The sequence below is a fragment of the Elephas maximus genome, chromosome 8 (genome assembly GCF_024166365.1).
Source record: "Elephas maximus indicus isolate mEleMax1 chromosome 8, mEleMax1 primary haplotype, whole genome shotgun sequence".
NCBI classification, from domain to species: domain Eukaryota; kingdom Metazoa; phylum Chordata; class Mammalia; order Proboscidea; family Elephantidae; genus Elephas; species Elephas maximus.
Window position 1 is genome coordinate 13,937,111 of NC_064826.1, and position 72,089 is coordinate 14,009,199.

At 42.9% G+C, this 72,089-nt stretch overlaps 1 protein-coding gene across 1 annotated transcript; it reads left to right on the top strand.

The window, feature by feature from the left end:
* The first annotated feature begins 6,763 nt into the window (after positions 1–6,763).
* MTPN (myotrophin) lies at positions 6,764–57,250 on the top strand. Its single transcript, XM_049893699.1, has 4 exons — positions 6,764–7,092; positions 35,058–35,171; positions 36,130–36,213; positions 54,109–57,250. Exons 1-4 carry the CDS (start codon positions 7,021–7,023, stop codon positions 54,193–54,195), a joined length of 357 nt encoding a protein of 118 aa, XP_049749656.1. The 5' UTR covers positions 6,764–7,020; the 3' UTR covers positions 54,196–57,250.
* Positions 57,251–72,089: the final 14,839 nt, after the last annotated feature.

The window sequence follows — 72,089 nt, forward strand, 5'->3', positions numbered from 1 at the left end:
CAGGCTGCTTCCTGCCCACAGAAGGTTGAGGCCCAAAGGTCATTTTAAGTCTCTCACAGTTTCCTTTAACCTCGGCTGGTCAAGCTTTTGGAGCCCTGGTGGCGTAGTGATTAAGAACTTAGGCTGCTAACCAGAAGGTTGGAGTTTGAATCCACCAGCTGCTCCTTGGAAACCCTGTGGGCAGTTCTCTGTCCTATAGAGTTGCTATGAGTCAAAACTGGCTTGGCAGCAACAGGGTTGGTTTTGATTTTGTCAATCCTTTGGCACCTCTTAAACATTTAGTCAATTTCTTATACATTTGATTCAAGACAGCTTCGTGTCCCAGCGGTCACATCCCCTGTGCTTTCTGAGACATGACTTTCTCTCTTGCTTCTTTCTTGTACAGTTTACTTGTGGGTATCTTCAGCTTTGATGGGAGACTTCCCCCTCGACACACACACACACACACACACACACACACATATTTTGTCCAGCTGGAAGGATTTACTGGTCACCATTTCAATCCATTTAGAGGTTTAGCCATGGGTATATTGGAGCCCTGGTGGCACAGTGGAAAAGAACTACAGCTGCTAACCAAAAGGTCAGCAGTTCAAATCCACCAGCTGCTCCTTAGAAACCCTCTGAGGCACTTCTACTCTGTTGTATAGGGTCACTATGAGTCAGAATCAACTCGACAGCAGCAGGTTGTTTTTTTATTTTTTTGATATAGATACTGAGGCGCCCTGGTGGCACAGTGGCTAAGCACTCAGCTGCTAACCAAAACATCGACGGTTCGAACCCATCAGCTGCTCCGTGTCACTCTGGGAGAAAGACCTGTAAGTCTGCTTCTGTAAAGATCTACAGCCTCAGAAACACTGTGAGGCAGTTCTACTCTGTCCTATAGGATCGCTATTAGTAGGAATTGACTTGACAACAATGGATTTGGTTGTTTTTGTTTTGTTTTATTTTGGTATATAGACCTTGGGTGGGGCAATTGGTTAACGTTTCCACTGTTAACCAAAAAGTTGATGATTCAACCAGAGACTACATCAGCCTGAGACCAGAAGAACTAGATGGTGCCCGGCTACCACCGATGAGTGCCCTGACAGGAAACACAACAGAGAATCCCTGATGGAGCAGGAGAATAATGGGATGCAGATCTCAAATTCTTGTCAAAAGACCAGACCTAATGGTCTGACCGAGACTAGAAAGACCCCGGAGCTCATGGTCCCCAGACCTTCTGTTATCCCAACACTGGAACCATTCCCAAAGCCAACTCTTCAGACAGGGATTGGACTGGACTATAAGATAGAAAATGATACTTGCAGGGTGTGAGCTTCTTGGCTCAAGTAGACACATGAGACTATGTGGGCAACTCCTGTCTGGGGGTGAGATGAGAAGGCAGAAGGGGACAGGAGCTGGTTGAATGGACACGGGGAATACAGGGTAGAGAGGAGGAGTGTGCTGTCTCATTAGGGGGAGAGTAGCTAGGAGTACATAGCAAGGTGTGTATAACTTTTTGTATGAGAGGCTGACTTGATTTGTAAACTTTCACTTAAAGCACAAATAAAAAAAAAAAAAAAGCTGCTGGTTCAAGTCCATACAGAGGAAGAAAGGCCTGACAATCTACTTCCAAAAAATCAGCCACTGAAAACTCTTTGAAACACCATTCTATTCTAACACACATGGGGTCATTATGAGTCAGACTCAACTCAATGGCAACTGGTAATAGCAGTTATGTCCTTGATTTGATCTTTGCCACAAGGCTGAGTTCTAAGCAAACTTTGTTATGTATCTAGTAGATGTTTACTAGCAGAAGGTGATAACCACTTATATATTCCAACACTGCAAGTCTCCATATTTCTGAAGTCTCTGTAAATCTCTTTCATTCCTGATTGCAAGCTAGTCAATTCTCTTCTAAGCCTATCTTTTCCTGCAGTGTTTAATCACATGCAGCCAATAGTAACCAACACATACCACCAGCCTTCTGTTTTGGATGCTCCAGTAGAGCTACACAGTTATTTGGTAAGTTTTCTGCCTTCCACGCTTTACCACGCTATCTCAGGAGATGGTTTTCCCAAATGTTTACCCTGTGAATGTGAATCACCATCCTCATGGCTTCCAATATCATTTCCTCTACTGTTCACCACCTACCCCTAAGCCAATGCCATCTACTGAAGCTTTTGTTGTAGTAATATCTCCCTTCTGACAACAACTTCTGTTATCAGTCAAGATTGGCAGTATTGCTACACTAATAAGCGCCAAGATCTAACTGGCTTAAAGAAACAAAGGTTTAATTCTTACTCAATCCACATATCCCCATGGGATGGCAAGCACACTCAGTCATTCGAGATTTCCTGTGTAGCCAGGATCTGGAATATTCTGGTTGCTGTGTTGTTATTGTCGTTGTTGTGTGCCGTAGAATTGATTCTGGCTCATAATGACTCTACAGGACAGAGTAGAGCTGCCCCATAGGGTTTTGTAGGCTGTAATCTTTACAGGAGCAGATCTCCAGGTCTTTTCTCCTACAGAACCGCTGATGAGTTCGAACTGCCTACCTTTTGGTTAGCAGCAAAGCACTTAACTGTTGTGCCACCAGGGCTCCTTGCTGGTTGCTGTATCAGAGGGGAAAAAAAAGTGCTCAAACGGGTCTTGAATTGGCAAGCCTGGAGGTGACTCATATTACTTCCACTTGCAGCTACGGGAAAACACACACACCACCACGGAGTTGATTCCAACTCATAGTGACCCGACACGACAGAGTAGAACTGCCCCATAGGGTTTTAGGGTTTTCAAGGCTGTAAATCTTTATGGAAGCAGATATCGCCACATCTTTTTCCCGAGGAGTGTTTGTTGGGTTTGAAATGCCAAACTTTTGCAGCCCAGCACTTTAACCACTGTGCCACCAGGGCTCTCCACTCATAGCTAACAAGTCAAAATTAGTTACATGACACTACTGGGCCACAAGGAAGCCAGGACAAGCCAAACTCTCTTGTGCCCAGAATGGCAGACAAAGGGAAATGACTGTTGCACAGCATGGATACCTACCACAACAGGTAAACAAATAATAAAAATAGTTGTGAAGGCAAAAAAAACAAATCTGATAGGAGTAATTGGGGGGCCTATTTAAAGTGGGTAGGCTGGGAGGCCTCTTTGAAGAGATAACATTTGCATTGAGGTTTCAAAGGTGGGAAGGAGTGAGCAGAGTTAGAGGAAGAACATTCCAGACAGAGAAAACAGCAAGCATAAAGGCCCTGCAGTGGGATGAGCTTGGTTTTTCCTGACACTGACAGAAGACTAGATCTATGCGAGTCCAAGAAGCAATGGGGGTGGCAGGGGAGTGCCATCAGATAGGAGAGCCGGTCAAGGGACAGGTCCCAGAGGGCCCTAAAGGCCACAGCAAATAATTAGAATTTTCTCCTAAATGCAATAGGACATCTTCCAGAGGTTTTAAGACAAGAACTAGATGTTTTTCATTTATGTTTTCTAACAGTTACTCTAATTATGTGGGTAATGACTTGGGGAAAAAAAGGGGTAAGAGTGAAAATGGGGAGACCAGCTGGGTGGCTATTTTAGCAATGCAGACAAGAGATGATGATGGCTTAGACTGGGTGGAAGTGAGGGCCAGTCGTAAAGGTGGCAAGAAGTGAACAAATTTAAGATATTTTGAAGGACTTGCAGTTTGTGCTCGGCAGCTAACCATGGAAGAAAAGGCCTGGTGATGGGCTTCCATTAAGATTACAGGCAAGAAAACCCTACGGAGCACTTCTACTCTGTAACACGTGGGGTCACCATGAGTTGGCATCAACTCAAAGGCAACGAACAACAACTAATAAATTGAATAAAAGAGAAAGATGGGGAAAGGGAGAAGTAATTTATGCCCCCCATGATTTTGTTCTCAGTGACAGGGTGGTCACTGGTGCCATTAACAAAGCCAGTGAAGTCTAGGGGACAACCAGGTCTAGAATCTAGGGCTAGGGGAGAACCAGGTCCTATTTTGGACATGTTAAGATTGAGATGTTCAAATAGATAAGTTAAATATAGGAGTGGTCACACAGGTGAAGTCTGGGTGAGAGATATAAATCAAGAGCCTTTGGCGTGATGTAACCCAAAGATTAGACAGGCGGGAGTGTGAGTTAGAAAGAGATGGTGTCTTAGTCATCTAGTACTGCTGTAACAGAAATACCACAAGTGGATGGCTTTAACAGAAAGAAATTTATTTCTTCACCATAAAGTAGGCTACAAGTCCAGACTGAGGGCGACAGCTCCAGGGGAAGGCTTTCTGTTTCTGCCAGCCTCTCATCAATCTTCCTCCAGACTACGAGCTTCTTCCACACAGGGACCCCAGGCCCAAACAAAGCACTCTGCTCCTGGCATTGCTTTCTCCGTGGTATGAGGTCCCCAACTGTCTGCCTGCTTCCCTTTCATCTCTTGAGAGATAAACGGTGGTACAGGATACAACCCAGGGAAACTGCCTTTACGTTGGATCAGGATTGTGACCTGGGTAAGGGTGTTACAATCCCACCGTAATTCTCTTTAACATAAAATTACAATCACAAAATGGAGGACAACCACACAATACTGGGAATCATGGCCCAGCCAATTTGATACATATTTTTTGGGGGGACACAATTCAATCTATGACAGATGGGAACTCCAGAATTTGCCTAACAAATTCCTCTTTGAGATTTGTTTCAGGGAATGTATCATCATTGGGTACATGAATTTGTGTTTCTAGTTGTCAGGAAGCAAAATTAACAGAATAACAATCTAGGTAGCTGTGAAATCTTTGGGGGGCTTTCTTTTGATTAGAAACATTTCTCTGTTTTAAATGATAGAAAAAAAATATTTATATTCATTGAGTACTATTATTAACCCCACTTTACATATGTGGAAAACCCAAGCACAGAGAAATTAAGTAACTTGCTCCGAATGAACAAAATTAGTACAGGCAAGACTGTATTCCTAAAGCTGTATTCAAAACAAGGTATCTGGCTCCAGAGAGTGTGTTCTTCACCCCTACACTATATTGGAATGGTAGTAAGGAGCCTGGTTTGTTTAACTACCAACTGCCTGATTCTGACTCACAGTGACACCATAGGGTTTCCAAAGCTGTAAATCTCTACAAAGCAGACTGCCACATTTTTCTCCCATGGAGATGCTGGTGGTTTCGACCCTCCGACCTTTTGGATAGCAGTGGATTCCTTTAACCACTGTGCCACCAGAGGTCCTTTTGGTTTGTTTACCAAAAAAAAAAAACCTGTTGTTGCCCAGGAGTGGATTCCGACTCATAGTGACCCTAAAGGACAGAGTAGAACTGCTGCCCTACAGGGTTTCCGAACAGTGCCTGGTGGATTCAACAATCGTAAGGAGTTTTTACTGAATACCTCTATGTCCATGTGTGCATGTCTGAATGATTAGAGTCATAAGGCACAAGTCACCCGGTGGCTGCGCCCCAAGTTATGATAAGCCAAACCCTAGGGAGACTAGAACTAGCCTGACAAAAAAATGGTCCGAATCTTCAAACTACTAAAAACAAACTAACAAAAAATGCTGAAACCACAAATTGGACTGGACGGTTGGGTTTGCTCTGCCCTGTGGCCCTCAAAGTGAATTCCCAGCCCTGGGCATCCTTTGCTGTCAGGACAGCATTAAAATCTTTTCCCCACTACTTGCTATGATTTTCCCCTTCAAGGAACCTTGCACGAAGGATTAACAAAGTTCACAGTGCTGTTCAAAATGCTGAGTGGTTCTCTGAGGGCAGAAATTGGTTTATTCTGTTTCACTGTACCCTCAGTGCTCAGCAGGGTATGGCAGGTAGTAGGTATCCAGGGATGATACTTAATAGTGGAAGGGAGAGAAAAAGGAAGGAAGGAGGCAGAAAGAACGGAGGGAGGAAAGGAAGGAGGGAAGAAGGAGGATGGAGAGAAAAAGCAGAAAGGAAGAAGGGAGAGAGGGAGGGAGTAGGAAGCAGGGAAAGAGGGAGAAAGTGAGGAGGACGAAAGGAGGGAAGAGGAGGAGGAGAAAGGAGGAAAGGAAGGAGAAAAGGAGGGAGGGGGAAAAAGAAGGAAAGAAGGGAGAGAGAAGAAAGGCAGGAGGGAGGGAGAAGGGAGGGGAGAGGGAGGGAGGAGGAAGGAGGGAGGGAAGGAGGAGGTAGGAATAAGGGGGGAAAGAGTAATGAAGGAAGGGAGGGAGGAATTCAAATCACACCCCGGTACACTTTTAGAAAGTGAGCAAGATGCCCCCATGATTGTGTCATGAGTGTTTCTCATTTATGGTGGGACAAAGAAACCCAGGTGGTTCAGTGGCTGGCAGTTCGAATCCACCAGGCAGCTCTATGGGGCAGTTCTACTCTGTCCTACAGGGTCACTGTGAGTTGGAATTGACTCGGCGGCAGTGCTTTTTTTTTTTTTGGTACGGTGGGATAAAAACGCCCTAGGCTATAAACAACATGAACTCTACTGTCTGCAGGAGCCCTGGTGGTACAGTGGTTAAGAGCTCTGCTGCTAATCAAAAAGTCAGCAGTTCGAATCCACTAGCGGCTCCTTGGAAACCCTACGGGTGGCTAAGTTCTACTCTCTCCTACAGGGTCGCTGGGAGTGGGAATGGACTGAAACGATACCGCTTTGGGCTTCGTCCGGATGCCCTGCCCACACTTGCTCGACTACCGCCCACCTAACTACTCAGCCTCCTCCACTGCCCCGCCCCCTCACCAGCTCGCCCGGCCACCGCGCCTGCGCGCAGGGGCGGAAGAGGAAGTTGGGGCGGGTCCTAGCGGGGAGTGAACCGGAAGTGTAAACGCTTCGGCTGCTTCTCGGCCAGGCGGAACCTGCTCTGCTGGGCCCGGTGGCTGCAAAGAACTTTTTTTCTCCCGCCCCAACAGTCGCCGCGGCCAACTGCCTCGCCCGCCCGGCCGCCGAGCCCGCCCCCGCTTCTTTTCCTGTCCGGCTCCGCGCGGCCCTGTCTCCTCTGGCCCGGCAGTACCCGCTTGCCGCCGCCGCCGCCACCGCCTCGTCTCCAGCCGAGCCGCCCGCTGCAGTGATGTGCGACAAGGAGTTCATGTGGGCCCTGAAGAACGGAGACCTGGATGAGGTGAAGGACTATGTGGCCAAGGTGAGCGGGGAGGAGTGGAGCGGGCGAGCGCACGGGGGCGGGCTGGAGATGAGGCTGAGGAAGCGGCGGGGGCGGGGGGAGACGCCGGGACCGGGGTGGCAGCGAGGAGAGGGGGCCAAGGGGGGGTCCGAACGGGAAGAAGGGCCCAGATAACACTGTAGCCAGCGTCTCGTGTCCGTAACTGCTGTGCTGATTTTGTCAGGCCGGGTTTCACCTGACCCTCCTTCCCTTCCGGGACCCCCGGAGGAGGGGAGGGGTGGTACCCCGCTTTTTGAGTCACTCCTGAGCCCGGAGGATTAGAGTTTGGGCCTCTTCTACGCCAGCATTACTTGAATCTTTCTTTGGTCAATTCTCCATCTTGGCCTTGCCCCCTGCTGAATGAAGTAACCCAAGTAACTAGGACCAGAGGGACGTTGTCTTTTAACTTTGGGCCCGGCATGAATTTCAGGTATTCGTGGGCCAAGAAAAAAGAGTATCGAAAATAGCAGTAGTTGAAATTCTTACACTTGGTATCACTTCATTGTAGGGTGGTAGCCTTGGGTGTGGCCTTTTTCCTCTCCCCCGCCACAACAGATACATATTTGCTTCGCTGGTAAGGTTGTCCAGTAGCATCTGGGAATGTTTAAGATATCTGAGTAGTTTTTAAGCAAGCATGCTGAGTTTAGTTGCGCCATCCTTCTCCTTGATTCCATCCGAAATGCTTACATGTTTAATAAGTGGTGCGGTTTAGTCGTGGGCTCTTAGGGGGTAAATCATGATATTGAACGCCCATTTAAAGCCTAAGCCGAAAACATAAAACCGAATCCACATTGGGGCAGAGTGGTAAACTTAAAACGCCAAGCTGGCCTGCCTTTGCCCCAGGAACTGTGCATTTTGTAATTACCAGAGAGGTCTCACGTGTGGTTTTAGTTTGGTGAAAGTCTAAGGAGAAATCTACCACAACTAAAGTATAACTTTGTGCATAACCGCAGAGGGCATCTTGGTCACCTGCTGAAAGTGTGAAAAGTGGTTCTAGATGTTCATTTTTCGAAAGATGTGGCCATTAGTGTGCTGCTGTGTTTTGCTTCAGAGATCTTTGTCAGGAAGCAAGTAAGGAGAAGCAGAGCTTCTTAAAACTTGTGGGATTGTGCAAGGCACTCTGTCTAATGCCATTACAGTTGAGATGACTGGTGTGCAGATTATCTACGTGGTTGCTATTTACAGTGGATTGTTAGGACAAACTGCCTTTCCTTCCGTACCTTCTCAGCTCCCGGCAGTCTGAAACCTGGCTTACTGCCTGGTTTGATGTAAGTGTAAAGGGACGAAGTTACTTGGAACACTAGTCGGTGGTACACTTACTAGCAGTGGGACACTGTGGTGCTCTGGAAGTGGGTGGGTTTTGTCAGGGTGCAACCTGAGCTATTTGATGTACTTAAAATGCAGAGTTGGTAAGTACTAACTGAACTTAAAAAAAAAAACAAAAAAAGCAAACCCACTGCCGTTGAGTCGATTCTGACTCATAGCGACCCTATAGGACAGAGTAAAACTGCCCCACAGAGTTTCCAAGGAGCACCTGTGGATTTGAACTGCTGACCTCTTGGTTAGCAGCTGTAGCACTTAACCACTACGCCCACAGCTACAAAAATAACACAATTTACATACTGTCTTCCTGGTGCATTATTTTTTGTCACCCTTATGTCAGTCTGGCAGGTAAGTCAGTCCTATTCTTAGCCCCATTTTACAGTTAGAGTTACTGAGCTGCAGAGTACTTAAGAGTCCACAGTTTAGAGATAATAAGTGGTGACTCCAGAACTAAGCTGCTCTCTCCAAAACTGAGACTTTTTTTTCCGAGAGGGTGGGGGTACGGAGATTTTTTTTTTTTCTTTTTTTAATTGTGCTTTAGGGGAAAGTTTACAGCTCAAGTTCAAAATTGAGACTCTTCAGCTGCTCCATGCAGGCTGTCACAATCTCCAACTTCACTGTGAAAGCATGTAACACCAAGATTGCTAGTAGGACCTTCCCAGCGTGCACACCTAGGCAGAGAAATGAACAGTCTTCAGTCACCCGAAAACGTTTATGTAAAAATATGTGCCTAGAAGGATGGGCTAATTTCTTTTCAGGTACTTTTAAAAGTAGGCCAAAGGAAGTCTTGAGAACTGGTTTATCCAAAAAGGTTGACTGTAATGTAACCCGGTGGTCAGGCCATTGGACTTCTCCTTAGTTTTTTTTGAGTAACTTGAGTCTCTTGAAACATCTTTTATTTTGTTGATGAAAAATAGCCAAAAAACAAAACAAAAAGCGATCACCCTAGTTTTCACTGACTTAGCTACGTTCCGTTCTTAATGCCTGTTGCCACGCTCAACTCCTAATTTGATGGCTTCTTCTGCTCAGCAGCCGTCTTCCCTGATCACCCATTGGCTCACCTGTCCATTTGCCAGTTCATGATCACTGTTTTCTGAATTTATGTAAAGTGCATTTATCTGGATAGGTGTGTACAAAGAAAGTACCCAAACGTTTGTTAACTGTTTAGTTTTCCTTCTTAGGGGTGAGAATCTTTTAAACAATACTCTCCTCAGTAATGCTGTGAAGGTCTCTCACCTCGTTAATAGGTAAGAATGGACCTGTAGGTAAAGCATTTTACTGTTTTCCCTTTCAAAGTTAATCTGCAAAAAATCGGTTATTGTACTGTTTCTCTCTGCCTCTGCCTTCTCTGCAGATACCTGAAGTATGGGTAGGCATTTGTTGGTGTTTTGAGGTGAGTTCTGGAACTGAAATGTCAGTTCAGAGCTGCCAAGCTAGATGTTTCTAAGTGGAAAGAGAAGCACATAAAGAAAAATTAGCAGTGCTCCATGTCACATTAAAATGATATCTGAGGCAGTTTTTCAAGTCTTTCAGCACTGCATTTTGGCTTCTTGGCTGACCTAAAGGCCACATTTCATTAATTTGTCTTTGTTTATTGGGCACCTGTCAGGTCCCAAGCACTGAGTTCCACCTGGGATGTTAGGAAAGGAGTTGGACACAGTGCTTAGGGGACATAAGCATCTCTATCCAGCAGACCTCTGTGAAAAAGAGCTTTCAGACTTACTTTAAAACAACATGCAAATTACAAAATAACATTTCACTTATATGAGGTTCAATTTGCCTAGTTGGCAAACACGTGAGAGCCAGAGAGTAAAGGGATTTGTGAGCAGGTGTATATTCATAGCCACATCTTCAATCTGTGTGCTTCTCTGGATGACATGATTTTTGCCTTTGTCTTCCATTCTGCCTTTATGTCGATTTCTTCCACTGGAGTTAATTCTGGCCTCCCAAGAGCTCCAGGCTGCCTAGTGGACAGCTCTGTTCAGACACTTTTCAAATCAAACTCTCAATTTTCCTCTGAAAAACTCTTTTCTATTCCTGTTGTCTCCATTTTGCCATGATATTGTGACCCAACCATTTGCTTAAACAAGGGAGTTTTCCTGGATTTCTGAGTGTTATCAAGACTGCCTTCTTAGTCTCTCTCAGCCATTCCTTACCCTCCACGCCCATGGTTGCTACTTAAGATTGGATCCTTAGTATATCCATCCTGCGCTGTGTTTCCTTGACTGTAACGTCTCGCCTTCCCTTCCTGGTCAACTTGCGCATTTAGCTGAGGGGTCTTTCTGTAATGTCAGTCTGAGCATGTTATCTTTTCAGCCAGCCTCCTTCGCTGCCCTTAAAGTACTCCTGTCATTCCCCATTGCTTATTTTAAAAGGTCACCTCCTCCTTGGTTTGGCGTTTGTGCTTTGCGCCCTGTCTGCCTCCTCAAACTCACTTCTTCACAAGCACGCTGCCCCAGACCTGCCAGGCTGTTTCTGACTTGGAGCTCCTTGCACGTGCGCTTTCGTTCTCCTTGACCAAGTCTGCTGGCGTACGGTGCCTCGCCCGACCTGGTGAGCTCCTGCTTGTCCCCCTCGCTCAGATGTCACCTCCCCCAGAGAACCTTCCTGACTTCAGGTGGAGTGCTGCTTTTGCTCTGCACCTGTCGGAGTGCTATGCTTTCCTCTTGCACGTCTGTCTTCCCTTAGGCTCCAGGTCTCCGGGGGGAGGTATTCTGTGGTTTTTCATTTTTGTACCTGCACCATAAAAAAAGAAAGAAACAGTTGTTGTGGGCTCACTTCCGACTCGTGGTGATATCCGTGACGGTGCCAAGGAATGTCACACCTTAAACTCATGTGTTCCGAGGAAGGAGTTCTGTTATTCTTTGCTGTATGTAGTTTCAACGCACTTTATTAGTTATAATAATTAGCACTGGCTGGGTTACTTACATTGCCAGGCACTAGAAAGCACTCCGCAAGATGTTTTATCTAAGTTTTCATTTGCTGTTTACCACATAGTTTCAATACAGGTAATATTCCCATTTTAAAGTTAAGGAAACTGAAGCTTAGAGAAGTTAAGTGACTTGGCAAGGTCACAGAATAAGTGGCATAACCAGAATTTAAATCCAGGGCCATCAGATTCTATAGCTCGTCTTTTTTCCACCATATCAGTCTGTCTCAAAATGGCTGTATGGTTTCTTAGCTCACAGTAGCTTGGAATCACACATTAAGAAGATGAGAAAAGGACCTGCAAGAGGCAGGCCCAATGAGTTGTCACTGACAGTGAATAGAGAGTTAGAAAATGGCTACAGTTTGTTTAAGTTACTGTTTTTAACAGTTTGGAAATAATTAGCATAGAAACAAACATCTCTATAAACCTAAATTCTCTGCAGAAGCTGTTTTTGCTGGAGGTGTGTCTATAAGGAGACTGATGGCTTGATAGCCTGTGGACACTTTTTGTGTTACGTTATAGTCACACTTAACCTTATGGAATAATTATGTTCTTAGTTAATGATCCTGAGCAGCCCAGAAAAAGTTAAATTGTGTCTCTTTGCCTCAGGAGGAAAGAAAAGTTACTAAAGTACCAAGATGTCTACTTTCAGAATGGTTTAAAGAAATGGCACTTTAAAAAAAAAGTATATTCTTCCATTGCTAGGTACATACACAAAAGAACTGAAAGCAGATACCCAAACAGATGCTGGTACACCGGTGTTGATTGCAGCGTTATTCACAAAAGCCAAGGTGTCTGTGACAGATGAGTGTGGGTAAACTGTAAGCAAAGTGTGCTATATCCATGCAGTGGACTATCATTCAGCCATAAAGAGAAATGACATTCCGATACAGGAATGAACCTTGACAACGCTGTGTTAAGAGAAACAAGCTAGGCACCTAACGGCGAATAGTATATGATCTCGCATAAATCTCTAGGATAGGTAAATGCATAGAGACAGAAAGTAGGTTAGTGGTTACCAGGGGCTGAGGGTGGAGGCAGGGAATGGGGCATTATTAGCTTAATGGCACAGAATTTCTGTTTGGGGTGATGAAAACGTTAAATGATTGTGATGATTGCACAACATTGTGAATATAATTAATGCCACTGAATTGTACCCTTAAAAATGGTTAGGGTGGTACATTTTATATTCTCTTTTACCACAGTAAAAAAAGAATATGTTTTAAATTTTGCATATTTGAGCATTGTGGTTTGGTATGGAGGTGTAATTTCGTTTACTTACCACATCAGCCCATGAGCATAGTTCCTATTGTTAACCCCATCTGAGAGATGAAGAGACTGAAGCAAAGATGAAAGAACTTGTGTTAGGTCATAAAGCTTTTGAGTAGTGAAGCTGAGACTTGAACCCAGTGTCTGGGACTTCATAGCTCCTTGCAGTTCACCACTTCAGCATAGCATTGACCTTCATTCCTCAGTAATGCAGGATAACTCAAGGGCTAGTGTATTACTGAGTATGTAGGTGTTAAAAGCAGAGGATCTCAGCAGGGTGGTAAGGATGCACTGAGACTGTTAGAGGTGAGGGAGTGGTAGCTGTGCAGATACAGCTGTCTCAGGTGGATGCTGTGGGCTGGGTCGGTAAGGAGTCCTTGCTGCCTCCCGCAGGTCTGTTAGGTGTATTCTCTTGTTTACGTGTACTTCTCTTTCCCTGGCTGTGAAACACTATACATCAGACCTCTAACTTCCCTTTCTCTGTGGTTTCCTTTCCCTCTCCATCCCCCATTCTAATTACATATGCCTTTGACACACTAATAGGGTTGAAAAGCAACAGTTGTATACCATGTGAGATGATAGGATCTCTTAAACCTGAGAAAGCTATCAACTCTAATCTTTAGAAATTTCGACTTATTTTTCCTAATAGAGTAGCCTATTTAACCAAGTTCCTGATTCAGTCTATCTTGCATTTATAGTTTTAGACTGTTTTCCTTTTTTTTTTAATTATTAGTTCCTTTCTTATTTCAAAAATGTATCAGTATGTATCGCCCTTTCTACAGCAGGGCTGGTGGCCCAGTCAGAAAGAACAATACCAGCTTGTATAAGGAATAGGTGCTGTCTTAGTTATCTCGTGCTGCTGTAACAGAAATACCACAAGTGGATGGCTTTAACAAAGAGAAGTTTTATTTCCTCACCATAAAGTAGGCTAAAAGTCCAAATTCAGGGCCTCAGCCCCAGGGGAAGGTTTTCTGTCTCTGTCGACCTTCTCATCAACCTTCCCCTGGACTAGGAGCTTCTCCATGCAGGGACCTCAGGTCCAAAAGATACACTCTGCTCCTGGCACTGCTTTCTTGGTGGTATGAGGTCCCCCTCTCCGTTTGTTTCCCTTTCCTTTTTATCTCTTGAGAGAGAAAAGGTGGTGCAGACCATACCCCGGAGAAGCTCCCTTTACATTGGATCAGGGATATGACCAGGTAAGGATGTTACAATCCCACCCTAATCCTCTTTAGCATAAAATTACAGTCACAGAATGGAGGGCAACCACACAATACTGGGAATCATGGCCTAACCAAGTTGACACATATTTTTGGAGGACACAATTCAAACCATGACATGTGCCCTCAGTGAGCATTCTTCTCCCTGTTAGGATTCTGGTGTTTTTTCTTATCAATATAAAATAAGGTCTTTTTTGTATTGGAATGTTCACGTAGATGTCCATAGACCATGTGTAGTGTTTTGCATTGGGATTTTAAACATATCCTTCTATTAGTGCAGATAACTGAAAGGTTAATGAGTTAAAGCTAGCTGGTATATACTTGTTATTAAAAAGATACAGCTGTATTGAACGAATACAAAGTGTTCTGTTGCACATTTCCCCTTCCCAGGTAGTTCCTTTCTTTATAAAATGTACTAGGTTTTTTTTCTATTTTTCTTAAAAGAGAGAAATGTATAAAGAATACAAAAACTGACGCATAATCTGACACCTAAAATAATTAAAATGTTTGATCAAATGTAGAACTTATTTTGGACATCAGGATTTCCAAAAATATGATTCAGAAATCTTTATGGTTGAAAGATGTTGAACTATAAGGAAAAGAAGGCATGGAAAGTGCCATGGGGGAAGAAAAAAAGTCAGAGGTTGAAGGAAATCCTTTAAAAGAAAAAGTATAGAATCTATACAGTAAATTTGAACCTTGGGCAAAAGGCCTGAAATTATTCTGAATAACAGGAATTGTAGCTTGTAAATATGCAAACAGAAAGTAATTTTAAGATCCTTAAACTGAACGGGGATTCTGCAAAATCTTTTCAGCTGCCAGAAGTCATTCTTCACCAAAAACATTCCGGAATTTTCTCCTTCGCCCTTGTCCCAGTGCTGTGACCTGGCTTGATTTCCAACTCCACAAGTGAAAGGAAGGCTAGTTAGGAGCCTGGTGTTCATTGGTCGTGTATAATTCTTTCTGGAAATATCTTTAAAAAAATATTTTGCTGTTTTCAATTAGAAAATGTCTTAAGTGCTCCTAATTCCTTTTAAACTTTACAGACAAAAAAAATATGTAATTAATAAGCAAATCAACTGCATAAAACTAAACAGCTTTTATAAAGTAACTAGTTATTGTGGGAAAAAATGCTTAAATTGAAGGTTCTGTGTTGCAAATATACAGATTGTAGAATACGCCATGAGATTTGGGGCCTTAACCATCATGGACTACCACTTAAAAACTTTTTTCCTGTCAGTAAGAAAGATAGATGCTTAACACTTTGGTTAAAAATACTTGGAAGGAGTTAATGGCATCTTGTTTGCACTGAAAATATTTTCTGTCTCTAATTTCATTTCTTTGACTTCCATTAGTGGTGTGATAATGATAAGTAAATTAATGAAAACAAGCCTATAATTTGCATATGTAAACTTCCAGAACCTTGAATAGTCCTAGGTTAAGAATCCCAGAGACAGAAATACTAGCTTAGGATAAACAGCACAGGACTTGGCTTTATGTCGTAGTTCTCTTCCTTCAACAAAGTATGTGTTTTTTGTTCTTTACTATGAACTTTTTTGGGGGGCAATATTCTCAGCCATCACTGCCATTGAAGTGTGTCTTGTAGTAGTCTTATCAGTGAAAATACCCATCGTTGGGGGACATGTCTGAGGTAAGAAGGTGATCACTTTGGTCAGCATCACCCTAGTATGGATTTTAACTAGTAGTAAGAAAACTGTTCTTCTGAACACAGTGAAGGTGTTTTATGAGGATTCATTATCATATATTATTGTTTTTATGAAGCAGGAGCCCATTAAATAAATGCTTATTAATTGTGGAAATTATTATTGTTCATTACCTTGAAATGAGTTCTCATTTATAGTACTGCAAGTTTGATGCATTTGGTGTGACCGACCTTTCCTGTTAACATCTTAGAAAATATACAGAGTAAGAGCTTGTTGATTTCATACTTCTCAGACCTGTCCCATCTCTCTGTTTTGCTGAATTGTAAAGATCCAGATAAAGTATTACCGCCTTTTTTGTTTGCTTTCCCATGGCGGTAGATTTTACATTTGAACCCACTGCTCTTTTGAAATGTATGATTCTGGTACTGTTTTATCCACTCATGTCACCAAGCAGTACTATCATACGATTCTTTTTTGCAAAGTTACAGCCTAAGGTAAGGGTTAACCTGTGTGTGTGGGGGGGGGGGGGTTGTAGGGGACAGAGAAAGAGTGGTAGGAAAGGGGGGACCATAGCATTCATCTGATTCTCAAAAGGCTCTGTCATTTTTAAAAATGTGAAATACCACATTCTTCAGGAATTCTGAAATCTTAAGTGGGAAAGGTAAAACTTAGCTGTAACTGAAATACTGGGGACATGGACTCAACCATATAGTTTGGTACATTTGTTTTGTTGCATTCCACTATCTATCAGTCAGATGTCTAGTATTAATTTACATGCTACAAAATGGTCACTCAAATGCTAATTTAGAACACTTTGTTAAGTAGATTTTGGGGACACTGGTCTCTTGTGACAGTCTAGTATATACTTTTATGCCTTAGAAGTCAGCTGCAGTAATGTGTACACATCCTGAAGACCTTCAGAGGAAGACAATTCTTTGATTCTTTTTGCCTGAAGAAAGGTCTAAAAACAATTCTGTTGGAGTCATATGATCATTTCATTTAGAAATATATAAGGATTGCTGAGTGTTTATTATTCAAATAAGCCTAATACTGTGTAGCAGAGACCTGTAATAAATACTGATGCTGTCACATATCCCCACCAGACCACGATTTTGAAAGGCATAGAAAAGATAAAATGTTGCTGTTAAGAACAGGAAATCTGAAACTATTAAGAATATGCCGCATATTTCTAAATATGTTTTTGTTCCATGTTAAATCCATTTAGCAGAGCAGTAGGCAAAGATTTTCAAAAACTGGGGAAAATCTAGGGAAAGGAAGAGTGAGATACCTACAGAAATGAAAACACTAACTAAATGAGACTTCCTGACCTACTCTGTACTTGGGCTGTAAACTTCACAGATCTATCACTTAATATCACAGAACCCCTTGAACTGCTTTTTCCTTCAGTAGTTTCTAACCTGTTACCTCTTCTCTTCTTTAAGCTTCCAGAAGCTCTCCTGGGAATGGAGTAGTAACAGCAGTCCACCAGAAAAAAATTCACTCTGTGGACCATGGATGTGATTAGAGTAATAATATCCCTGGAATCCAGATAGAATAAACCCAACACATTTGCACTGTTAAGAAATAAGTATAACAATAAATACTGTATCCTAATAGCCACTATTTAATGCTAGGCTACTTGCTGAGTGCTTCGTCTACATTTTCTCATTTAAATTGTTATAAAATGTGATTACCTTACCAAAAAAAAAAAACCAAACTTTTTTTTTTGGCGCAAAAGAGGGAAAAGGCGAAGCAGATCAATTAACTTCAAGGTAACCAAGCCAGGATTGTCCCTAGATCTGTCAGATTCCAGAACCTGTTTGATTTCCTATTCCCAAGAAAGATGATCAACCAAATGCAGAAATTATCGAACCAATATTGTTAACATCACACACAAGCAAAACTTTGCTGAAGATCACTCAAAAGTGGCTGCAGCAGTATATCAACAGGGAACTGCCAGAAATTCAGGCTGGTTTCAGAAGAGGACATGGAACCAGGGATATCATTGCTGATGTCCGATGGATCCTGGCTGAAAGCAGAGAATACCAGAAGGATGTTTACCTGTGTTTTATTGACTATGCAAAGGGATTCAACTGTGTGGATCATAACAAGTTATGGATAACAATACAAAGAATGGGAATATCAGAACACCTAGTTGGGCTCATGAGAAACCTGTACATAGATCACGAGGCAGTTGTTCGGACAGAGCAAGGGGATACTGAGTGGTTTAAAGTAAGGGAAGGTGTGCATCAGGGTTGTATCCCCTCACCATACGTATTCAGTCTGTATGCTGAGCAAATAATCCAAGAAGCTAGGCCATATGAAGAGGAATGGGGCCTCAGGATTGGAGGAAGACTTATTAACAACGTGCATTATGCAGATGACACAAGCTTGCTTGCTGAAAGTGAAGAGGACTTGAAGCACTGATGAAGATCAAAGATCACAGCCCACAGCCTTCAGTATGGATTACACCTCAACACAAAGAAAACAGAAATCCTCACAACTGGACCAATAAGCTACATCATGCTAAACGGAGAAAAGATCGAGGTTGTCAAGGATTTCGTTTTACTTGGATTGACAATCAACACCCATGGAAGCACCAATCAAGAAATGAAAAGACGCATCGTATTGTGCAAATCTGCAAAGGACCTCTTCAAAGTGTTGAAAAGCAAAGGTGTCACCTTGAAGACAGGTACACCTGACCCAAGCCCTGGTGTTTTCAATTGCATCATTGCATGTGAAAGTTGGACGGTGAATAAGGAAGACCAAAGAAGAACTGACGCCTTTGAATTACAGTGTTGGGAAAGAATATTGACTGTACTATGGACTGTCAAGAGAACGAACAAATCTGTCTAGGAAGAAGACGAGAATGCTCCTTAGAAGCAAGGATGGCGAGACTGCATCTTACATACTTTGGACATGTTGTCAGGAGGGATCAGTCCCTGGAGAAGGACATCATGCTTGGTAAAGTACAGGGTCAGCGGAAAAGAGGAAGCCCCTCAACGAGGTGGATTGACCCATCGGCTGCAAAAATGGGCTCAAGCATAGCAGCGATTGTAAGGATGGCAGGGGACCGGGCAGTGTTTGTTCTGTGGTACATAGGGTCGCTATGAGTCGGAAGCGACTCGGAGGCACCTAACAGCGACAACTTGGTTTCTGTTATATGAACGTGGGTATTTTTAAGAAGCTTGAGGAGGTAGAAGAGGAAGGGAATTTCAATTTTTGCTTGTATGAGTTAGCGCAAACCTGTTATCGAAAGAGAAACTTTTAGAACCACAATGACCATAGTCCAGCTCATGGTGAGTGGGTGACAACCGTCACTGGATCTGATGAACTTTCTTTTTTGTTCACTGCCGTGTCTGCCACTTAGGGTAATGCCTGACTTATAGTAAAAAAAAAAAAAAAATAGTAGGAGCTGATAAATATTTGTTGAATGAATGACTGACGAAGTAAATGACTAATGAATGAAAAAGTCTTTGAAGGTTCATGGTCTTATCAGAGATCTGGAGCCAGCTGTATACCAGTGGCGGAGGGGTTCATATTGAAAGATACTGCAGTTAGTTATTCTCCCTCCAGAAGAGAAGGTCAGGATGAGGGTAGGGAGTACCAGGTTGAGGTAGAAGTCATTGTCAAAATTTGGAGTCCAAATGACAGGAAAGAAAGAGTGTCCAGAGTCTAATGAGAAGAAGAGAGTGTTAGCAGAGACGAGTCCAGGTGAGCCAGTTCGCCTCCGTCTTGGCACTGGTAAACTGGCAGCAAAGAAGAAGACAATAACTTAGGGTCTTCTCTGTGGCTAGATGCTTTAACTACATGCTGAGGTGTGATACAAGGACGAGGAGATCAAATAAAGATACCAGGCCACTCTGAGTTAACCCTGGAATGGTTTATTTGTCATTTCAAACTTCAGAGTTAAACAGTAATCTAAGTCATTTTAAGACTTTTTTACTTTTGACATAGAATGTCCAGATTCTTTTTTTTTTTTTAATAATTTAAGCTATTCAAAAAGAAGTAATGAAATTATTATATAATACAACCACAGCCAGGTATTAGTTTGTCAGTTATGTGTTAAACATGAAAGGTAATTCAGCAGCTACTTTGGCTCCTAGACTTTGACCCAAAATATTAAGACTTACATCTTAAAAAAGCTATAAGGTACTTGCAGATTTTCTCCAGTTAATCCTAAAAGTGCTGTATGTTGTCCTTCATTCTTGTTTCCGTCCCAAGCACTCATTTTTATAAGGATTGTATTTTGAACAGCATCAGGTTCAAGAATAATTACTCTAAAGGAAATATTAATATAAATATAATCTCTGTAAGGAGCCCTGGTGGCAGAGTGGTTAAGCACTCAACTGCAACTGAAAGGTCAGTTCAAATCTACCAGCTGCTCCATGGGAGAAGGATGTGGCAGTCTGCTTCCATAAAGATTACAGCCTTGGAAACCCCATAGGGCAGTTCAGCTCTGTCCTATAGGGTCGCTATGAGTCAGAATCAACTCTATGGCAGTGGTTATTTCTTAGACATACAAACTCTTATTAATGCTGATTTTTACATCATCTCACAAAACTAAAAATAAAGGGCTTTAAAGTCAGGTGTTTGGAGGCAACACGGATTGGGTGATGTTTCTATACAGATTTTTTTTTAATGAGTTTTTAAATTTTTAAATATTGTCGTTGCCTTTCAGCTAAAATGAAGTTATTAGAGTTGTTAGTTGCCGTCGCGTGTTGACAGCCGCATGTGTGCAGAGTAGTTCTGCTCTGTAGGCCTTTGAGGGCTATAATCTTTTGGAAGCGGGTCCCCAGGCTTACCTTGCTGGCTGACCTTTGGGTGGGTTGGAACTGCCAGCCTTCTGGCTAGTTGTCGAGCACTTAATCCATTGAGCACTTAACTGTTTGCGCCACCCAGGGTCTTCTGTCAGAATTAGTGTACTTAAGAAGTTTTCATTGTTGTTGCAAGACCTAGGAGACAGTACTTCTCTGTCCTGTAGGGTCGCTATGAATTAGAATCAACTCGACAGCAACGGGTGTGGGTTTTTTTGGTTATGAGTTTAGCTATGTAATATTCTTAACTTTGTTTTTAAAATAGTCTGTAGTGTTGAGTTCCTCCTTGCTCCATCTGTAGTTTAGGGCATTTAGAATTAGTCTTGTGTGTATCTGTGTGTTTTGTTGTGTGTATATCATTTTGTGTTTTGTTATTTTTTTATTGTTTATTCTTTTGGGTTTTTTGTTTTGCTTTGTTTTTGTGCTAAAGCTTGTGTCATTAACCGTTAATTTTATTGTATTGAGGCTTTCTTTGGTCTATTATAATCAAGTTTCGTTGCAAGTATTGAAAGAAGGTGTAGTTTCCATAAAGTGCAAAGTTTGATCTATAGTAATGCAGCCTCATTAATTATTAATCCTACTTGCTATATCCTTACTTGCCAAAGACTGAGATTAGTATGATAGTCTCCCTGCAGTGATATTTCTGTTCTGTTTTGGGGGGGCGAAATTCATATTACATAAAATTAACCATTTTAAAGTGTGCAGTTCAGTGGTATTTAGTACATTCAGAGTGTTGCACAGCCACCACTCCTGTCTAGTGCCGGAGCATTTTCATTAGCCCCAGAGAAAACCCATACCTGTTAAGCAGTCAGTCTCCATTCTCCCCTCTCCCCAGAGCTAAAATGGTATTTTTGTTAAATGTTTTTTTGTTAGACTTCATTGAAGAATTCACAGCTGGTTTTTAAGAATCTATTTTAATGTAAAGTGACCATCTTTTTCCCATTTCCTTTTTTTGCTTTGAATTCTCCTTTGTTGTGTTTTAATTTTACTATTCTTAGTGTTTTGGTTTATGTGCCCCATATATTTTTGCCCATTCTTTTAAATTCTTTTTAGCATTTTGTTTTTAGGTGTATCTCTCAATAGTGCTTATGGTTGGATTTTTGTGAGGATATTATTGTTTAACAAAATCTGGGATTCAGCTTTTATCTTTAAATTTGGGAGTTAAACCTACTCACACTTATTGTCAGAACTGATAGATTTAAATTTTCTGGCTGTTAGACTTTGAATTTACATTGTTTAAACTTATATTTTACCTTTGTTAACCGTAGGGACTTGTTTTCTTGGCCTCATTTTCTTCCATGACTTGAAAGGTGTATTGGTTTCCTAGGGCTTGCATAACTAAGTACACAAACTGGGTGGTTTAAAACAACAGAAATTCATTTTCATACAGCCCTTCTGCTTCACACCAGCTATAGCAGTGCCAGGCGCTGCTTGGTTTATAGGTGCATCACGTCAGCCTCTCCATAGTTCTTCACGTGGCCATTCTTCCTGTGTGTCTCTGTCACTAGTCATAGTGGATTAGAGCCCACCCTCCTCTAGCATGACCTCACGCTAACTGAATTACATCACATCGGCAAAGATGTTATTTCCAAATAAGTTCCCATTCACAGGTACCAGGGGTTAAGATTTCAACATACCTTTTTCAGGGGACACAATTCAATCTATAACAGAAGGTATAAATCTCTTTTAGGTCTTCCAGAATTTAAATTTCATCAAAAGCATGTTTAAGTTTAAACTTTGCCAAGTCAATAAATACGCAGTAGCCTTTGGTTTTAGTTTTTCAGAACAACTATTTGTATTGCTTTCATTGAGTATACAAGTAACACATACTCATTTTCTTAATGTAAGTAACATCAGAATTCAGAAAGTGAGAGTGTCCTCAATCCTGTCCCGTAAAGATGACTACAAAATAAATTAATATGTCTAGTCTTTGAGATTTTATGATTATATAAAAACATGTTTCTTGTAAGTTTTGAAGTATTTTGGGGGGAACTCCTTAACCTTTTTCTCCATTCTTTACTCATTTGAGTATCGTTACCCAACTTTACTTCCATCAGCGCAGATTTTTAATTTCGCTGTCGCAGTTTTTGTTTCCTTTCTGTATTTCACTTTCTCAGCCAGCTTGCTCCCTTTTCCTATCAGCCTGCAGCCCGCAGTAGATGGTTCATGAGTGAATGGTTAGCCAAACTGATATACTTAGGAAAATATTAGAATAAACCATCCAGTACATAGAATACTAGGTTAAAAAAAAAAAAAAAAGCCAGCTTGGTACTTTGAAGAAGAAATTATACCAGATTAATTTTGTTCTGTTGTCACAATAAGGCAAAAAGAAAAAAATAGACTTAGTTTAGCTTGATCTTTAGAAAAGTATGGTGCTGACAGACAACTAGAAAAAAAGCCTCTATTGCTTGTAGTTCTCTTAAATAACCAAATAACTGACTCAGTGGTGATAGCCAGGTGGCAGATACTGAACTCTGGGGAGTATAGTGAATAACACCCCTCTTAGAAATTAGACCTGAGACATGTTCTGTCTGATACTTATTATCTGGCAATTTCCTGGATTAAAAATAATTGAAAGCACATTCACCAAATTTTCATGAGAATAATATTGGTAGGTCTTAAATTTTCAGTGAATTTTATTGTTTTATGTTCTTCAAATTCAGCATAACCCAATAAATAGTTCGCCTTCTGGCATCTTGACCCATTCATGTATTACTTTCTGTAGCAAAGCCAGGTGTGACTGTTAATGTTTTTACAAGTCACATAATTAACACGTACAGGCTCTATCCCAATCACCAGAGCAAAGTGATAAGACTTTTTTTCTTTCTGTTTTGTGACCCAACTTCAGAAATGTTACAATACAGGAAAATTTGTATTTTAGAATTGATGAAACAGTGGCAATAATATGATATGTTCTGTGAAATAAGGATTTCATTGTTACAGGATATCGATATCGATCTACATGCCCATAAATTAGAATAATTAAGTAAACTATGGTATATTTTGCTTCTTGTACGTAGGGTCACTGTGAGTTGGAAGCAGCTTGACGGCACCTAACAACAATGGTACATCCACTTGACAGAATATTATGTGGCTTTCAAAAATGGTATCTCATATGTGAAATGATACACAGTGTGGTTGTAACTTTTTCGAACAACTGGACTGAGGAAAAAAAAGTTGAAATGGAAGTTCAGGGAGGTAATCCCAATGGTTGTATTTGGATGGTGGAACTCACTAGAAGAAACATCTCATTTTCCAATTTTTATTAAATGAACATATGTTACTTTTTAAGTGTGTGTGTGGTGGTGAGAGGGTGGTTTGTAACACTAAGCAAAGAATCATTTAGAAACAAAGCATACTATACTAATTTCTTTTTTATGCAGTTCCTAGACTGATAATCTCAAACATTTGGCATTTGTATATTTCAATAATGTGCTTGGGGAAATGGTGGGAAAGCATGGTTGGCTGAGAGTGTAAAGAACCGGATCTGGGATCAGTAGACTACGGGCCTTTCTGACCCTGTATAGAAAAAGCTTGTCCGTCCCCGAATTAGATTCAAGACTATTTGAATTGTAGTTCCCAGGTACACTGCAGATCTCTCTCTCTTTATATGGCGAACTGAAGGAAGTTACCTGAATATTGCCAGAGCTCATTCCTCAGTCTTTTGCTATTTAATATTTTTACCAAGAACTTGGATGAGCATAATAAAGATAGGTGGCAAGGACTAGCAAAATCCTTTAATAATAATAAAGATGTAGAAAGAACTTGGCAGGCCGGAAAAATAAGGTGACCATTACAAGATGAAATGTAATAGCAATAGATGTACCAGAAAAGCACTGACCGAAATTTGGGATGATTTAGTTTTGGTTGCAATGCAATGTGGCTGCTAAAAACAATAATCTAACGTGAAAATAGGAATTGCTTGTTTGCTTATTCTTTGTGCCCCCAATGGATAGATCCAGAATCAGTAAACAGTGAATATTCCAGCATTCGGAGCAGGAATGGGCTGATCAGCAAGGTCCTGAGTTGCCTTTCATGAGAGATGGTCAGTTGTAGGTTGGCATACACAAGCAAGAATTCAAACACAGAATGGGTAGTTGGATTACATGACATTCAGAATCTTCCAGCCCTGAGATTATGTGGCTTTCAGAGACTCTAACAATGTTCTAAAAATAACCCCCTTGTGAAAACAAATATGCAAAAAAAAACAAAAAACAATTGCTATGGCTGTTGAGTCAATTCTAACTCAAAGTGACCCTATAGGACAGAGTACTACTGCCCTATAGGGTTTCCAGGCAGCAGCTGGTGGATTTGAGCTGCCAACCTTTTGGTTAGCAGTCAGGCTCTTAACCACTGTGCTACCAGGGTAAACCCAATTGTGAAGTAGGTACAAAATCAGTAGTAGTTTTGGTAAGCAAAAGGCCCTGCAGTGTGACAAAGATGGTATAAGTCAGTGCACTAATTTATTAAATTTGACTGTTTTGGGTGGTACACAAGTGCCCTGTGGACATTGTATGCTGAGTAAATAATCCAAGAAGCTGGACTGTATGAAAAAGAACATAGCGTCTTGATAGGAGAAAGATTCATTAACAACCTGTGTTATGCAGATGACACAATCTTGCTTGCTGAAAGTGAAGGGGACTTGAAGCACTTAACTGAGGAAGAGCAAAGACCACACGCAGCCTTCAGTATGGATTACACCTCAACCTAAAACAAAAATCCTCACAGCAGTACCATTAAGCAACATTATGGTAAACAGAAAAACGATTGAAGTTGTCGAGAATTTCATTTTACTTGGAGCTACAATCAACAGCCATGGAAGCAGCAGTCAAGAAATCAAAGGACGCATTGCATTGGGCAAATCTGCTGCAAAAGACCTCTTTAAAGTGTTAAAAAGCAAAGATGTCAACTTGAAGACTAAGGTGTGCCTGACCCAAGCCATGGTATCTTCAATCACATCATATGCATGTGAAAGCTGGTCAATGAATAAGGAAGAGCAAAGAAGAGTTGACGCCTTTGAATTATGGTGCTAGCAAAGAATATTGAATATACCATGGACTGTCAAAAGAAGGAACAAATCTGTCTTGAAGAAGTACAGGCAGAATGTTCCTTAGAAGTAAGGATGACGAGACTGTTGTCTCACATACTTTGGACATGTTATCAGGAGGGACCAGTCCCTGGAGAAGGACATCATGTTTGGTAAAATAGAAAGTCAGCAAAAAAGAGGAAACCCCTCAGTGAGATGGATTGACACAGTGGCTGCAACAGTGTGCTCAAGCATAACAACGATTGTAAGGATAGCGCAGGACCGGGCAGTGTTTCGTTCTGTGGTGCATAGGGTCACTATGAGTCAGAACCGATTACACCACCCAACAACAGCAACGACATGTAAATAAGTAAGGTATTGACCTTTTTTCATGGCGTTTTCATGCAAGTACATAAATAGCAAATACCTGATCGAATAAGGTAAATTTAATAAGATATGTAAACAAGAACTATTAAAAGGAGGGATCATAGATTAAGAGTATCAGGTAAAAATTTTATAGATCCTGTAGGGAAAGTGGAATTTCATTCAATCAAGGTGTGGAAGTGGCGTGACTGTGCCAAGAAAAGGCAACAGTGTGAGTGAGGCACCAACATGGGAAAGCCCAGTGCGGCAGGAGCAGAGGTGTGTGACAGCAGGAATGGGGGGTGAGTGTGTAATTGAAGCTAACCTGAGTGCCAAGGTGAGGAATTTCTGCTTAACAGAAAAGAGCAGTTGAAATTGAGTGAGGAAGTGGCGTGATCAGTGTTACTCTTTAGAAACTTGGTTTTAATCGATTTACATACATTTGGTGAATTGAAGTTGGGAACGTTGGGTTTTTATTGAGAAGTCCAGTAATAACAATGGCTGATATTTGTTGCATGCTTACCAGCCACGTTACACTTAGCACTGTGGTAGATGATTACCACAGTCCAAATCCCAAACCCACTGCCGTCGAGTCAGTTCCGACTCACAGCAGCCCTATAGGACAGAGTGGAACTGCCCACAGGGCTCCCAAGGCTGTAAATCTTTACGGAAGCAGGCTGCCGCATCTTTCTCACATGGAGCGGCTGGTGGGTTCAAACCACCCATGTTTCAGTTGGCAAGCAAGCGCTTAACCACTGCACCACCCACCATTAGCACCTCCTGACTTTCATTAGCCTGTGGGAATTCCATATACCATAAGGAGCTAATGCCTCCGGCCACATTCTCACATACACACCTGTGTGCACACGCACACTCAAAATCAGTAGACCTTATTGAATACTGTTTTATTTTCTAATTTTCCTTTTATAACTTGCTATCATAATCAGTCAGCAGTCACAACAAACGGTTACTGAGATTTAAAAGGTCTGTATATACCATATAGGCATTTTATTAGAAATAAGAAAGTATAAGATAGAATCTCTGCCCTCTATGGTCCTTTAAAATATAATTAACAACACAAGATAGAAACACATGAAAAGGTAAATTGCAATAAAAGATAAATTGCCGGTGAATTAAGTTCCTAAACTAATCTGGGGTTGTCCAGAGTAAAATAGTCTTCAGACACTTCTTGGGTTCCATTTGATTTAGAATTCCACATAGATTCTCCTTACTCCCACCACTGTCTGCATCCCCTTCTTACTCTGAGCGGCACTAGGAGCCAACTCACTCTAAAGCATTTCATGATCACAACAGTGGTTCTGGACAGAGGATATTTAAACTGCTTACTAGAAGATACTATGAGGTATTATTATTTTATATATGGAATATTTCACACATACGCATATTACAGAAGGTTTTCACTGGCTAATGCTTTTCAGAAGTAGACTGCTGGGTCCTTCGTCCTAGTCTGTCTTATCCTGGAAGCTCAGCTGAAACCTGTCCTCCATGGGTGACCCTGCTGGTATCTGAATACCGGTGGCATAGCTTCCAGCATCACAGCAACACGCAAGCCCCCACAGTACAACAAACGGACAGACACGTGGGGGAAACAACACCTTTGAATTGTGGTGTTGCCGAAGAATATTGAATATACCATGAACTGCCAAAAGAACGAATAAATCTGTCTTGGAAGAAGTGCGGCCAGAATGCTCCTTAGAAGCAAGGATGGCGAGACTGCGTCTTACGTACTTTGGGCATGTTGTCAGGAGGGATCAGTCCCTGAAGAAGGACATCATGCTTGGCAGAGCACAGGGTCAGCGGAAAAGAGGAAGACCCTCAACGAGGTGGATTGACGCAGTGGCTGCAACAATGAGCTCAGGCATAACAAAGATTGTAAGGATGGCACAGGACCGGGCAGTGTTTTGTTCTGTTGTGCACAGGGTCGCTGTGAGTCGGAACCGACTCGATGGCACCTAACAACAGCAACACGCATATTATATATCTGGAATATAATATTTTTAGAGGAAATAAGGATACCTTCAAAACAGCCTTATGAAAACTATGGTAAAAATACAATTTTAATATCATATGTGTATTTAACAACTGACATTACATACTTCTATGTACGATATTACATATTACACTGAAAGGAAGGAGTTTTGAAAGAGTAATATGAAGCTGCTTATTAAACCATCGTTGCTAAGAGGGGAGAGGTGAAGCTACGCAAGCCTGGGATGTGATGGCAAGCATTGCTGATTTCACAGTTATGTGTAAGTCAGCCTGTTTCACCTCCACTGTGTGTGCAGAGTTCTCTGTGACCTGTCTGGTTATGCACATGCATGCTGTGGTGAAAATATTATTGCTGCGAAGCTCTACCACGTATGATGTTACCGTATGGCATTGTGCATCCATAAGGAGGTATTATTCCCCCCCCCCCCCCCCAAAATTTGTCATCAAGTTATTTCTATGTGGGTATTATTATTATAAGACTGTAAGGACAACCACATTTATCAACTGTTCAGATTATGTAGAATGACGATCTAAAATCATAATCAGGATCTCAAAAGTGTATTTTAGATGTCCAGAGAGGAAACCGAGGAGCAGTGGTCAGAGAGGTAGGAGGAAAGCTTTCATGACTTGCTGTCAGAGAAGGGAGTTTAAAAAGGAAGGCAGGATGGACTTTGTCACTGTCGAGAGGTCAGTAAGGTGAGAATTAAAAGGGAGTCTTTGCACTTAGCAGCATGGAGGTGAGGTTATGGGATAGTGTTGAAGGGAGAAGCCAAATGAGAATGGGAGGTGAGAAGTTGGAGATAGCAAATACTATATATACAACTCTTGAGAAAAGTTCAGCCATGAAAGGGAGGAGAGAAGACAAGAGCTGAAGGGTGGACGTTCAGTCAAGGAGAGGTTTTTGTGGTATTCTTTGCTTTTTGTTGTTGTTGTTGAGAAGATAGCAAAACACACACCAGTTCAACCATTTCTGCATGTACAAGCCCAGTGACATTACATTCTTCCAGTTGTGCAGCCATCCTCACCCTCGTTTTCTTAGTTGTTCCTCTCCCATTGACATAAACTCAGCTGTCCCCTAAGATTCTTGTCTAATCTTGAGTTGCTGTTGTCACTTTGATCCCCTATAGATAGTTCTTAAAAGAGCATAAGGCTCGAGGCAGACATTTTTTACTAGTTAAGCTAAACTATTTTTTGGTTTTAAGAAGACTTCAGGGGATATTATTCAAGGTTATAGTTTCAGTGGTTCATCCAGCCTCCGTGGACCGGAGTCTGTGTTTGCTTTTTTAGTGGAAGAGCCTTGAGTGGCATGTGCTGAGGATCCAGTAGCAGAAGAGGTTGAAAACGCAGGCTAGTAAAGGGATAAACAAGGGTTAAGTTTTCTGAGAAAACAAGAAGGGATGGTATCCAAAATTTACCTGAGGGATTGGCTTGAGCTAGGAGGGAGAAGAATGATCCAGTGCAGGAAGGCTTTAGCTAGGAGTGGAGGAGGATTGTCAGGTGTGGGTAAGCATGGCCGAGAGGAATCCCAGGGGGACCTCTGTCTGGAGACAGTCATCTGAATAAAGAAGATATGAGGTCATCTCTGAGAATGAAGGGGAAGGAAGTGATAGAGAGAGAAGTCTGAGGTCTATAAAAAGTGTCAAGTTTAAAATAGTCTCTGTGGAGAGTGGGAGAGCAAGATAAAAAGGGAAACATGTTTAGATTGCTGTACAATGTCAAGGACCAGCTGAGATTGTGCATCTCTCTCCCCTACCCCCAGAATCTGGGAGACACAATTAGAATTCGCTTTTTCTCTGTAGCTGAAGCCCACCCAGCTAGTAAGTGTTTACATTCTTCCTCTCTTACAGCATAAGAGATCTAGGACCCTGGAGTTAATCTGTTTCCTTAGGGGGGAGAAAAAATGCCTCTGAATATTTAATGATTCTAAATTATTATGAAGAAAACATATCACTGCTACCCCCAAGACATTTGCATTCTGTTTGGAAGAAGGCATGTTGTTAGTAGATGCCTTCAGGCCAGTTCCAACTCATAGTGACCTACGTACAACAGAACAAAACTCTGTGGTCCTGCCACATCCTTACAGTCGTTGTTATGCTTGAGCCCATTGTTGCAGTTCTGTCAGTCTGTCTCGCTGAGGGCCTTCCTCTTTTTCACTGACCTTCTACCAAGCATGATGTTCTTCTCCAGGGAATGATCCCTCCTGATAACATGTCCAAAGTATGTGAGATAAAGTCTCAGCATCTTCACTTCTAAGGAGCATTCTGGCTGTACTTCTCCCAAGACGGATTTGTTTATCCTTTTGGCAGTCCATGGTTTATTCAGTCTTCTTGAGACTTGAAGAATCTGTAGTATCTGAATTAATGAGAAGACAGGAGGGTGTGGGTTTTGAATCTGAAGAGAGGAGGGAGGACTTTAGAGTATGTGTTTGAAAGAACACCTGGTGCTAGTTATAAGGTGACAGGACTCCAGACATCTTGATTCAGGGAACTGCTTCATGAGTTGACCAAACCAAGCTAAACGAGAAACTCTTTCAGGCATTTTGCCACTCTAAAATGTGAACTCTTCTTAAGAGAAGGGGGCAAATAGTGAGTTAGAGGCCGCATGGTGTTTTGAAAGAGAATGGGCTTAGATGTCTACTCTGTTGGTAACTAAGCCACATTAAGAAGTTTTTTAAACTCTTTCATCTTTAGGCTTTTCACATATTAAATGGTGATTTTTCTCATTTTAGGGTGGTTGGAAGTTTAGAGATAGTGCATATAGCACAGTGCAAACATGCAGTGGCTGGTCAGCAAGGGGTAGTTGTAATCGTTGCCATTGTTAGCATCTCTGAATCCTCAGTGAAAGAAGACTTCTTTTTGAGGGCTAAGATTCATTTTCTTAGACTACACCTCACCCATCACCAAGGTGTTCTGATATATATTCGTATTGCTCTAAGTTCTTTTCCTTCATAATGCTTTTCATATTTTGAGACTATATATTTAGTTATATGGTTATTCAATTAATATCTGCCTCCCCCACTAGGTGGTAAGCCCCCTGCAGCCAGAAGCCATGTCTGATTCTGTTCACCATCGTACCACACTGCCTAGCACGGCAGCTGGCAAAACAGTAGGGTTCTAGTAATATTCTTGAAGCTGATACTGAGATTGCTTTGAGATGGTGATGGCTAGTTCCATCAAAGTAGCAGTGCTTTGACAAATTAGCATGCCTGTTGCATGAACTACATAAAATCTCAGTGCTTGGCAGTGGGATGCAGACCCCAAATTCTCATAAGGCCAGACTTAATGGTCTGACTGAGACTAGAAGGACCCCGGTGGTCATGGCCCCCAGACCTTCTGTTGCCCCAAGATAGGAACCATTCCCGAAGCCAACTCTTCAGACATGGATAGGACTGGACAATGTGTGGGAGAGGGATGCTGGTGAGGAGTTAGCTTCTTGGATCAGGGGGACACTTGAGACTATGTTGGCATCTCCTTCCTGGAGGGGAGATGAGAGGGTGGAGGGGGTTAGAAGCTGGCGAAAAGGACACGAAAAGAGAGTGGAGGGAGAGAGCGGACTGTCTCATTGGGGGAGAGTAATTGGGAGTGTGTAGCAAGGTATATATGGGTTTTTGTGTGAGAGACTGACTTGATTTGTAAACTTTCACTTAAAGCACAATAAAAATTATTAAAAAAAAAAATCTCAGTGCTTGAATTCACCAGTCTTACATGGCCACATCTTATGCTGAGTAAGCTCCTCAGAAATAAGACAACCCTGGTGGCACAGTGGTTAAGCGCTAGACTGCTAATTAAAAGGTAGGCATTTCAAATCTACCAGCAGCTCACAGAAGAAGAGACCTGGCAATCTGCTCCCATAAAGTTGACAGCCTTAGGAACCCTATGGGGTGGTTCTTTCCTATCATGTTGTTGTTGTTGTTAGGTGCTGTGGAGTCGGCTCTGACTCGGAGCAACCCTGTGTACCACAGAACGAAACAGTGCCCGGCCCTACGCCATCCTTAAAATCGTTGTTACACTTGAGCCTATTACTGCAGCCGCTGCATCAGTCCATCTCATTGAGGGTCGTCCTCTTGACCGCTGACCCTTTACTTTACCAAGCATAATGTCCTTTCCCAGGAACTGGTCCCTCCTGACAACACATCCAAAGTATGTGAGATGCAGTCTCACCATCCTTGTTTCTAAGGAGCATTCTGATTGTACTTACAAGACAGATTTGTTTGTTCTTCTGGCCGTCCATGGTATATTCGGTATTCTTCGCCAATGCCACAATTCACTGGCGTCAATTCTTCTTTGGTCTTCCATATTCATGGTCCAGCTTTCCCATGCATATGATGCAGTTGAAAATACCATGACTTGGGTCAGGCGCACCTTAGTCTTCAAGGTGACATCTTTGCTTTTCAACACTTTAAAGAGGTCCTTTGCAGCAGATTTGCCCAGTGCAATGCGTCTTTTGATTTCTTGACTGCTGCTTCCATGGGTGTTGATTGTCGATCCAAGTAAAATGAAATCCTTGACAACCTCAGTCTTTTCTCCATTTATCATGATGTAGCTTATTTGTCCAGTTGTGAGGATTTTGTTTTCTTTATGTTGAGGTGTAATCAGTACTGAAGGCCGTGGTCTTTGATCTTCATCAGTAAGTTCTTCAAGTCCCCTTCACTTTCAGCAAGCAAGGCTGTGTCATCTGCATAACGCAGGTTGTTCATGGGTCTTCCTCCAATCCTGATACCCCATTATTCTTCAGATAGTCCAGCTTCTCGGATTATTTGCTCAGCATACGGATTGAATAGATACACGGTGAAAGGATACAACTCTGATGCACACCTTTCCTGACTTTAAACCACTAGGTATCCTTTTGTTCTGTCTGAACAACTGCCTCTTGATCTATGTAAAGGTTCCTCATGAGCACAATTAAGTGTTCAGGAATTCCCATTCGTTGCAATGTTATCCATGATTTGTTATGATCCACACAGTTGAATGCCTTTGCATAGTCAGTAAAACACAGGCAGACATCCTTCTGGTATTCTCTGCTCTCAGCCAGGATCCATCTGACATCAGCAATGATCCCCTCGTTCCATATCCTCTTCTGAATCTGGCCTGAATTTCTGGCAGTTCAATATCGATAATACTACTACAGCCACTTTTGAATGATTTTCAGCAAAATTTTGCTTATGTGTGATATTAATGATATTGTTTGATAATTTCTGCATTTGGTTGGATCACCTTTCTTGGCATAGAGCAGTGAGTACTTCCAGTGCTCCATCCATTTGTTAAAACATCTCAGTTGATATTCCGTCAGTTCCTGGAGCCTTGTTTTTCACCAATGCCTTCAGCACAACTTGGACTTCCTCCTTCAGTACCATCAGTTCCTGATCATATGCTACCTTTTGAAATGGTTGAATGTCGACCAGTTCTTTTTGGTGTAATGACTCCGTGTATTCCTTGCATCTTCTTTTCATGCTTTCTGTGTCGTTCAATATTTTCCCCATAGAATCCTTCACCGTTGAAACTTAAGGCTTGAATTTTTTCTTCAGTTCCTTCAGCTTGAGAAATGCCGAGCGTGTTCTTCCCTTTTGGTTTTCTATCTCCAGCTCTTTGCATATCTCATTATAGTACCTTACTTTGTCTTCTTGAACCACTCTTTGAAATCTTCTGTTCATTTCTTTTACTTCATCATTTCTTCCTTTTGCTTTAGCTGCTCAATGTTCGAGAGCAAGTTTCAGAGTCTCCTCTGACATCCATCTTGGTCTTTTCTTTCTTTCCTGTCTTTCCAGTGACCTCTTTCTTTATATGTGATGTCTTTGATGTCATTCCACAACTCGTCTGGTCTTCGGTCATTAGTGTTCAATGCATCAAATCTATTCTTTCAATGGTCTCTAAATTCAGATGGGGTATACTCAAGGTCGTATTTTGACTCTCGTGGACTTGCACTTATTTTCTTCAGTTTCAGCTTGAACTTACATATGAGCAGCTGATGATCTGTTCCACAGTCAGCTCCTGGCCTTTTTCTAGCTGATGATATTGAGCTTTTCCATCGTCTTTTTTCATAGTTGTAGTCAGTTTGATTCCTGTGTATTCCATCTGGCAAGGTCCATGTGTATAGTCAGTATTTATGTTGGTGAAAGAAAATATTTGCAGTGAAGTATTTGGTCTTGCAAAATTTTGTCATTCGATCTCCAGCATTGTTTCTATCATTAAGGCCATATTTTCCAACTACTTATCTTCTTTGTTTCCAACGCTCGCATTCCAATCGTCAGTAATTATCAGTGCATCCTGATTGCATGTTTGATCAATTTCAGACTGTAGAAGTTGGTAAAAATCTTCCGTTTCTTCATCTTTGGCCTTAGTGGTTGGTGCATAAATTCGAATAATAGTCATATTAACTGATCTTCCTTGGAGGTATATAGATAATATCCTATCACTGACAGTGTTGTACTCCAGGATAGACCTTGAAATGTTCTTTTTGATGATGAATGCGACACCATTCCTCTTCAAGTTGTCATTCCCAACATAGTAAACTATATGATTGTCCAATTCAAAATGGCCGGTACCAGTCCATTTCAGCTCACTGATGCCTAGGGTATTGATGTTTATGTGTTCCATTTCATTTTTGACGAGTTCCGATTTTCCTAGGTTCATGCTTTGTACCTTGGAGGTTCTGATTATTAGTAGATGTTTGCAGACTCATTTTGAGTCATGCCACATTGGCAAATGGAGGTCCCGAAAGCCTTAATCCATCCACGTCATTAAGGCCGACTCTACGTTGAGGAGGCAGCTCTTCCCCAGTCATCTTTTGAGTGCCTTCCAATCTGGGGGGCTCATCTCCCGGCACTATATCAGACAGCGTTCCACTGCTATTCGTAAGGTTTTCATTGGCTGGTTTTTTTCAGAAGTAGACTGCCGGGTCCTTCTTCCTAGTCTGTCTTAGTCTGGAAGCTCAGCTGAAACCCGTCCTCCACGGCTGACCCTGCTGGTATCTGAATACCGGTGGCATAGCTTCCAGCATCACAGCAACACGCAAGCCCCCACAATACGACAAACTGACATACAGGGTCGCTGTGAGTCAGAATCGACTTGGCGGCACCCAACAGCAGTCTGTTTAGTTACATTCAACATTAATTTTGTGTGTGTGTTGTTTTCAGCCTGACTTGAATTACTATCATACTGGGTGTTAACTATTGTATAGAATTTCATTTCAGGTCTTTAGCTTTTTATTTCGCTTTGCACAAAATGTCATTGTTTCATGAAATTGTTGTAACTTTAAGAAAGTGAGACTATCAGTTGTCTTATATCCTCTGCAGTCCACTATCATATAAATACTGTTTTCGTTATTTTTAAGGGAGAAGATGTCAACCGGACGCTAGAAGGTGGGAGGAAGCCTCTTCATTATGCAGCAGACTGCGGGCAGCTTGAGATCCTGGAGTTCCTGCTGCTGAAAGGAGCGGATATTAATGTATGTAAAGAACATTGTCTTTCTAGAAAAAAAAAATCCTATTGTATGCTTGGACTGTTTGTTTCCTACAGATTTGCGAATTAACTATGGAAACGTTAAATAAAAATACGGTCTGAAATTATACCAGATTTCTTGTAACCCAGAAGTATGTAGCTAAGACTTTAAAAATAAGCGAGATAAACCAACTTTTTTTAGGATAAAAGTTAGTCAAAGAGCTAACCTTGCAGTTTGTGTTCCTTTAAAGCTAGTGACTCAAATACCTTCTATTTGCATATACTTAAGCTGATATAACTGAAGGTTGTGTTTTCCCCTTGGCTAGTGCTTTTCATGTTGTAAAGCCTAGAGAGCTTGCACTGTGTGTAGGTAGCAGGGGGTGACCTGTGGAGCCCAGGGCTCTGCAGTCGTGATCATTCTCAGCTGGATTGTTGGGCACAGGCCAGTGGCCGAGTGATCGAGGGCCATCATCTCCTGACTCCAGCCTTTTGTAGCTCCTGCATTTCAGAGTTCGGGGAAAATGTTTAAGTTACCATGACAGCATTCCAGGACACCATATCACCTGGCCTAGTTGTGACAGTGTTTTTTTCCCTTCTCATTGGCTGTGGTCTCCCCTCTTCCCTTCCTGGACCTCATTGGCATTTTTACAGTAGAGGGGAATGGAGGCTCAGACGAAATAACTAGTCACGCAGTAAGTCATAGAACCAAGATCTGAGCGCAGGTACAAGTTCGGCTCTCTCTTCTTCACTGTACTGGCTCCCAAAGAGCTGCTTGTGGGCTTGGCCTCTCATAGCTCCCTTAGAGACAAGAAACGTAAACTGTGGGGTGATTCTTGTGGAGAAAGGTAAATAGGTAAATGCAGATCTTGAAGTACAGACAAGAGTTTGCTGTTTAGAGCTAGAAAGAAGGCAAAAATGAAGCGTGATATGGATGAGGTTGTTCATCTCTGTCTGTCATTTCCTAGGCTCCAGATAAGCATCATATTACCCCTCTTCTGTCTGCTGTCTACGAGGGCCACGTTTCCTGTGTGAAGTTGCTTCTGTCAAAGGTGAGGTCAAGTGCCCATTTTGTTTTTTCTATTACTGAGTGACTGCTTAAGCTAAGCATTTGGTGGTTAATTTATTGAAATCTTGTTTAGCAGCAGGGGCAGAAAACTAGAGGAGAGACAGTATCCCAAATTGAGGTCTAGAACTGTGTTACTCGAAATAGCCTGTCCACATACCATTAGCAGTTCAGAATGGGTAAGGCGCTTGGCTTGGAATATAAATCAGCACACTGTTGCCTTCATTGAGAAAATCTTGCTATGAAACAAAAGTTAGCTGTACTTAGTGACCTAGAACATGTCATCATGGACTAGTAACAGTCTGCAGACTGGCAGCAAGTCCACGGACCGCACGTTGAGTAGCACTGTTTTATAGCTTGTAAGCTTCATGTTCTGTAGTACATGCTGGGCAGGGTTACTGGAGAAATTAAACGAATGACTGCATACAGAGCATCTGCCACAGTGCCTGACACGTAAGAAGCGCTTAGTAGATCGTAGCTTAGGGTCAGCGTCAGTGAGATATGGAGAAAATTGGGGAAGGAGGTAGCACATTTGTCTCTCTTTAAAGATAGGTTCTGAAAGCAGTTAATTCAGGTTTTCTAAAAGTAGGTGTTTTTTTTTTACCCTTTGCTTTGTTAAAAACGCAGTTACTTAATTTTTTAAGTGTTTTAATTTGAAATACATGGGCAGCAATTTCCAGGTACTGTGTACCATACTAATGTGAATAATGGAAATACTGTTCTTTGCCCTTTAGTGGATCAGGAATCTGGTGGGATGTGCCTCTTTCTTACTGCCCGTCCACCCCTGACAAGATTAAAAAGTACCTTTGAAAACTGATGGATAATTTTATCACCGGAGAATATTTTTACTTATAGTATTTAAAACTGGTTGCTACAGGCTACAAATACTGTCTGGCAGCTCATCAACAATTTCTATGATTTCTATATTGTATTAGTTTGGACTCTTTATATAGCACGTAACTAAACCCAACTCAGTCAGGCTTAAGCAGCAAACAGATTTCTTTGACTCAAGCTACACAGTTGAGGCCCAGCTTGACCCTGGGCCTAAGCCACGTGACCAGGATCTGGTTTCTTTTTGTCTCTCTCAGCTCTCTCCTCAGCGGTGACTTAATGCCTCTGATCTCAGCCTGTCTATGAGCAGCTCCTGGCTCTGAGCTCCTCCTCGTTCATGCCACATAGGTGAATTAGGCTTTTCGTTTCTAATGTCCCTTGCAGATACCTCCTTGCATCTCATTGGTTCTAATCAGTTATGGACTGATCCCTGAAATAGTTACTGTGGCAGTTAGCTAAGCCAGCCACCACCCTTTCCTGGAGTGGAGTTGGAGCCAGGCTTCTTCATCACAGGAGAGGAAGAGCTGAGTTCTTCAACAAGAAATCAGGGTGCTGTGGGCAGAAGACCAGGTCAGGGTGGGCAGTGCCATGGGAGCAATCAGCAAGTGTCTAACTTCTAACCAAAAGGTGACACCTGAAGAGAAAATAGTGTATAATTTGAATCATTGACCATAGCATACAACTGAATCTGACAGCACTCTCTAGTGTAACACAGAATGACAGATTTCTGAAGCAGATTCTGAATGAATAGGAATGTTAATCAGTTATTCATCCCCTTGCAACATAAAAATTGGTCTCTGAGTTTTATGGTAAACATGCTAAGGTATTAAGCATGTTGACTTGAAATCAGTAACAAGTGAAATTAACTAGGATTGTTGGCATGGGCGTTGAGTAAGCACTCATTTGACGTGTATTCAAGATACAGGATATATTTTTACATCAAGGTACAGGCATGACTGAGAATAATTGATATATTAAAAAGACCAGGTAAAGTGAACCCTCTTAAAACAGGGACCAGAATTTTATAATAAAGTTTAAACCTCAAAAAGCAAAATTTAAAATTATCAATTAAGTTTTAAAATCTTGTCTGTCAGAGTTTTAAGTTACAATCATAATTCTTAAACAATGTTTGAGCAAATATATACATATATATGTGCAAAATTGTATGGCCAATTGTTGAAACATCTGTCACTTAAAGCTTGGCTGTGTCACGCCATCACAAAGAAGTCACTTTTGCCAGTGGGTTTTCTTCAACATGTTGTTGTTAGGTGCCATTGAGTCAGTTCCAACTCATAATGACCCTGTGTACAATAGAACGAAACACTGCCCGGTCCTGTGCCATGCCCACAATCACTGTTGTGCTTGAGCCCATTATTGTAGCCACTGCATCAGTCTATCTCATTGAGAGTCTTCCTCTTTTCCGCTGACCCTGTACTTTACCAAGCATGATGTCCTTCTCCAGGGACTGATCCCTCCTGACAACATGTCCAAAGTATGTAAGACGCAGCCTTGCCATCCTTGCTTCAAAGGAGCATTCTGGTTGCACTTCTTCCAAGACAGATTTGGTCGTTCTTTTGGCAGTCCATGGTATATTCAATATTCTTCGCCAACACCACAATTCACAGGCATCAACTCTTCTTCGGTCTTCCATATTCATTGTCCAGCTTTCACGTGTATATGATGCGATTGAAAATACCATGGCTTGGGTCAGGCGCACCTTAGTCATCAAGGTGACATCTTTGATTTTCAACACTTTAAAAGAGGTCCCTGGCAGCAGATTAGTCCAGTGCAGTGCATCTTTTGATTTCTTGATTGCTGCTTCTGTGAGTGTTGATTGTGGATCCAAGTATAATGCAATCCTTGACAACCTCAGTCTGTTCTCTGTTTATCATGATGTAGCTTATTGGTCCAATTGTGAGGATTTTTGTTTTCTTTATGTTGAGGTGTAATCCCTACTGAAGGCTATGTATGGTCTTTGTCTTCATCGGCAAGTGCTTCAAGTCCTCTTCACTTTCAGCAAGCAAGGTTGTGTCATCTGCATAACGCAGGTTGTTAATGACCCTCTTTTTTTTTTTTTTTAAAATCCTGGTGCCCCATTCTTTTCCATGTAGTCTAGCTTCTTGGATTATTTGCTTTCTTAAGGAAATTTATCATCAACTTTCTTAAGGACCTTAAAACCCAGTGATATTTATTTTCTTTTGAAATGCTTTACTTTTTAAAACCTGTAAACTTTAAAGTTGTTCACTGTCCCCACGCCCACCTATTCTTTACATATAAGTGGGAGCTGGCCATGAGGGAGTAAACCAGAGTATTTATTATTTAGGGGAAATCAGAAGCTGATGGCGTATTCTTAGTCCCACCTCAGCTTCTTAGGTTTTCCTCATCATTAAGAAGTGCTAGTGTATTGAATAGTACAGACAGACAGATCAGATGCAGGGAATTAATGCTGGCGTGGGGAGGTAGCTTGCTTGTTGTGTAGGTCCATGTGGCAAGTGGTGGAGCCATCATGGATGTTGGTAAGCTTCCTTGGATCTCTTGGCTTCTAATCTCATCCACTGAGTCTACCACAACAGCCATTCGGTTGCTTTCTCCCACCCTGGGACCAGTTCTTCCTGCTTACTGTAGTCATTGATAGTTTTAATTGACTGTGGTAGAATGTCTAAATATTTTTCAGTCTGCAATGTATTTATCATTTAGAAACACTGATCTGAACCAAGCAGATAATGAAGACTCCAATGTCTTGGTGGCTACCTCTTGTGTACTCGAGCTATCTCCATTCCCCAGTGGTATCTCAGCCAGAGGAGCCTAAATCCTGCCTTTCTGGGAATTAGATAAATCTATATGGTAAAATAAATGAATGATTCCTTCCTTCCCTTTCTTTCCCTAACCTTTTCTGCCCAGCCTAGGATTTTGTTCTCAGAAAATAAAAACTTCATGGGATCCTTTTTAGCCAAATGTTCTGCTTATTGACTCAGTGAGATGCTGTCTCCTTTGAGCCATGTCTGGAACTATAGATCACAGTTATGTTCCTCTGTCTCCTCAGGGGAAAACACAGTGACTCCTAAGCTAAAAGGGCCCAGACCATTACACTGCACTCCTCATCCTCAAAACATGATACTCCAAAGTCACTGAGACCTTGTGGTTGTAGGATTCCATTGTTAAAGAATCTTCTCCATTAAATGAGCTTCTGAAAACCTGGCTTGATTTGCATTTGTCCAAATATGATTCCTAGAAGGTTCTCTCTAAGTGTGCACTGGGTTATAAATTCTTGGTTGAGAGTTGAGTTGCCTGACTTTTAACTAGTTTGTTTTTCCTTTTACTTGTACCCATGATATCTCTTTTATTATGTCTGAGCCTTGGTTTTTGTAGCCAAATAACTGACATTCAGAGATGGCTCTATTGATGACAGATCAATTGTAAGTATATTGAGCTATTATTTTAGAGGAAGAAAGGGATTCATTTGACCTTTCTGAATACAACATGGTAAAATTGAGTTCAGCTTTTTCAAACTAATTGCTTTGATTTTGTTGCTGCATCAGCGCCTTCGATTGATCCCCTGTAGTTTTATTAGCCAGGCGTTTTTAGCTATTGATTGTGCTCTTTCAGAATCCTTAATTACTAAAAATGGCGCTATTCTGATGCATTTTTGAAAGCTAAATCAACGTTTGTATTACGAAGTTTGGTTTGCTTTGAACCAGAAATAGAAGCCTTATGGATTATTACGAGTTTATTTTAAAAGTATGTAGTTTAAGAACTTTACAGACTCATTGCCATTTCCATTATCCGGCTTTGTATTATTAGCTTAGAAAAAAGGCAAAATAATGAACAGGTATTTAGACAGTTAGTATGATCACAACTAATGAGGAGAAAAAGGAAAACCATGAAAACAGAAGTAAGAAGATGGCCAGAATACTTGAACCCACACTCTGATCTGCTATATTGCCTGCTTGGTGAGGTTTTTTTTTTGTTTTTTTTTTTTAACTTAATGCAGTGAAAGTTTATGAGACAAATAGGAATTTAGGAAAAGAGGAAACTAACATTTACGGAAACTCTAGTGTGTGCTCATCACTTTGTTTATGTAATCTCCTTTAATTTACTATCAACCGGGATACAGAGGTGTTTTCATCTCCAGAGTAGGATAAGGAAATCGTTTGTCCTGGGGAGGTTAAATGACTGCTTGAGATTGCCTTTCAGAACGCTGTCAGGGGCCTCTCATTCTGAAAGTTATGAGAGACAGCGTGTACATTCCTGCAGGTAGAAGATATTTGGCCTGACTTTTAATTAACGAGTTGGTAGATGAGAAGAACATAGGGATGAGGCCCTCCACTTCAAGACTGAGACCTATGTACAGTCCCTGGTATCCATCTTTCGCTCCCAGTGACAGAAGTTTTTGAAACGAATGAATCAATACCTGCATTGGACCACGAGAAGGAGCTCATTACACAAGAAATTATGAGGAATTGTTGAAAGAATGCAGGCCAGGATAGGGTTGAAGAAGGACACATTTTCAAACTGGAGCAAGAGAGTATTGTTACCAGAGGCAGGAGCTGGCCAGGGCTGCTCCCAGCCCAGAGACTGCCAGGACCCCTGAGCAGCAGACAGGTGATTGCACTTCAGGAGGAAGTAAATAGAACCCAGAGAGAAAGACTGAGATACAAGTAGGGTGAGCAAGAAATTCGTTTGTGAGTAAGCCTAAATCGATATTAAAATGTAAAACAAACACTGACGTTTTGAAAAAGAGGGTAGAACTACAGAATTGGTAAATAATAGCTTATAAGATAGGAGGGGGTGATCAGAGCCAGAGAGCCTGAGAAGCCCTAGTACAGGCAGTGAGAAGACCAGGGAAAGAGGCGGGTGGGACAGGTAAAATTCGGCTCACAAAGCACGATGAGAAATTCAGCCGAAGGACCCAGAGCGGGCCTGGGAAACAGACACTTCCAGGAGTGAAGGATCCCCCCTGAGCAGCACAGTGGCCAGGAGCAGGCTCCACCAGCGTAGTTTGGCCTGAGCATTGAAGCAAGAAGAGTCAGGCTCTGTCACCTCGGGTCATTTTAAATTGCACTCTCTGAATTCTCAGTTGAAAAGTAAGTAGGTTCCTTTTTTTAACCCTGAAAAAATCTTATTCAGGGAATTTCTGGAATAAAGAGGATAATTAAAAGGTGGTATAAAATATCCTCTGGGTCAGGGGTCAGCAGAGCTTTTTCTGCAGAGTCAGATAGTATTGTAGACTTACAGGCCGTATGGTCTCTGTCGTCTAACTCCCATTGTCGCTCTGAAGCCACCATGCAGTCCAGTGAGTGTGTGTGGCTTCGGGCCAGTAAACCCTGCACTAACTCAAGAGTGGTGGGGAATTTTATAGCTCACGGCATGTGAAAACCCTAACCCTCAGTGGTAAGATGATCCTTCCCAAGTGATAGAGGTTGAGTGTGTATCATTCTGGATGCTCTTATTAGATTGTGCTAGTGCTTGTTTGTTGAAAAGTTCAGTTTTAGCCCTACAAGAGCTTACAGGACAGGCATCTGGGTGTTGGTTCATTGTTCTCTGTTAACTGGTCTTGCTGGTTAAAGTCTCAGATACATAAACAATGGCAGTGTTGCACGAAGCAGTAACTTTTGTCGTTGGATTTTCCAGCTCAGTTTAATCTGGACTTCACAGTGCAATATAATTTGAACACATTATTGAGAAATGGTCTGCTCGATCTATCATATTGTTAGCTCATGGACTTTCATTTATTTTACATCTTAATCCCGTTTCCGTGGCTAAGGAAACGATTCCCTAGGACAAACAGTAGTTTTCCCATAGCGTTAACACAGTATCATGTTGGACATTTCCTAGCATGTTAACATAATGTCGTATAATACTTAATTTACGTTACAATTTCTAAAATATAAATGCTGGGTTTTTTTTTTTTAAATCCTTATAATTTACATAATTGACAATAAAGGATGTTAAGAAGTCAAGTGTCCTCTTCCATAACCCTAAGGAAAACCATTTCTGCATAGGGCATTGTAGGGAAAGGTAAAGCGTTTAAATGTTTACTTCTGCTGTCTATTCTAGAGATGCCATGTCTGCTGCCGTTAGCACAGGGGAGCTTTCCATCGTTACCCTGTGTGTGTTCCTCCTCTGCCCCTTACATGTGTACGCTGCTGTTAGAAATGACCGCTCAGCCTCCTAAAGGAACAGGGAGCCTTTAAAAAAAAACAAGTGCCCCAGCATGACAAAAATCATATGACCCAAAAATTTAAAAACATTACAAGTGCTGTTTTATTCTTAGATTATAAAAATAAACTAACAGCGTATTTAATTCAGTGGTTGTTATAAACTGTCATTTTGGTATTAATGGCGTTTAGCATAACCAGGCTATATCTGCGAGAAAAAAGTACCAAAGAGCACCTGTTGTTCTTTTCCCCTCGTTCTTCCACGTCTGCTTCATACCATGTCAGAGAATGTCTTCATAGGAAGTCTGTGCTAACACACACGTGCGCGCGCGCACACACACACGTGCTGTATATGTATATAAAACCCCCTGGTGATTACGCAACAGTGTGTTTAGTGACTCACAGCTGTTCCAGATCACTCAGTAAGTTAAGTGCCGTTTTTTAGTTGAGTGGGATAATTGAGTGAGATACAGAACTAAGGTTTACTCAGGTGTCTCTTATAAAAGGAAGTCAAAAGGCTTAGTGTCTTATATACAATTGCTATACAGATTCAGTATGTGTAAAAATACTAGAAATTAGTTACTAATAGGTTTGCTAATGAAAATATAGGAAACCATTTTATCTGATAACACTGATATGTTTACTGAACAGATTTTCTATGATTGACATATATGTATATATATTTTTTAATTGAGCAGCCAGTTGATAAAATGGTTTTTGATTTAAAAAAAAAAAAAACTCGAATAAAATTAAAAGTTTTGATTAAAAAAAAAACTTGAATACTCCCCTCGCGTGTCAGCACCGTCAGACCCTCCAGGAAGTGCGTGGGGTGCAGAATCAGTACCTCGAGTTGGGAGCCAGATGTGTACTCTGTAAGGCTGGAACCCAGCCCCTTTCAGCATAAAGCAGGGAGGTGTGCTCACAGGGGATCGACTTGTTTTTACCTGTATTACTGACTATATCCTCCAGCATGTATTTTAGGGTAATTTGGGACCCCCAAAGTTCTGTTCCATGTGGCATGGGCACACTTGGTTTCAGAAATTTAGGACAAGTGACTACCCTATCCCTCAAAGAACTCAGCAGTGCTTCTCCAATTTGTCTTATTTTAAGAAGAAACTGCGTCCTAAAGGCCTACAGAATGGTTGTTGTAGTTATTAGTTGCCATCAAATTGACTCCACCTCATATGTATCCCTACATAACTGAAGAAACCTGTCTTTTTACTTACTTCTGTATCTTTTGTATTTTTTATAGATTATATATATATATATGCCTATATAGCATTATGTATCTTTTGTCTTGTTTCACAGGTATCATATATATGTATGCCCGTTGTCAGCTCATCTGCTCAGCTGGCCTTGTAGGCTGGAGTACATCCTTAGTTTAGGTCGTTTCTGTTAGTGACATACCTGTGTGTTTCAGACCACACAGACCCTAGTTTGCTTCTCAGTTCTGCTGCTTAATAGCTTTGTGGCTTTGAGCAAGTTACTTCACAGCTCCACCTAAGCTTTCCCTTCTGCGATGTGCGCCCAGTATACTTATCACATAGAGTTAGTATGAGGATGAAAAATAACTCACGCTTAAATTGAGTTGGAATCCCTGGTGGTGTAGTGGTTAAGAGCTATGGCTGCTAACCTAAAGGTCGGCAGTTCGAATCCACCAGGCACTCCTTGAAAACCTATGGAGCAGTTCTGCTCTGTTCTTCAGGGTCGCTTTGAGTCAGAATTGACTCAACGGCAGTGGGTTTTTTTTTTTTCGTGTACAGATAGAATTTTAAGTGTTTAATGTATATTAACTCATTTAATCATCAGAGTAATCCTGTGATGTACTGTTTTTATCCCTATTTTACCGTTGGGGAAACTGAGGCACAGAGCAGTTACCAGGTAAGTTGCCTAGGATCACACAGTTGGTAAGAGGGGAAGCTAGATTCCAGCCCACTGAGTTTGGCTCCAGAGTCTGTGTCTGTAACCACTACCTACTCCTTCCCCCCAGTGTAACCACATGTGTGGTAATGTGGGGGTCACCTGACGCCATGTCTGCACGTCATCAGTTCTTGGGAACTGTGAAGTAAGGCCCACGAGGACTGAAGCAGATGGTTTGACCTACTGCTCAGAACCGTGAAGACGTGCTACAGGAAGGAGGTTTTCCTGGGAAAAAATCACCTTTATGGAAGAAGTTTGTTTCAAATATAGACAGACTTTTTCGTCTAAAACTTGTGATGCCATTTGATGGGGAAAGAAGAGTCTCTTCAATAAATGATGTTGGGAAAATTGGACTTCCACATGGAGAAAGATGAAGCAGCATACATGCCTTACTCCATACACAAAAACAAACTCAAAATTGATTAAAGACCTAAATGTAGAAACTAAAACCATAAAATTCTTAGACAAAAACACAGTGCAACACTGCCAGGCCTGGGTTTTAGTAATGGGTTATCTAATGTAATAATAAAAGTGCAAAAGACAAAATAAATAACCTCATAAAAATTTTAAAAACTTTTGTTCATCAAAAGACTTTACCAAAAATGTGAAAAGACAAGCTACCAACTAGGAAAATAACTTTGAAAACCCTATATCTGATGATAATCTAATAGCCAAAATATATATAAAACTTCAGTAACCTGACAACATAAAGACAACCCAGTCATAAAATGGGCAAAGGCTTTGAAGAGACATTTCACGTAGAGGACATTCACATGCCACCAAACACATGAAAAAGGTGCTCAACGTCATTGGCCATCAGAGATGCCAATCACCACCACAGTGAGATACCATTTCAGTCTTACTAGGATGGCTAAGATTAAAAAATAATAATAAAAAATGTTGGCAAGGATGTGGGAAAATTGGAACCCTTACCCATTGCTGATGGGAATGCAAAATGCTAGACAGCTGTTGTAGAAAACAGTGTGGAAATTACCACCAAGGAAGCAGAGGCAGGAGCAGAGCATGTCCTTTGGACCCAGGGTTCCTGCGCTGAGAAACTCGGGGAGATTGATAACAAGGACCTTCCTCCACAATTGACGAGAGAAAGCTGGAGCTGGTGCCCTAGCACCCTGAATTCGGACTTCTGGCCTACTAGACTGTGAAAGAATAAACTTTCGTTTGTTAAAGCCGTCCACGTTGGTATTTCTGTTACAGCAGCACTAGAAAACTAAGGCAGGGAAAGACCATAGGTATTTTGAAGTAAAGGTAGAATAGAAAAACACAGGATTTGGAGTCAGAAGCCTAGTTTCTGTAACTCTTGGCTGACCATGGGCAGAGTTTTTAAGTTCTTTGAGCTTCACCAATACCTCTAAAATAGAAGTCCTTGGTGGCACAAATGTCTGAGCATTCAACTACTAGCAGAAAGATTGGCAAGTGCAGCCTACCCAGAGGTGCCTCAGAAGACAGGCCTGGCGATACCTTTCCTAAAGATCACAGCCTTGAAAACCCTGTGGAGCAGTTCTACTCTGCACACATGGGGTCACCATGAGTCAGAATCAATTCCATAGCAACTAATAACATGAGACATTCAGTATCAGTTAAAGGAAGTACAGGTAGTCCCCAGCTTACAACATGTTCAAGTTAAGATGAATCACACTTACGACCATCCTTTTGGGGGTGGGGGTACATCTTGTTGTTAGTAATACGTACTACATACATTGTTGCAGCAAGTAATTGCTGATAGTAACCATTCTCAGATGTCCAGTTTCAAGATTGACTGTTCAAAAAACTGCCGTATAGCAGGCTGTGGCCAGCTCTGCAGCAAAGCCAGTGTCAGGAGTCGTAACAGAAAGTTGGGCAATGTTCAGCTCCGGTTGATACACAAGAGTTGGACTGCTCACATGCCAAACAGTCATTATGACTCCGAATTCATTGTTACTACACTGATGCCAACTTCATCATAGACCAGACCTATAGCGTGATTTTACTGAGCATTTCGTACGGTAAGAAGCATCAGTTGTTAATTTAAAGCCAAGTTCAAGTTTCTCTAACACCTGCACTGCTTGCTTATACCCCCAACAATATGTCTAGCAAAATAAGTCACACCACTCAAAGTTCTAGTCCAAAAAACAGGTGAGGAAAGCTCTAGTCCTGGATATAAAGATGAAGGTCATTAAGGCCTATACTAGAAAAATAGTCAGCAAAATAGCACATGAGGAAAGACTATCTCATTTGACCGTTTTGATAATCATTAAGGATAAGAATGGGATTTTTGGAGGCAGTTAGAAGAGTGACTGGCATAAAATCGACAATTTTTACAAAGAAGAGGCAAGAGCCAGTCCATGAGATGAGGAAGCTGTTGATGACTTGACTAGAAGACCAAATCCAGAAGAGGATTCCTGTGAGTTTACTGACAGGTCAAACGGAAGCACGCAGGCTTTTTGAAAACCGGAAGGCATGGCAAGGAGACGACTACCACAAGTGTGTTAATGCCAGCAAGGGCTGGTTCCTTGCTTTAAACAGACCTGGCTTACATAACACAAGGTTAACTGGAGAAGCGGAAAGTGCCGGAGTCAAAAAAAGCAAGACCCAGTGCCGTCGAGTCGATTCCGACTCACAGCAGCCCTGTAGGAAGAGTAGAACTGCCCCGCAGATTTTCCAAGGAGTGCCTGGCGGATTCGAACTGCTGACCCTTTGGTTAGCAAAGCTGCCAGAAAATTCAAGGACGAGCTAGATTCGAGAAGCAGTGAGGTGTTAAACCGCAAAATATGTGAAGAAAAAGGGAAAGGACCATACAGCCAACACTCACTGATTTTCTCAATAGAAATGCCATCCCTGTTCCCACGGATAAATAATCCAGGTGATCCAGAACCTTCCACAAGTGGAGTTATTACTGCAGCTGACAAAATGGCAGCGTCGTCCAACACTTCTTCATTGTCAGAGTAAATTTTTATGATTTATGTATGTATTTGATAAATTGATGCATTTGAATTACGGTGTTGACAGAGGATATTGGATATACCATGGTCTGCCAGATGAACAGATTTGTCGTGGAGGGAGTACAGCTAGAACACTCCTCAAAGCAAGAGTGGCAAGACTTCGTCTCAGCATAGTTTGGACATGTTATCAGGAGGGACCAGTCACTGGAAAAGGACATCATGCTTAGTGAAGTAGAAGGTCAGTGAACAAGAAGACGACTCTCAATGAGGTGGATTGATACAGTGACTGCAGCAGTGGGCTCAGGCAAACAGCGATCGTGAGGGTGGCGCACAGTGTTTCATTCTGTTGTACATAGGGTTACTGTGAGTCGGAACCGACATGATGGCACCTAACAACAACAACATGTATGTATGAAAATATACCTGCAAGTTTATATGTAATGTTTCCAACTCCCAGAGACAAAGATGAGATTTATAAAGATACCTGATAATAAAAGGCAATAATAATGAGAACAAAAAAGAGAGAACTGACTTGTGATAAAGTTGTTGACACAGAACCCGCTTGTAAGTCAGGGACTAACCAAAAACAAAAAACCAAACCCAGTGCCATCGGGTCGATTCCGACTCATAGCGACTACCTGTACACTTTTTAGTCCAATACTGGGGGGCTTAGGGGTAAACAAGACAGCCAAGTCCTCTGCCATAGGGAGCCCGTCTTCTAGAGGGGACAACAGTACACCAGCACACAAATATAATTTAACGTCAGGTGGTGATAAACACTGGGTAAAAGTAAAGGTATTTTGTTCTGTTTTGGATGGGAAATGTCTTCAGGGTATTATATATTTTTCTCTTAGAATAAACAACACACAGTTAAACCTTCCCTTGAAGACTTCACAGCAGCAGCAGCAGACCCTCTGGGGCCTGTGGAAGTATTATTTGTCCTTACACTTAATAACTCTAGTTCATGGCCAACCTTTGGTGGTGGAATTTCCGTTTTCTTTCTTCAGTCATGTCAAGATGTTGTCAGATAACTGCTGCTGCTGCTGCAGTGACCGTCTTCGGTAGGCCCTCTCTCCCTTTGTTCCTGTTTCTATTTCTCTTTTGTTTCTGAGTGGACTTGGAATGAGAAGATCTGTGTTTGAAAGAAGTTTCTGAGTGAGAATCCCACCACTGTGTATGTGAGACGCTGAAGCTTGAACTCTGGGTGGCTCTTTCAGTGGTTTAAAAACTTTGATATCCACTTCCTAATCCAAACCCACGTAAAGTTGCTGGACTTCTGATTTCGCGGCTGCTTGTCAGAAAGTGTCCTGCTGGAAACAGTTCAGAGGGAGCAGTTTCCTGGAATGACTTTAATCCTCCATTGTAGTCTGCTCCTTTCAGGCATTCCTTTTCTGTCTGATTTTAACCTGCTTTCTTCCCAGAAGTAAATCGACTATTTCAAACCACGGTTGCTGGCTTGCTTTTTCCTGAAATAATTGGCTATGTTCCAAAGTTGTAAACCAGTGTCTGGCACCTTATACAGAAATGTCTGCCAAGACTTAAAAAGCATAAAAGTAAATGTTTTATCTGATATGATTTGAGTATTTAGAGTTTTAAATGCTTGATCGTATATCCAAGTGCTGATTTTTAATTGATTTTATGAGTTTTGCGTTGAAACAAGGCTGCTGCTACGCTGACAGTTGGTCAGTATAATGATAATCAGTATCTTTACCTCAAAAGCGTCTTTTTTTGTCAAGATAGCGTCAGGTAACCTCAATACGAGCTTAAGAGTTTCATTCTTACACTAATCCAGTTTTCTTGCCTGTTTGTACATGTTAAAAACTGGTGGTATAAAGCAGATTAGGCTGTACTAAGAAGTAGATAAACTTAAAAAGGCAGATAAAGACGATAGTCTTGTTTAATGCCTGTTTATCTCGTCTTTCTAAGCTACACTGAAAACCATTCAAGGGCTGAAGTAACATGACTTGAATTTTTTCCAACATTCCCATATTTTACCACAGGTTACTGTTGGGTGCTGTTGAGTCGGTTCTGACCCATAGCAGCCCTGTGTACAACAGAAGGGGAACACTGCCCAGTTCTGCACTGTCCTCACAGTTGTTATGCTTGAGCCCATTGTTGCAGCCACTGTGTCAGTCCATCTCGTTGAAGGCCTTCCTCTTTTCCCACTGACCCTCTCCTTTACCAAGCTTGATGTCCTTCTCCAGGCCCGGATCCTTCCTGATAAGATGTCCGAAGTATGTGAAACCATCCTTGCTTCTAAAGCACAGTCTGGTGGTACTTCTTCCAAGACAGATTTACTCGTTCGTTCTTTTGGCAATCCATGGTATATTCAGTATTCTTCGCCAACGTGGCAATTCAGAGGTGTTATTTCTTCGTTACCCTTCCTTATTCTTTGTCCAGCTTTCGCATGCATATGAGGCGATTGAAAACACCATGGCTTGAGTCAGGCACACCTTAGTCTTCAAGGTGACATCTTTGCTTTTCAACACTTCAAAGGCTTCTTTTGTAGCAGCTTTGCCTAAAGCAGTGGCACTTTTTGGGTTCTTGACTGCTGCTTCCATGGGTGTTAATTTTACCAAATATTACTTGATTATCTAAAAATACAACTTTCGAAGATCAATAAATTACACGTAGTGCCTTAAAGCTGCTACTCCCTAGAAGGACAGCGCCCTCTCACTTGGACCACTTAACGTGGCCATAGCAAGTAAGCCTTTTCTCACCTGACTCGTGCTCTGAAATGGTTTTCTTTTGGTTTACTCATTTACTTTTAAAAGAAAAGCATGTGTATACATATTTAGACCTAAAGAGTAGGAAAAACAGTGTTGATATTTGTTGTAACTGGCTTATAGAATTTTTATGGCTTTTTTGTATGTATTCTGAGTTTTCTGTGTTAAGTTTTTATTATCGTTAGGAAAAAAGGATGATTATATAATTTTTTTGTCAGCTAGGCTTTTTTTGTTGCAAATAACAAATTGACTAACAAGTTGAAGGGGAATGTTTGAAAACATGCCGGACTGGTCAGAGAATCAGCAGGAACTCGGAGTAAATGCTCAGGCTCTGCCAGCTGCGGGGCTCTAGGTGGCAGGGAGTTCTCGACCTCGGTTCAGTGGGGATAAACTAGCTCTGACTTGTGTTTTTCTTTCTCTACTCAAGATTTAAAATCCAGGAGCGAGCGTCCTCACAGCCTAGCTTGAGTCAAACCAGCCTTAGACGTTTGGGGAGAAAAGCGTGTGGCACCTTGACTTCTGGCCCAGGATTCCACTCAGTGGGGAGAAATGATTTCTCTCATCATGGAATCAGGATGCCATTACCAAGAGAGCAGTTGCTGGTGGCATAGTGGTTAAGAGCTCGGCTGCTAACCAAAAGGTCAGCAGTTCAAATCCACCAGCTGCTCCCTGGAAACTCTGGTCCGTCCTGCTCTGTTCTGTAGGTTCGCTATGAGTCGGAATCAGCTCAGCGGCAGCGGGTTCAGGTTTTTTGTTATCAAGAGAATGGAAATGAACTCCAGCAGCTCAAAAGCCACAGATGTTTACTGTAATATTTAAATTTTTTGTCAGTGCAGAATTTTAGTTTGTAATGCTAGGCAAAGTGCCCTGGTGGCACAGTGGTTGAGTGCTCTGCTGCTGACTGAAGGGTTGGCAGCTCAAACCCAGTAGCAGCCCCACCCAGGAAAAGGCCTGGGAATCCGCTCCTGTGGAGATTTACAGCCTGGGAGACTCTGCGGGGCAGCTCTGCCCTGTCCTGTAGGATTGCTGAGAGTCAGAGTCCACCCTAGGAGACTCTGCGGGGCAGCTCTGCTCTGTCCTGTAGGATTGCTGAGAGTCAGAGTCCACCCTAGGAGACTCTGTGGGGCAGCTCTGCCCTGTCCTGTAGGATTGCTGAGAGTCAGAGTCTACCCTAGGAGACTCTGTGGGGCAGCTCTGCTCTGTCCTGTAGGATTGCTGAGAGTCAGAGTCCACCCGCCAGTACACGGCAACAGTAACGGTACCCACTGCCGTGGAGTCGATTCTGACTCACAGCGACCCTACAGGACAGAGTAAAACTGCCCTGTAGAGTTTCCAAGGAGCGCCTGGCGGATTCGAACTGCCGACCTCTTGGGTAGCAGCTGTAGCACTTAAACGCAGCAGCCGTGAGAATGAAGTAGCTGTGTGTTTTACTACAGTGACCCGAGTTATTGCTGTGGCACCTCTACTGCAGGACTTGGCGCACTGCCTTGAAGTCCTTGCTCTCAGATCTCTCTCCACCTGACTGTGAGCCCCATGTCTCCCAGGAAGCAGCTTCAGTATTTAAGTTTGTGAATGAATGAAGCCATTAAGTCAGTTAGGAAATGAGGAAGTAGAGACTTAGCTGTGATTCTGAGGAGGGCTCTGTGACAGTTGAACCCTTCCTAGAATGCCTTTCATCCTCTCTCTCCTGGTGGTTCACCTAGCCACCTTGTCCTTATTCACCAAGGAAGACTGGCCCAGTGCCTCCTTCCACACCTCATCCCGTGGGGCCGCTCACGCTCACGGAGGTGCACCCTCTTCCTGTGTGCAGCCGGCTGGGCCCTGTGGTTCACTTCTGTCTGCCGGGCTGGGAGACTCCTGTTTTTCTGTGATTCTCCAGCCCCCCTACACAGGATCTACACAGCAAATGTTCAGTAAATATTTTTTGCATGAATGAATTTGCCAGAGAAAAGGGGAGCATTCTGTGTGGAGCCCAGCATGTACAAAGGCATGGCACCTGGCAGGTTCAGCGATCCGTGAGAAATTCCATAGGATTTGAGCATGAATATATTGATGGGGGAAGAAACTGGAGAGTTAGAGTTGGACTCTAAAGGACCACTTACAGCAAGTTCAGACTTAATTCTGTAGGCAGGAGAAGTCCTGGTGGCTCAGTGGTTAAAGTGCTCGGCACTAACCAAAGGGTCAAACCCACAAGCTGCTCCGTGGGAGAAAGTCATGGCAGCCTGCTTCCGTAAAGGTTACAGCCTTGGAAACCCTATGGGGCAGTCCTGTTCTGTCCTGTAGGGTCACTATGAGTCAGAATCAACTTGAAGGCAGTGGGTTTGGTGGGTTTTTAGGCACCAACAGAAGAAGAGATGAGCTCTGGTGAGGGGCAGGGGGGACACTAGAGCCGTGTGGTTAGGGTTGGAGCTAGCAAAGAGAGCCCTCAGACGGGGAGATCTTGTTGTCGCTGGGAGTCAAAGAGGCACAGGCCTGGTTGGGAAGCAGAGCAAAGCGTAGCTAGAGATACATGCCTTTGGCGTAGAATTATGGAGCACCCACCGTGCACTCTGCACTTTTCTAGGTGTCTGGGGTGTAGCAGTGAGTTACAGGGAGAAGATTCCTGTGCCCATGGGAGTGTTCGTCCTAGAATGGGAAGACAGATAAAAATAATACACAGTGCAAAGGTACATTGTCAAAACTGAAACACCGTGTTCCAGAGAAAATGTGCCAGGACCGCACTGTCCAGGTCAAGTGTTGGGAGTGTCTGGTGTCTGCGCTGAGGAAGCAGAGGACTTCCCTGGAGAGCGGAGGCGGCCCTCCGTTCAGAGCCCATGTCCCAGTCACTCACTGCTTATTTTTCACAAGGAAAGTGGCCGGTATTACACGTGTTCTTATGAAGCTTGTCTCAAATAGACATGTAAGTCCCCCTGGACCTGGAAGCACGTACCCAGGCACTTCTCAGAAAGTGTTGGAAAGAAGAAAAGATAATTTTGGCACAGAAATACTTTCTTCTTTAGCAAAAGTCATTTATTTTTTCCCAGTTGCATACTACACGTAAGGAAATGCTCTTTTAAAGCTTATTTCATTGGGTAGATAACATGGTAGTATAAATAAACACCAGACTCAGTGTCTGCCTTATTGGCAAGTGTGTGTCTTCAATTTCTGGTGCCTAAAAAATAATACGGCATTTTTACAACTTAGTCCCTAACCCTTCCAACTTTTTTTCTTTTTAGTAGAATGGAATGGGTTCCATTAGTAGAAGAATTTTAATTCTTGATTTAAACATTAGCCTAAGCCAAGTAACAGCTCTTCCCTCTTTCCCCAGGGCGCTGATAAGACTGTGAAAGGCCCAGATGGACTCACTGCTCTCGAAGCCACTGACAACCAGGCCATCAAAGCGCTGCTCCAGTGATGGGCGGTGGACTGCTAATCCTGAAGGACGACTCTCCTGTGGCCTCACGCTGCTGCCTGTCTGTCTGTCACTCTCTATCTGCCAGCTTCTTCAGCTAAATACTTTACAAGGGGTGAGGGGAGAGAGAAATTCATAACCAATCAAACTACCAGGAAACAAAAGGTTTTGGAGGAGGGGAAAAAATATGATCAGGCGTTTACCAGGATTCCTGATCAAGTCTGCCTCTCTTCCATCTCTACTAAAATCCACAGCTTACACCCGAGGGAGAGCAAAGACAAACTAGACCGTTGACATTTGACCCGTCCAGCTCCCTAGCTCACTGATGAACTAGATTGTGTTGGAGGTCTGATTCTACGCAGGCCAGTGACACATACTTGCAGCCCTAACTGCACGCAGTCGCGGCTGCTGTGAGGTCATCTTAGGGTGCTGAGATTAGCGATCCGCTCTAGCCTTCTGCCTTAAGAGTGCGCTCTCCTGGGGGCTCCCAGCGCAGTGACGAGTGAGTGCTGCCTGTGGTTGGTGACCAAACCTTTCCTCAGCGACTTTAAGCTCAGTCAAGGCGAGGAGGGCACACCCTGACATTGCTGGATGACTAACTTTGGATTTCCTCTCCCCTTTCACGTGGATCTCATGTGTCTTTAGATAAAACTGACTAGTTTTATTTATAAAATCTGTAAATTTGGGAAGTCTAAAGAAGAAATCATTCCAGTATGTGTAGTTTTTTCTCCTCTAGGTTCAGACATTTGTATAACATTGAAACACTTTCAGACTCCTGCTGGTAGTAAAAGGGGATTTAAAAATAGAACCATAGCCATAAGCCTGGTAGTATCATACAAAAGGAGAACAGTTGTCCTGGTACCCGTGGTTTTCTTCATTTGCTGTTTGAATGGATTGAACTCGGTTGTTGTGTTTGGAGAACCAAGGAACGTTCTCTGGGATGCCTCTCTCAGACCCAGCTTGGATGCTGATTACCTACTGCACCAAAGCTATCAGTGAGGTGAGATTTGTTTGGACAAACTTAACCCCATCCCCTCAAAAGTAATGCTTGCTCCCAGGTTTCCGTGAGTGATGGATGGCCTTCTCTGAACATGTGCCAGCCGACCGACACAGTGTGTTGTTGTTACTCCGGAAAGTCATGTGTTGTGCAAAGTGTGACACCTCTGATTGTATTCTGTGACCTTAGAATATGGTGCCCCCAAATGGTGGTCTCGTGACCTGCAGAAAATAGTTGGACATTCTCCACATGTTTATTTCGCAAGCTGTACAACTAATTAAAACATGCTTCTAGATTCTTTTGACTTGCTATCCGTATATAAGCTTGCTAAAAATACTAGGGTTTTTCCTTAGCCAAGTCATACAATAATTGAATGTACCTCCAATTTTTCAAAAGCGGGGAGGCTGGGTTAGGGCCTTGTATCCGGATTGTGGCTGACAGATCTAGTGGTGGCTTTGTTTTAGGCAGCGTAGCATTCTGCAGCAGGGTTAAATGATTCTCGAGAACAGTCAGCCTGGCTCATTGCAAATCTTACCGATCACTTGCTGATAGGTTGGTTGGTTGCGGGGGTGTGTGTGTGCGTGTGTGTGTGTATTTTTCCCCAGGAACCCTTTTTTTATCGTATGGCTTTTTCAGTCACAACTAGCCTAACCTTGTAATCTTCCTAAGTCCAAGGAAACAATCACAAAATGGTGATTTAAATGCATTCATGTATTAGGCTAATTCTTCTGTCTAGTGGAGCTGATTAGAGTTGGATTAAAGGGCAGTACTCAGTACCTCACTGCGTCATGAACCACCCCACGGACAGCCGAGGGCACCCTGTCCGTCTAGAGTATCAACGCAGCCCACACCTCTTGGCATAATGCATTTAAACGGCTCGCTTTCACCCTTTACTCGACTCCCACCTCTCCTTTGAAGCGTTCTGTTGTCGTTGGCTATTACAGAGAGGGCGTCGTCCTGGCATGGCTAAGCCTGGTCTGCCTCCTACCGCCCTGGTGGTCTGTGCACCACAGGCTCTTTGTACAGTTTATCCTGATGCTCCTTGTGATGAGTAGAGGCTGTTTCGCCTTCCTTTTTCTTTCTCAGCCATAGTTACGAAGCCTTGCTTGAGAAAATAACATAGAATAGAATAGACTGACCAAGATGGTTTACAGTTTGTTTTTTTTTTTAACTAGGTTATTTATAATGTATTTCTGAACCACTTGGCAGAGAAATTCACAATGCTTACTGTTCACATTTTGAGTAAAAGAAGCTAAAACCATGTCTGCTTTTTGGTACTACGTGCATTAGCAAAAAGTCAAGTAGTTTTGTTCTCCATTGAGGTAATACCTAACATCTCAGAAAAATCTTGCATGTTGTATAGTTTTGTATTAAATCAGTCATTTCGTCTAGTTTGATTCTATCAGGTGCAAACAGGTGGGTGACCTGTGCGTGTTCATGGACTCGCGGATCCAGCCCTTGCAGCTACAGACTGGTCTCTGTGGGCTGGGAGGGCAGGTGCGGCGCCTGAATGTTACCAGGTAGTTCCTGAGCGTACGGCACACCTTTCTCAACCCAGCTGGGCACAGAGGGAGGGAGGGGGGTGCAGCACTTGGAAGCTGCCAACAGGTGGGCCCTTCATTCGTGTTTCCCCAAGTAGTAGGTTTTAAAGCTACATCTACCTATTTGATTTTTGGCATCTTAAATCCAACGAAAATTTCACCTGAGCTGCTGTTTGCTTCCGCGCGCTGCTGCGTACTCAGTTGCGTAGAGAAGAAGATGGTGAGAGCGCCCCCTGCGTAAGCAATTGCAGTGTTTTGCATGCAGAGTTTAAAAACTTTAAATTGTCCTGATTCTATTTTGTAAGTGGAGAAACAATCATATCTTTCTAAGCAGTAATGGAAGGAGACTAGTGCTTTGTGCATTTTGATATATTTGAGTTCATTTTTTCAACAATGTAATACTTTTGACACAGTTGGGTTTCTCATACTATCCTAGTTCATGTACATCCGAATGCTAAATAATACTGTGTTTCAGTTTTGTGTTGCAAGAACAAATGGAATAAACTTGAATTGTGCTACAGCTAACATGTCAGCGGTGTTTTTCTCCCACCACCACTGTTGCCTTCCTTTCTAGTCTTCTCTATAGCTGTACCAGCAGTTAGATGGACTCAGACTTTTAGTTAGTCTTTTTCTCCTCTATTCTACTCCTAGCAATTAGGATTCATTTGAAATACAACTTACTACTTATTGGAGGGTTTTGCTTTTGTATCAGCCCCCTTTTGAGTGCTTTACTGTAAATGTCCAGCAGCTCTCCTGGCTGATTGCAAGCAAGGTATACTTAACCTAACTTATCCCTGAGCACCAAAAAACCACCAGGGTCCTAAAAACCAAAAAACCAAACCCGATGCCATCAAGTCAATGCCCGCTCATGGGAGCCCTATGGGACAGAGTAGAACTGCCCCATAGGGTTTCCAGGGAGTGGCTGGTGGATTCGAACTGCTGACCTTTTGATTAGCTGCCAGGCTCTTAACCACTGCACACCAGGGCTCCATTAGGGTCCTAGAAAGCAGGGTCACCATAAGCCACTTAGACCCTTTAATGTGCTCCATTAAGCCACTGCACATCGTCCCTTGGAGGCCTGCACATCCCATACTTGCTTGACCTTGAGCACTTCTTTAGGGCATGCCTTCGTGGACTAGTGTTCTGACTAGAACATGAGATCACTTGGAACCTCACAACTGAACAAGACTATACGTAAAGTTGGTTTGAGTCTTTTGTGATCTTGTCAACGCCGTAAAACTTACTGTGTAATTTACTTTTGAAACGGTCCGTTGACAGAAGAATATACGCAGATGCTAAGATGCAGCAAACCGCTGTCTCTCAGCACTTCTGTGTTGACTGAAGTGTAAATATGAGATAACTTTGGGTGGGCGTGTTCACAGAAAACTGGTCAAGTGATGAAGTTGTCGTGTTAAGAGTTTGGATCTGTCTATGAAGAAATTGTTTAAATCTGGTTAGGTGTGTTTTAAAAGGGAGCAGAGGCTCTATAAGTAATGATTGAAATGCAGCGGACCAGTGTCTGGATAGAAGGCACACATCTGGAGGAAAGGGAGCTTAGACTAAGGGAATGTCGGAAATTCCTTATCTGATTAGAGAAGAGCTGTCGCAGGAGCATCATGCAGCCCAGTATGTGAGATGCCGAAAGGTTTTTCTTTTCCTCTTTGTGCAAGACCAGTGATTCTCAAAGCATGACCGCTGGACCAGCAGTGCCACTATGGATACCAAACCCGTTGGCTGTCGAGTCAATTCTGGATCATAGCGACCCTACAGGATAGGGTAGAACTGCCCTATAGAGTTTCCAAGGAGTAGCTGGTGGATTTGAACTGAGCAGCTGAGCTCAGGCCACAGCCCAGCTCTATTGCACCAGCCTCTTGAAGTGGGGGTGGGGGGGAGAGGGGGACCAGTCTGTGTCCTGCAAGCCCTTTGGGCAATGCTGACGCTCAGGAAAGGCTGAGGCCCATTGTACAAACCATCGGGAGAAAAGGAAACAGCCTGAAAGCCTATAAACAGCGAGTCGTCAGGTCTGGCTTCCTAAGGAGAACGTAAACGGAAGCCTGTAGCACAGGAGGAAGCAGAACTCTGCCGAGAGGCCTGAAGCTCTGGACGTGAAGAAAATCATAAGATGGGCTCTAAAACTCTTCTGGGCAAAAGGAGTCAGGCTAAGATGTAACAGTGGTGAGAAGGACCTTTAATTTTTCTTTTGAGTTGTTTTCCCTAAAATGTGCCCTACCTGTGGCTGTGGACAGTATTTCGAAACGCTGTCACAGCAACCCACAGTTCCATCCCCAAAGCTGAAGTGCCGAGAAGCCCGCCTTCCCCAAGCCTTTCCCTGAAGTTCCCAAGGAGGCGATTCTTGGGAGATGGGTCATGAACTGGTTTCCACATGGCAGGTCACTGGGGATGCTCGTCACTTAACCCTGTCCCTGCTGGCCTGGTCCCCAGTCCTGTTCTCCAGGAGGCTGAATGCTGCCCACTCAGCCCCATGCCCTCTTGTGGTGGCATCGGGGCTGTGGACGTGAGCTCCCTCCTGCAGCGAGAGCACCTCTGGCACTCCAGGGTGGTGTCCCCCTTCCTGCACTTTGCACAGTGGCCTTTTTCATTCCTTCCCACCTCTGTATGGGTGTCATCCTAGCTAATCAGCCATTTCCTATTGTCAGGTCTTCCCCAGATACTAACCAGGTCAACACAACTCACCAAAACCAAACCCCTTGCCATCCAGTCAATCCTGACTCCTAGCTGTCCTATAGGACAGAGTAGAACTGCCCCATGGGGTTTCCAAGGCTGTAATCTTTACGGAATGGAGCCCTGGTGGTGCAGTGGTTAAAGCGCTCGGCTGCGAGCCAAGAGGTCGGTGGTTCAAACCCACCAGCTGCTCCACAGGAGAAAGATGTGGCAGTTGGCTCCCAATAAAGATTACAGCCTTGGAAACCCTATGGGGCAGTTCTACTCCGTCCTGTAAGGTCACTAGGAGTTGGAGTCAACTAGACAGCAAAGGGTTTGTGTTTTGTTTTGTTTTAATTAGTCCTTACAGAAGTAGATCACCAGGTCTTTCTCCCCACAGAGCAGCTGATGGGTTCAAACTGCTGACCTATCGGTTAGCGGCCAAGCAAGCCCTTTAACCACTGTACCACCAGGGTTCCTTCAACACCCTTCAACCATAGCTCATTTGTCTTCAAGTCTTTTTTCTTCACTAAAATGTAATTACTGATTGAGAATGAAATATATCAGCAGCTCTAATAGCACCTGGAAACCCTGGTGGTGTAGTGATTAAGAGCTACGGCTGCTAACCAAAAGGTCGGCAGTTGGAATCCATCAGGCGCTCTTTGGAAGCGCTATGGGGCAGTTCTGCTCTGTCCTGTAGGGGCGCTGTGAGTCAGAATTGACTCGACGGTAGTAGGTTTGGTTTTTGGTTTGAATAGCACCTAGTGCATGGCAGACATTCACTGTATTTGCTCTGAACCGCTGGTGTCAAACCATCATACAGTAAAATGCGATAGAAGCTTTGATTTGGTAAACCTTCCCCAAGAGAAGGCCAGCTCTTAAGACCAGGAGGCTCCCTCAGTGTCAGAGCATCCAGATATTGGCCAAGCATCCTCATAAGTACTGGCGGTACTACAAAGCCAAGTCTGGTGAAGACAGGCATCACACAATCACGGCGGTGTGTTGAGGAAGTGCCGGTGGTGGGATCGAGTGCAGGTCACTTGGAGCCGTTGTGGCGGACGCTAAAGCACAGCCGTATGTGGAGGAGCAGCTGGCCACCCAGGCAGATTGCCTGCACCCAGCAGTTGTCCCAAACAGATAGTCCTGTCTACTTAGCTGAGAGTAACTGGTTGCACACCTGGCAACAGTCATAGCAACAGCATGTGGGCATGCAAAGGGAAGTAACACACGGAGGACTCCTAGCCACTGTCCTGTTTTCTGAAGATACTACTAGATAACCAAAAATTCATTTTTAAAGAAGCTGTATTTGTCTAAGTTTTGACAGACAAAGGCCCCAAGGTGGCATAAGTGGTTTGCTCTCAGCTACTAACCCAAAGGTTGGCTGTTCAAATCTACCCAGCGGCACCGCAGAAGAAAGGTCCGGCAATCTCCCATAAAGATTATAGCCCAAAAAACCTAATGGAGCACAGGTCTACTCTGTAACACGTGGGATCACCATGTGTCGGAATCAGCTGGATGGCAACGGGTTTGGTCTGGTTTACTAAGAAATCTGAAACTGCCTTCTACCTGTATGTCCTCTTTCTGGTACCTAATAGTGCTCTACACATGCCCGCACACATCCTCTGGTGAGCTGCAGAATCCAGCTGTGTTGCCGCTGCTGGTGATTTGCTAGGCAAATTTGAGTCGGCTTGACGGTGCTCAGGTCTAAGCCAGTATATGGTAATTTTATACTGAAGTTATTGAAACTGTACCACAATGCTATGAACCTGGAAGCTCTCTCATGTACTTGTGATGACCAAAAATGTCATTTAAGGCTGTTAGAATTTTACAATACGGTGAAACCTGTGAGAGCCAGAACTCGCTGGGACTGCCTTGTTTTTCCAGGTCTCGCAAGTTTTCCTCCTTTGACAGGGTGAGTCTTACCACTTTCCTATCACTGTTAGTGGAAAATATTTGAGTTTTCCTTCTGTGACAGGTTTCTGCCTTCCACAGGCTCCGGCTTTCACAGGTTTTACTGTATTTTGATGTTTGTTCCACCATTTTAACTGAGCATTTACTGTGATCTGGGCACCATTCTGAGCATTTTGTGTGAATTGACTTGTCTCGTCTTCATAATAACCCTATGAAGTAAAAACAGCGTGGAGCCGGTGTCTGACTTCCTCTAACTTCCCGAGGGGGAAGGAAAATCAAGATCAACAGCCCCAGGCCGATTCCTGTGAGGCAGAAGTCAGGCATGCCCCCTCTCTCCACCGTTTACCGATTCTGACACCAACGGCCCCTCCTGTGGCACTCACTGCTTCTCTGCTGTGCTTGGTAATTCAGTGCAGTGGCCACACACAACTCCCAGACAATACTCAGTATTACGGGGTTTATTAGGGAAGGAACAGGTTACGATGCAGGCTCAGGAACACTCAGGGTCCAGCTCTCCCATCAGGACAGCCTTTCTCCAGCCTTGCTCACAGGCACGCCTCTCTGGTCCTCAGCCTCTGCCCTGCTCAGGCAAGTGTTAGAAACCCCTTTTAGCTCTGCCAGTAAGTGCCCAGAGGCACCCTACTCTGCCAGCAAGCCTCCTGCCCAAAAGCTCTCAGCTTTCTCCCTCTGTGGGCAGGGGAGCCCAGCACACCATCTCCTGCTGTCGTTTTCTGCCACTGCTTCTCGCTCTCTCTGTCTCCTGGGTCCGGGAGCTTCTCAGCGCAAGGATCCTGGGTCCAAAGGACGTGCTCCACTCTTGGCTTTCCTTCCATGGTGGTGATGGGATCCTCTGTCTGCTCTGAAATTGGCTCTCATTTATACCTAGCAGGATGGCAAAACTGACCAATGCCCTTGGTGGGCCACAATTACCTTATTTGCACAGTCTTACCGATCACTGGGTGGGAGTTAACAAAACCATGGTGAGAAAGGCCACACAAAAGTGATCGATCACACGGCAGAACTATGACAGCTGTCATCCCTATTTTCAGATTAGGAAGCCGAAGCTCAGAGAAGTTAAGTGTCTTGCCTGTGGTCACACAGCTAGTTAGGGGCAGAGCCAGGGTTTGAACTCAGGCAGCCTGGCTCTAGGTTTGTACTCTTTGTACCTGTATTATATTGCCTTTCCAACTTCCACTGAACCGCTCATGGCATTTTATCCTGTGACTGCAGCTTTTCCCAAGATTCATAAAAAGATTCTTAGAAAACATTTTATGGATTTGTTTATGATTTTAACTGTTAAATGAAAAATCTTATATAACACGCATTGACCAGTCCCCTTTCATGATGAAATCAGATTCTACAATGATGACGTTTAATTTCCAAGTTGAGAGAGAGCAATACTTGACGGTAATATACAATTTTTTGGCAGTCTAGAAAATTATGATATTGATCAAGAGCCAGCAACTATGGTTCCCAGGCTCAGTCTGGCCCACCACCTGTTTTTGGAAATAAAGTTTTATTGAAAACAGCCATGCCGATTCATTGAAATATTGTCTATGATTGCTTCCACACTTCAGCAGCAGAGGTGAGTAGTTGCAACAGAGACCACGTGGCTCACAAAATCTAAAATAGTTGCTATCCAGTCCTTTACAGAAAAAGTTTGCCAACCCCTGATGTAGATGTTTAGGTGGGATAGGTTGAGAAATACCCTCCAGGATTGTCTGGCAACTAGTTATAGAGTGATTAGCAAAGCCGTGGGATAATGTGATAGATGAAGCAAGTGAACAAGCAAGCCCCTTAAGGATGCAGCTCTAACTGGCGGTAGTGGTTACGTGAACCTGGTGGCAGACTGATACAGTAGTGGTCCCATGAACCATGCCTGCCCATGTCCATGCCCTGTGAAATTCCTTCCCACATTGACTCTTGGGCTTGACCATGTGACTTGCTTGGGCCAAATGGGACATCAGCAGATGTGAAACCAGCAGAAACTTGGTGTTTCCACATTGAGGCTTCCACTCTTGCAACTCAGCATTTTAAGAAGTTCAGGGTTAACCTGCAGGAGAGGCCACATGAAGAACTGGGTGTCCCAACCGACAGCCCCAGCTAACTTCCAGACAGATGAGTGAGGCCAACTTGGACCATCCAGCCCCAGCTGAGCCCCAGATAACTGCGGCTGCATGAATGGCCCCAGGTGAGACCAGCGGAAAAACCACCAGCTGAGCCTGATCCAAATGGAAGAGTCATGAGGAAGTAAAGAATAGTCATTTTAAGCTGTGAGATTTGAGGTGGTTTTTTAGGCAGCAATAGATAACAGATGCAAGCACCCCAGATGGGACTCCAGATGGGACTCAAACGCACAATCCCTCACTTAAGAGGCCAATGCCTTATTCATTAGACTCGTTAACAACCTGCATTATGCAGGTGACACAACTTTGCTTGCTGAAAGTGAAGAGGATTTGAAGAACTTAACTGAGGAAGATCAAAGACCACAGCCTTCAATATGGATTACACCCCAACATAAAACAAAAGTCCTCACAACTGGACCAATAAGCCACATCATGATAAACAGAGAAAAGACTAAAGTTGTCAAGGATTTCATTTTACCTGGATCCATAATCAACACCCATGGAAGCAGCAGTCAAGAAATCAAAAGACACATCACATTGGGCAAATCTGCTGCAAAGGAACTCTTTAAACGGTTGAAAAGCAAAGACGTCACTTTGAAGACTAAGGTGCGCCTGACCCAACCCATGGTATTTTCAGTAGCATCATATGCATGTGAAAGCTGGACAATGAGGAAGACCAAAGAAGAATTGACGCTTTTGAATTGTGGTGTTGGCAACGCATATTGAATATACCATGGACTGCCAAAAGAACGAACAAATCTGTCTTGGAAGAAGCACAACCGGAATGCTCCTTAAAAGCAAGGATGGTGAGACTGCATCTTATGTACTTTGAACATGTTGTCAGGAGGGATCAGTCCCTGGAGAAGGTCGTCACGCTTGGTGAAGTACAGGGTCAGCGGAAAAGAGGAAGACCCTCAACGAGATGGATTGACACAGTGGCTGCAACAACGGGCTCAAGCATAACAACAAGTTCATTCAGGAAGGGCGCAGGGCCAGGCAGCGTATCATTCTGTGGTACATAGGGACGCTCTGAGTCCGAACCGGCCCTACGGCACCTAACAACAGCAACGATAACAGGTACAACAGCTTAGCTGAAGGACATCTACTGATGATGGGTCAGTAGCATCCCTAGGAACAAGAACATAAGCCTGGATACTAAATGGACAACTGTCATCCGAACAGATGACACCTGTGAGACACCAAGCAAATAGCATACGTTAAGGGCCCAGGGCTTCCTTTTCTTGAAACTCTTGACTACACGACCACTTGCTGTTGACTCAACTCCAACTCACGGCGGCCCCGTTTGTGTCAGAGTAGAGCTGTGCTCCACAGGGTTTTCAGTGGCTGATTTTTCAGAAGTAGATGGCCAAACCTTTCTTCCATGGCATCTCTAGGTGGACTCAAATCTCCAGTCTTTCAGTTAGCAACCGAGAGTGTTAACCGTTTGTACCACCCAGGTACTTGAAATTCTTGAAGGAAAGAAAAATAGATTTAAAACCTTTCCCGTTCTGCCTAGGAAAGGTTAGGTCCTGTAAATAATAAATCCTTGTGTCTCTCTAGAATCTTTTTGTCCCTTTCTGTCTGCCCAGACAGCAAAGGGTCTTCACATTCTTGTGGGTTTTTTCTTCTTGCCTTCTGAGGACTCAAGGGCTAGTGAAAATTTGCTGGTAGGAACCAAATAATTGTGCCGAGCTGGTGGCTTTAAGGCAACACCTCATAATGGTGAGGAAAAGCTACGGCTTAAATATAAGCAGTTGGGAGTGCTGAGAGGGGCGGCATGGTGTGGACAAGGAAAGCCTCAGGGCTGAGATTCGCACCAGATTCCAACACTGAGCCTGGCCAGCCATTGGCCTTCCCACTGGAGAAGTGAAGGGGCCAGCCTATGGCTAGCAGGGCATGGGCAGAAGGCTGGGGCTAGAGGGGCAGCAGCCCGAGCTCATTCAGACTCCATGGTTTTTTCATCCCAGCACTCCCTCTCTCAACCAAGACCCTGCAGTCATTTCACAGCAGCCTTCCTGAGACCCACACCAGCCACCAGGACCCAGATGCCAAAGAACATCCCAAAAGCAGGGGCAGGAAGGGCGAGGAGAATTAAAGGATGGGAAGGAGAGAAAGGGTTACTTGGGGGCATGGATAGCAAAAGAAGTCAAAATGTTTACAAGAGATTTGACCAGCTTTTTGCAAAAAAAAAAAAAAAAAAAAAATCCTGTCTGTACTTTTATCCCGCTCTCTTTAAAGCTGTTAAGAAACTAAGATGTGCTTTAATAAGCCTACAAGCTAATTGCACCAAAGCAGAAGGAGCGGAAGCAGATTTCAAATATAGGATGATGAAGGCACGAGGTTTAATTAAAGCTGACCACTGTGACGCAGCCCTTCCTGTGGTCACGTTCTGGGTCATGTTCTTCCCTGAGCACTTTGAGAGATGTCAGTTCTCAGCATACAGAGGATCTAGCTTCCTGAGTGAACTGACCCTGGTTTCTTGTGCTCACAGTTGGCTGAGTTGAAAAGTGTTTCCTGGAGACCTGGGAACAATTCTGACACCAATTACTAAGTCCTTGTGCGCGCAAGCATCTCTACCCAGTAGATATTGAGTACAAAGGTCCTCATTGCCCAGTCCTGCTTTTGTCCCCGGATGAAGCTTACTGGGTCTCACAAGGTACAATGAAGACTTGCAGGCCTCTGTGGAACAACCTAACCATCTTGATGAGCAGCACGGGCTGGCCAGATGTAAACTCCGCCTTACTAATAGGGTCAAAAATATGTAAGTGTAATCAGGCAAGGAGAGCCCTGATATAACTGATTTTTGAGGACAAAAGTTATGAAATGATTTCACGATACTTAATGTGTTTTGAGAATGCAGGTAGGTGTGCTAGGCTTTAGGAAAGTTACACCATCCATCTTGTCTCCAGTCCCAACAATGAGGGTTCTAGGAGTGTGGAGGCATGAACAAGAACACCCTGGAAAAAAGAATTTTAGGCCAACCTGAAATAGTCCTTCCGCATCCCAGCTCCTAAGGCACTGTCATCCTATTCTCAAGGAGACATTCCCCACAAAGCCTGCCATGCCATCATGACAGAATTTTCTCATGAAGTACCTCAGAGTTCTTCAGAGAAATGTGGCTGAGGAAAAAAAAAATATATATATATATATCATTCTTTTTTTTTTTTTTTTTTTCAGTAGCCTCACTAATAAGTCATTAGAATGGGGCCAGCCTGGAACCCAGGGAGCCTTATTAGTCCCCTGTGACCTGTCTGTCTGTCCAGGGGGAGAGCCCTCCTTCTAGCTTTCAGGCTTCCTGCTTATGAATACATGACAGGGCTTGTTCTTCCACCCATGGTTACCCAGAGCCCAGGGCACTTTGAAAGCATCAATAAATGATAGCTGGTTGGTCTCTTTTCCCCCAGGATTTTGTCAAGGCTGAGAATCCTGACAGCTTTCCATGGCTGATCTGACACCACAAATGCCCTGTTGGGGAGCTCCTGTCCTCTCCCATTCATGGAGACACTTGATAACTCAAAAGCGCCAGCTCCTTCCAACAGCATCGAGAGACCAACATGCTGTCCCAGGTCTCCAGCTAAGAGGCTGTGTAGTAGGCTTTGCAAACAGCCTGGGCCTTGGCAGGGGGGAGACCTTGGCTCTGCAGGTAAGCTATGCAGATCATCAAGATGCCAGCACCCAGAGAGCCTGCAGGGGCCACACGTGGTGTGAGCAGGGGGAGATGTGGCTCTGGGGGTCTAAGGAAGGGAAGGAGCTCAGAGGATGGCCATTGTTGCTCCAACTGTCTGCCCACCATTGCACCTTCCTCCCTCACCTCACCTATCCTACTCCCATTCTCCAGAGCCAGGAATTATCCTCCCTGATTGACCTATAGGTTCTTCCCTGGCCTTGACTTTGACCTTCAGAGTACAAATCCCCTGACCTTGCACTGGATGGTTAAAGGGTTAGGATCGGGGCAAGGGAGGGGCGGTGTGGGAGAGTTCAACATTGGAAAAGTGGTTTCAAGCCAAAGAAGAGAGTATAGAGGATAAGAAGAGTTTATAGTTGACCAAATTCACTTGAGAGAGGAGAGTAGAGATCAATTAAAGGGCCAGAATTACAGGAGTAAGGCAAGTAAAGAACAGAATTTTGCAGGCAAAGACATTTTAGAAAGTGGATGTCTAGGCCTATGGTGTCTTGGAATGTTATTAATATTTTTGCCAATATTCTGTTCTCAGCAACTTTCTACCCAAAAGACTACACATTCCCAAAAGAGAAAGTAAAGGAGGCCTACTCTGGGAAATGTGAAAGGTGGGACAAAGGGTAGATTTGGCTTTAGAGGGGGTGTGGGAGTAAGCTCTGACAGCCCCTGGTGACCACCCCTTTCTCTTCAATTTTCCTCTCTGGGCCCTGGGGCCATGGCTGCCCTCAGCTGTGGGCTGTCCTTTAGCCTCCTTCTCAGGGGCCTGCTTTCACGTGCCCTTACATCATCACATCATCCTATAATCCAGGGATATGTGCACTTTAACAGGGACTAAACAACCTTGCAGACCCAAGATCTGTCTCTAAGGTAGCTGAAGTGTAGCAGCGTGAAATGTTTTCAATTATACAGGTTTCCGTGAGTTCTAGAATTCCAGGTACTGTGACAGGTGGAAGCAAAGAAAAATATTTTGGGAGGGGAAAATATATATCAATGCACCCCTGTAGCAATGAGCACACCCAGCACCCAAATCTTGACTTCTAAATACCCGTCTCCTTTAAAAAGAACCAGGCCTCCTTGAAGAAGTAGTTTATTGTAGGTCTGGGCAAGAAAAACACAAGATGAGCCTGGGGTATCCTGTGCTGTCACACAGGAAGTAAGGAACTACTCAGAAAAGATTGAGAGCATTTCAAAGGGCACAAGAACCAACCTGAAAGAACCCCCAAGGGCAAAAGCCAGGACAGTTGGAGCAACAAAATAAATATCAGTCACATTGGGTTGTAATTCATAGAATAAAATAAACATACACGAGTCTATTCTGATATAAATAAATAATTGAATAAATTGGCCATAAAGCATGACTCTTCTTACAAAAGAATTCCAATTAGCAAATGTAGAAGAAAATACAAAGTCACCATTAGAACTCTCCAGCTCATTTGGTTCTCAATGAAGATGAAAAATCCTTTTCAAAAAATATTTAACTATATTCAAATAATATTATAAAATCAGAAAAGGAAGGTTTGTAAAAAAAATTTACTCATAATCCCGTCAACCTTAATTTTCATTTCTCTTGTATCCCCGTGTAAATTTTATCCATATGTATAAATATTTTGCGATCATTACACTGAAACCTGTGAGTGCAGAAACTGGAGGATTTTTGTTTGTTTTTAACAAAGGCAAAGAAATTATAGTACTAGCCCTCAGAAATAGAAACAAGAGATGAATGCATACCTCTAGGAAAAAGATGTCAGCCCAGAATAAAAAGCTGATTTCAGTTAATGAGCACAAGACTAAATAAGAGAGATGAAGCCAAACATACTATCGAGCGCCACCCCAAACTTTCTCCCACCTGGCATATGGGAAAAGACTCCATCTCTATACTCGGAACGATTCTTAATGGCAATCCAATTTCTGAGTGTCATCGCGTGCCCTTCTACAAGCATTAAGGAATGATGGCTTTCCGGCAGAAGTCCCCGGGAGAGTTGTCAGACACCCTGATGAGTGAGAATCACCCTCTTCGGGGTGTTTGACCGCATACCTCAGTGCCAGTCTCCCGTCGTTTTCCGATGTCCACGCTGAATTTCCCTATAGCCAGGCACAGAGCCAAGGTAATGAGTGAACATCGCTGCCCCTTCCCATTTTAAGTCCCATTTCTCTCAGAATAATGGACAAGGAGACTTGTTTACGGTGGCGGCTAGAGCCAGCTCATACCATCCACGAGAGCTGTCAACTTTTCAGGAAATTTATGAGTCAGTTGATGTCACCCTGACAGCTGGAAATTGACCACGGCAGGATTATTTACTCCACAAAAATTGGTAAATACCACACATTGGCACCAGTAGCTAAACACTCACCAGCACGTCACTGCTGTTTGCGGAATCTCTGGGATCTCAGGGACACTCAGAGAGGGCCAGACTTTGAGCTGTTTTACTTTTTAACTCTCCCCCCAGAAAAGAACAGGGAAGATGGAAATAGAGTCCTAGTATGTTGGGATTAAAAGGGGTGCTAGATGTCTGTGGTCTTAAAAGCCTGTGAGCGGCCATCTAAGATACAACGCTGGTCTCACGCCTTTGGGAGCAAGGAAGAATGAAGAAAACTAAAGATACAAGGGAGGGGTTGTTAACCAATGTCACGGAACAATGTGTGTACTATCTGTTTGATGAGAGACTAGTTTGTTCTGTAGACCTTCATCTAAAGTACAAAAAAAAAAAAACCTGAAAGGGACTTTAGGCATTGAGTTCCAAACTCTTATTCTATAAGTGCAGAAATGACATGTGAAGTTATTAAGTGACTTGCCAAATGATTTCTACTTATTTATACCTTGTTTCATAAGGAAACCCTGGCAGCGTAGTGGTTGAGAGCTATGGTTGCTGACCAAGAGGCTGGCAGTTTGAGTCCACCAGCCTGTCCTTGGAAACCCTACGGGGCGGTTCTACTCTGCCCTGTATAGGGTCACTATGAGTCGGAATTGACTCAATGGCAATAGGTTTGGTTTTTTTTGTTTCATAAAGAATTTCAAGTTTATTATAAGAATATCCACTATAAAAAAAAATAGAGACAAAGAAATAGAAAAATCTCAAATAAAAACAAAGCTGTGATTATGGAAAATAAAGTATAATGTCAAAGTAAAGGGGGAGAGGAGTTGCAGTGAAAATACCTAGGTCACAGAATTCTATTGCCTCATAGGGTTTCCAAGGAGTGGCTGGTGGATTCGAACTGCTGACCTTTTGGTTAGCAGCTGAACACTTGACCACTGTACCACCAGGGCTCTGCAGAATTCTATAGAGTTATTAAAAGCAAACAATAGACTGTGAGCTTCCTGGTAGACAAAGCAAAATTAGGAACCAAACTAGTGATAGAACTGGCACAGGAACCCAGTCTTAGATCAGTTTGCTTTTTGTTCCCTTAAAAACATTTTTTTTTTATTGAATCTACTCCTTTTGGTCTTGAATTTTTTTTTTTTTTTCAGTCTAGTGTTATTTTCTTTCTCTCCATTTGCTCAGTCTGTGGGAATGGCCTTTTTGAGGTGAGTGAGAGCTGCTCCACATGCCCAGCTTACTGTGGGGAATGCTCCCTTCCTGCAAACACCCAGGCAGCAATTGCCTTTCCGATCTGCTTTGTCTCTACCGCCTTCGTCGTGACCATTCTGGTCAGATTTAACCAACATCTCGTGCTGAGTTTTCCTTAGCTATTTGTTCTTTATGTTTCTGGTTATCTGCCAGGATCTCTCATCTTCTCAGAATTCCTTGTTTTAGAGAGATAATTTGAAATTATCAAATCCATCCCCATTACTTTGCAAGGGAGAAAACTGAGGTATAGAGAGGTTAAGTGACTTGCCCAAGGCTACACAGCAGAAACTGACCTTAACCATGTACTTATATATGTCTCATTTAATTCTTACAACAAAAATTCTTATAAGTAGGTATTATTATCCCTTTTTACAGATTAGGAAAATGAAGCACAAAAAGTGAAGTGCTTTATCCAAGGTCCCAAGAGGAGTAGGTGATGGAGCTGGGACTTGAATCCAGACCTTCTGGCTCTAAAGTCCATTTCTCTGCACACGCCCATCCCCACAGTGTTGCCTCTTGGTAAGATGGTGACAGAGCTTGGACCGAATCCAGTTCTAGCAACTCCAAGTCTAATGCTCTTCCCACCACACTTCAGTTTTGATCAGAGAAGACAGTCTCAGGCCCTAATTCCCCTTGAGCTGGAGAAAGGCAGACCCTTTGGAAAGGCCAGCACTAAGCTTGACCATCACCTTCTGCACCTGCTTTTTGGAGATCTGTTTCTCTGGCCGATGAAACCAAGATCCACATACATTTCTGGCTCTCAAGTAGATTCTCTGGTTGACCTGAAGCAAACGTTTAGATCCATGGCTCTCAACCATGCTATTAAAAATGCACTGCTGTTGTCCTCAGTTGCTGTCGAGTTAATTCTGACTCATGGCAACCCTGTGGTTTAGTGTGGGGCAACATGTTGTGAGGTGCCAGTAATTAATAATTGTTAAAGCAGTATGGGACTGGTGTACCTCGGGATTTCAGAATTGGCAGCTGGAATTTCTCCACCTTTTCCAGAGACTCAGTGAAGGAACAGGGTTTGCAGGACATTTTATTTGTAGCTAAATGACCTCAATCCTCTCTCTGCATTAAGCAATAAATTTTAAAGCACACATCCTGCCACACTGTGTGTAGAGCTCTGTACTTTTTATTCTTATTTTACAAAAGGCAGAGCATTTAATCTCAAAGATTTAATGTCTAGTTTAGAGGAGAGAAGAGAGAAGAGCACCCTATGTTAATAGCACAAAACACGCACAAACCATTTCAATGATTGCCAGCTAATCTGGTAACTAGAATCTTTGTTGACACTTGATATTATGCCAATAGGGCTAATCTATGGGACGTATGTAAAACTCATTCACCTTGTGGTTCAGTGCAGCGTGGAGTCTCCTTCAATGAATAACAGGCCCAAAAAACCCAAAAACCCAT

Coding starts and splice junctions, on each gene's coding strand:
- MTPN (XM_049893699.1), top strand. CDS start 7,021: ATGTGCGACAAGGAGTTCATGTGGGCCCTGAAGAACGGAGACCTGGAT. Junction 7,093..35,057: donor TGAAGGACTATGTGGCCAAG/GTGAGCGGGGAG, acceptor GTTATTTTTAAG/GGAGAAGATGTCAACCGGAC. Junction 36,214..54,108: donor TGAAGTTGCTTCTGTCAAAG/GTGAGGTCAAGT, acceptor CTCTTTCCCCAG/GGCGCTGATAAGACTGTGAA.